Below are 54,967 nucleotides of genomic sequence, written 5' to 3'. Positions count from 1 at the left end.
GCAAGGGTCCATGTAAACCAGCTCGTAAGAGATCAAGCGGGAGAGTGAAATATTCCTAACAATGCACATGGGTACATGATCCATTATTTCTGACGGTACATATACCAAAGACTGTATTAAAGCTGGGCGCCAGTGGCTCACGCCTGTAATCCTAGTTACTCAGGAGGCTGAGATCTGAGGATTATGGTTCAAAGCCAGCCCGGGCAGGAAAGTCTGTGAGACTCTTATCTCCAATGAACCACCAGAAAACTGGAAGTGGTGCTGTGGCTCAAGTGGTAGAGTGCTCTTCTTGAGCTGAAGAGCTGAGGGACAGCGCCCAGGCCCAGAGTTCAAGATCCACGACCGACCAAAAAAAAAAAAAGAAGAAGAAAAGAAAAAAGAGAAAAAGATTGTATTAAATGTGAAGAGCTTGAGGCTTCTACTTGTAACCAACGTAGAAGAACAGGAATGGATCTGCACTAGCGCTTGGTTAGCTGAAGGTGGACCAGTGCAACTCAGAGAAGGGCCAGAAGCACACAAGGCAGCGCAGCGGGGCCCCAGCCACTGCGCTGAGGTGGCCCGTGCAGTCGCTGAGCCGAGGAGCTGTTGAGAGACCGAGCAGGACACCGAGCCCGGGAGGACAGAGCTGTACTGAGTGAGAGCTCCGGAGAGCCACCTAGCGGTCCCCTGCGGCGCGCAGCCAGCGCTGCTCCGTGTGTCCGGGAGGAGCTGCTGGGGGGGGGGGGGGGAGGGTTGGGAGGGAGATAAAGCCAAAGCGGAGCGTGCTCAGTGCTTGCCCAGGGCTGGGAATGGCGTCGCTTCTCACCAGTGACGTGAGGAAACACTGCGATTGCGGAGAAGTGGGGAGGAGCTCCAGAAGGGCTCATTTCTGTAGTGGGCGGGACCTGTCACGGACGGAGCCGCGCTATCATGGAATGCGCTGTTCCTTCTTGCGGGGCCGGGTTTGCTGCCAAGGCAGGCACCCTACCCCGCGGGCCACGGCACTAGACCACGCGCCAGATCTTACAAGAAGACTCACATGGTCACAGTAGTTTTGAGAACCTTAATAGAATCTTAGAATAAATATTGTTTCAGGTTATTTATAGAAAGGCAAAACAATGCCTAGTATTCTCCTTAGGCAGAATTCACAAAGCTTGCCATCTCAGTAAAAACCCTGATCAGAGGAAAAATAGGTAGAAAAAAAATGCAAGCCTTACTGAGAAGAAAAATCAAGCAGTTGATACCAACCCAGAACTGACTAAATGCTAGAATTAGACAAGGATGTGGGCATCACAATGAAAACGGTATTCCGAGTGTGCTAAAAGGTAAATAGAGGCCTAGAGAATGCCAATGATTTAGGTTGCACCACTTCTGGAAACAGTAATAGGGAGATGAAATGTACCCTGGGTGCTGTTAGCAGGGACTTAGGCACCAAAGAAGAAAGCATAGCAGTCCACGCTGTCTAAAATGAAACACAGAGCACAAAGACAGCGCAGCAGTGAGGAAGGGCGGTGCCCTGTAAGGTGGTGGGAGATAGTAGCATTCCCCCTCACCCAGATAACAATGGCATTGGCATTTGATGGGACGATTGGGGACCTGTGGTCTGCGGAGGGCTCAGATGACAATCCCAGTTAACTCTGATCTATCTCAGGTCTTAGCTGGTGGTATGTGTGCACCCCAGCCCACCACCCACGGTGGGTATTGTTACAGAAGCAGCTTGTGACTGGCAGTACCAACGTGGCTAAGAAGTGTGCTGCCCTCCAGATACCCAGGATCTGTGCCCTGTTTGGAGGTTGTTCTTGGGATCATAATGGTGGCAGCCACTGCTGATCTACCCCAGGGCTGAAGTCCCTCTCCTTCCAGCAAGCAAACTCCTGGGGATGACAGGGTTGGTGTCCTTTCTTACTCCCTGCATCTTTCTGTTTCTGAGAAATAGACATGAAGGACTAAGGGATTCAAAAGAAACTGCATAGCTGAAAAAAAATTATGAAGTAGCCATGCACATGCAAGGAAAGGCCTTGTTCTGAAAAGACCTGAAAAACCCGAAGTTTCACCTCAGGCTGATCTTTGACTCAGGAATGGCCCATGCCATTAATATAAAACCAAGCCGGGCGCTTGTGGCTCCTGGCGATGATACTAGCTACTCAGGAGGCTGAGACTTGAGGAGTGAGCTTCCGAGTTAGCCAGGGCAGGAAGGTCCCTGGTGGACTCTTGTCTCTGAGTAATCTCGAAAGCCCGGTGTGGATCTGTGGTGGTAGAGTGCTAGCTTTGAGCAAAAAAGCTCAGGGATGGCACCCAGGCCTGGGTTCAAGCCCCAGGACCAGTATAAAATAAAATAAAATCAAACAGGAATAATATTTAAAAAAGCAACAACTCCCATACAAAAAACAGGTCCATAAGCAAGTAAACAAAAACAATAACAAAACCTGCCATCCCTAGGAAGGAGAGCCTGATTTTTAAAGTTACCACAATATTTGGCTGAAATGTTCAATTCAGCAAAGAACTAGGAAGTATATGAAGACACAGGAAACATGATCAAATAAAGGGGAAACACTAACAGGAAGTCCTTGAAAAAGAGCTGGTGGCAGATCTACTAGATAAGGACTTTCAAACAATTTTAAAAATTCTGAAAGAACTAAAGGAAGATGGGGGGGGGGGGAGGGGGGGGAGATAAATGAGCCAGGCGCCGGTGGCTTACGCTTGTAATCCTAGCTACTCAGGAGGCTGAGATCTGAGGGTCACTGTTCAAAGCCAGCCTGGGCAGGAAAGTCTGTGAAACTCTTCAATAAACCACCAGAAAACCGAAAGTGGCGCTGTGGCTCAAGTGGTAGAGCGCTTGCCTTGAGCTGAAGAGCTGAGGGACAGCGCCCAGGCCCAGAGTTCAAGCCCCGCGACCGACCAAAAAAAAAAAAAAAAAAGATAAATGAACAAGTGGACTGTCAGTATAGACACAGAAAACCTCAAAAGAAACCAAAAGAAGTTCTGGAGTTGAAAACTACATGAATTCAGTATAGGGAGGAAGAGACATCTCTGAGCAGGCAGAATAAATAATGAATCTAAAGATAAGACAGTAGAAATGACTGAGACTGAGGGACAAAAAAATAATTATAGGAAAATGAGCGTCTCTAAGGGACATCCACCATTTAGCTAACTGATGTATAAATTGTGGGAGTCTCAGAAAGAGAAGACAGAGATAGAGGCAGAGAGAATATTTTAAGAAATAATGGCTGAAAATGCCCCAAATTTGTGAAAGTTGTAACTATAAACTTCCCAGAAGCCCCGTGAATTCCGAGTGACAGCAGCTGACTGACGTCCTCGCTGACACACAGCGGAGCAGAAGCTGAAGCCGCACGGAGCCCAGTGCAGAGGGCGGAGCGCGGTGCGGAGGGCGGAGCGCGGCGCGGAGGGCGGAGCGCGGCGCGGAGGGCGGAGCGCGGCGCGGAGGGCGGAGCCCGGCGCGGAGGGCGGAGCGCGGCGCGGAGGGCGGAGCCCGGCGCGGAGGGCGGAGCCCGGCGCGGAGGGCGGAGCCCGGCGCGGAGGGCGGAGCCCGGCGCGGAGGGCGGAGCCCGGCGCGGAGGGCGGAGCCCGGCGCGGAGGGCGGAGCCCGGCGCGGAGGGCGTCTAGAGATGTCAGAAGTGACTTCCATCCTCCTCAGAAACCGCGGATCAGATCAGATCGTAGTGGCCAACGTGCTAAAAAGAAAAACAAACAAAACAAAACAAGGAAGAAATCAAGACATTCTCAGATAAACACCGGAGGCAGTTCGTTCCGGTTAGATCTCGCGGACAAAACATAACCTAGAGGAGGCCGGTGGGGGGGGAGGGACAGGGGAGGGTGAAAGGGTGGGGGCCGAAAGATCCTAATAAAAGTAAATACACGGACAATTATAATATTCTAACATGATTTAATTGAGTAATACATTAAAATATTAGTCTAAAGACTAAGGTTGTTATCAACTTGGTAAATGACTACACATAATGTTTTCTGTATGATTTAAGAGGCAAATGTACTTAAAAGAATAATTAGCGTAATTATTGGTTTATATCTTAATTCTCTCTCTTTTTTTTTTTCATCAGTCCTGGGGCTTGAACTCAGGGCCTTGGCACTGGCCCTGAAAATCTTTTGCTCAAGGCTAGCTTTGAGCTACTACTTGAGCCACAGCACTACTTTTGGCTTTTTCTGTGTATATGGTCCTGAGGAATCGAGTCCAGGGCTTCATGCATGCTAGGCAAGCACCCTACCACTAAACCACATTCTCTGCTCTTAATTCTCTTTTATTCAGAGTCGGGTATGTACCCAAGCTCTCCTGTGGCTGACTGTACAGTCCTGGCTTGCCTTGAATTTGTGGTCGTCTTGCTTCACTCACCCTGGTGCTGGGATTACAGGCATGTGCTATTATACGTAGCATGTTTTCTTTTAATTCTTTTTTTTTTTTGTCGGTCGTGGGGCTTGAACTCTGAGCCTGCGCACTGCGCTGTCCCTCAGCTCTTACAGCTCAAGCCAAGCGCTCTACTGCTTGAGCCACAGCACCACTTCCAGTTTTCTAGTGGTTTATTGGAAATAAGAGTCTCACAGACTTTCCTGCCTGGGCTGACTTTGAACCGCGATCCTCAGATCTCAGCCTCCTGAGTAGCTAGGATTACAGGCGTGAGCCACCGGCGCCCGGCTTCTTTTAATTCTTAAAGGAAATTTTAGTCATGGCTGCATACTGTACAATGTATAATTTAGCAACATCAACAGCTGAAAGGGAGAGGGGCAGAATTGTAAGGAAACAGATGATACGTTACTGAAGGGAAGCTGGTATGAACTGCAATTGAACACTGTAACTGCAGGTAGTTAAACATAACGCTCATGGAAACTACAAGAAAAATAGCCAAAAAATTATACAAAATTAGAAAGAAATTTAAATGTGTTATCATAAAAAAACAAAACAAACCCAACAAAAATAGGTACAGAAGAAAACAGGGATGTGGGAAGTGGGGGGGGGGGGCAAAAAAGCTATAAAGCATATAGAAAATGACAGAGTAAGTCCCTTTGAAAAATCAATGATTACTTTAAATGTAAATGGACTAAACTTCCAAACAAAAGACAGAATGGCTCAACGATCCAAGTATATACACTGTCAACAGGAGATGCTTCATGTCCAAAGGCACCAACAGATGGCCCGAAGAAGGCAGTGCTATTATACTAAGACCATAAAAATAGCTTGCAAGTAAAAAAGTTCTTAAGACACAAAGGACATTATGTGTTAAAAAGTTCAATAACAAGAAGATTGAACATTTACATACTCAGTAACAGCATAAGAGTAAAAAAATGGACAGAATGGAGAAATGGACAGCTTTATAGTAATAGTACAGGATTCCATACCTGATAGTAATGGATAGAACAACCAGACAGAAGATAGGTAAATGAACAGGTTTGAACAGCACAATAACCAATGAGAGCTAATGTACATCTTCTGAAGATTTTTCCCAACAAGAGTGACAACAACACAATCTTCTGGGGTGCATGGGACATATTTCAGGATGTACCATGTGTCCTGCCACAGCAAGGGTAGGGGATTTAAAAATACAGATACCATCACGTGTTTTCTCTGACCACAACAGGGATGACGTTAGAAATCAATACAATGATGAAAACTGGAAAGCTCATAAAGAAATGAAATAACATATTCTGGAACAAACAGTGGATCAAAGAAGAGATCATAAGGGAAATTAGAAAATAGAGATGAATGAAAATGAAAAGAAAACATTCCAAAATTTATGGGATCCAAGAAAAGCAAAACAAACTACAACGAAGGTGTACACCTGTTCCATCACCAGAACTTTCTGTGGATGTTGACATTTTAGCAGCTTGATCAAAATGTGTCCCTCATCCCTGGGTAAGTCCCTTTTCCTTTCCCACTTGTAACGGAATTGCATTAAGACCAGTTCCTTTATTTCTCTGAGATTTAAATCAGGTAATGCTATACTTTTTTTGCTTTCATAATCAAATATAATTTCGAAAACTCAAGAGAGAAGGAATTTAGTTGAATTTTCCCGTACTTTTGTTCTTTATTTACGTTTAAAGTTTCTTCACCGTTCCACCTTTATCCGTTCCGTTCTGTTTCAAGAGCTTCCTTTGGCAAATCTTTTAGGATAAATCTTACCCCATCACATTTGCTTAGATTTCCTTCATGTAAGAATGTTTTGTTTTTTTCTTTACCCCTGTAGGATGATTTTGCTTGATATAAATTCAAGCAAAGTTCCATCAATTCAAGGTTGATAGTTCTTTACTTTTAGGACTTGAAAAATGTGGTCTAACTTCTTTGTGGCCTCCAAGGTTCTGATGAAAAATCCACTGTCATTTTAGTATTTTTCCCCTGTGGGTTACATGTCATTTCTCACTGCTTTAAGATTTCTTCTGTGTCTTTGTAGTTTTCTGAAGTTTGACTGTGATGTATCTTGGTATGGATTTTTGTTTTTGCATTTTTTTCTTGAGTTTTTAGGCTAATGTCTTACCAAGTTTGAGAAAGCTACTCCATATTTCTTTGAGAAATATCCCACATTCTTGTAGTCTAGGTGGTCTTTTTTCTCCTCCAGTTTATTTTTATTTTTTGTTTTATTTATAATTCAATTTAAAACAGTCAGATTCAAGTTGGTTAATTTAGTTATGTACCAATCTGACACAGTGGAGGAAAACAACCTTTAAAGGGACTGTGTCCATTATTGGAATCAGAAATTTTATTTTCTTATAATTAAGTTCAGTAAAATGAGTTTTTTTTTAATGTTAAAAAATATCTCATGCCAGGGCTGGGAAGGTGGCTCAGTGGTAGAGCGCTTGCCTTGCATGCTTGAGGCCCTGGGTTCGATTCTTCAGCACCACATAAGCAAAAAGAAAAAAGCCGGAAGTGGTGCTGTGGCTCAAGTGGTAGAGCGCTAGCCTTGAACTGGAGAGCTGAGGGACAGCACCCAGGCCCAGAGTTCAGGGCCCATGACCGGACCCCAAAAAAAAAAAAAAGAAAAGAAAAAAAATATCTCATGCCAAGTGCTACTGGCTTATGCCTGTAACCCTAGTTACTCAGGAGGTTGAGATCTGAGGATCACGGTTCAAAGCCAGCCTGGAAAGGAAAGTCCATGAGACTCCTGTTGCCGCTAAAACTACCAAAAAAGCCAGAAGTAGAGTTCTGGTTCAAGTGTAGAGCACCATCCTTGAGCACAAAAGCTTGGGGACAGCATCCAGACCCTGAATTTAAGCCCCAGGAACAGTACAAAAAATAAAATATGATAAAATAAATAAACTAAAGGACTCAACAAATATCCCATGTTCTTTTGCTTTTCCTTCTGGAACTCATTATAAAAGTGTTAGGTCTTTGGTTATTACCTGACAAGTCTCTAAAATTCAGGGTTTTGGTTTTCTTTTCATTCTGTTTTCTGCATGTTTCAATTCATTGATTTCTATTGTTCTATTTGTTAGTTCACTAACAATATTCTTTCTCCATTCCATTTTTCTGTTGATCCCTTTCACTGAGTTCTTAAATTTTTGCTAATATCCCTTTTAATCCTAATTTTTTTTTGTTTAGTTCTACTTTATATGTTTTTACTTTTATTTTTTGCTGGGACTTTTTGTGTCTTTTCATTTGTTTGTATGTGCTTGTAATTGCTCATTAGAATGAGCTACTTTAATTTCTTGTTGGAAAATTCTAGCATCTGTGACATCTCCCTGTTAGCCTCTACAATTGTAGATGTTTAAATATTTACTAGAATCGCAGATGAAACCATTTGTCTGGGACTTTTCTCTTTTTCTTTTTCCTTTTTGTTGGTCATGGGGCTTGAGCTCTGGGCCTGGGCCCAGTCCCTCAGCTCTTCAGCTCAAGGTGAGCGCTCTACGGCTGGAGCCACAGCGCCACTTCTGGTTTTCTAGTGGTTTATTGGAGATAAGTCTCATGGACTTTGCTGCCTGGGCTGGCTTTGAACGACGATCCTCAGATCTCAGCCTCCTGAGTAGTTAGGATGACAGCGTGAGCCACCGGTGCCCGGCTCATCTTACTGTTCTTACTCTAGAGTATTACCAGCTTTCAGGTCACTGTTGTGGGTGGAAATGAAAGGTAAATATTTGAAAATTACTTGATGTTAGTACTTCTCATTTCATTTCAACATCTTGAGGTTTTTCTCTTCGACTCCATTTTTGTGTTTTGTATCTCTCTTCTCCCCCAAACCATCCTGGTTCACAGAAATGTTCACTTGTTTGCATATGTAGAGAGATACACATCTATAACCCTCTATATGTGTACACACATGTGGTATGAACACAGGTGGTTTGAACGCAGAGCCTTGAACTCACTCAGCTTGTGCTCTACCAATTGGGGTATACCTCCGATCTAGCGTTTTACTGGTTATTTTGGAGACTGAATCTCATGGATTTTTTTTCCCCTGAGTTCACTTTAAACCATGATTGTCAGACCTTTGCCTCCTGAGAAGCTAAGATTACAGGTATATGCTCTGGCTTGCGTATTTAGTTTTTGCTCTGTCTCACAACACACAGAACATGATATGAGAATTTGCAGCCCTACATTTATTGCCAATAGCAGAGTTTTAAAAAAAGAAGTCCAGGAGTTTCCTTAGTTCTTATTTTTACATAAATAATATGTCTAAAGGTACTTGGATTATTTTTTCTTCTATGTGGCTATGTCATCGAAGTATGTAGTGCTGTCCACTTGTCTCTGCTTGTGTGCAATTTGAGGGGTTCTCCTTTAAATCTTGCTGTTTTTGTTTTACAAATGTGTAATATTTTAACACATGTGGCTCCAAATTTAAGGTTTTGTGTGTGTGTGTGTGTGTGTGTGTGTGCTGGTAGTAGGGCTTGAACTCAGGCCCTGGGTACTGTCTCTGAGCTCTTTTGCTCAAGATTAGAGCTCTACCACTTGAGCCACAGCTCAAGTGTGTGTGTGAATAATTGGAGATAAAAGTTTCATGGACGTTTCCTGCCTGGGCTGGCTTTGAACTGTGATTCTCAGAACTCAGCTTCCTGAAATAGGAATATAGGTGTGTGCTACCAGCTCTTGGCTTAAGATTAAAAACAAATATATCCAGAGAATTCTTATTCCTTTCCTTTTCCTTACTCTGGCTAAAAATATTTCAGGTTTTTACTCTTACAATAACCAGGTTAATTGGCTTTTGCTTTATTCTATTTTTTCCTTACAGGTATTTATAATTTTTCTGTCTCTCTGTGGAATTTTCCTGTGTATACTTACCTTTGCAGCCAACAGTTTGGCAACCAGTGTTTTCTTCGGAAATAATCTGTTGCATGCAAATCTTTCACACTGTTGCACTGTTGCACAGAACAGCTTATTGTGATTTTCTTTCTTTCTTTCTTTTTTTTTTTTTGGGTCCAGTTGTGGGCCTGAACTCTGGGCCTGGGCGCTGTCCCTCATCTCTTCAGCTCAAGGCTAGCCCTCTACCACTTGAGCCACAGCACCACTTCCGGCTTTTTTCCTTTTTGCTTATGTGGTGCTGAGGAATCGAACCCAGGGCCTCATGCATGCAAGGCAAGTGCTCTACCACTGAGCCACCTTCCCAGCCCGCTTATTGTGATTTTCAAAATGTCTCTTTTCCTTCTTATCATGGCTTGTTTCAGGCACAAGTGCTTTATCCCTTTTTTTCTTGATAACTAAAGACTGTCTCTATTAGATTTTCTAAAGGACCAGAATTTCAAGTTATTAATTAAATCTATGGCTTTTCTATTTTCTACCTCATTAATTTTTTTCCTTTTTTCTAAATTGAGGTATAATTCGCATAACATACAATTAACCTTTCAAAGTAAAATTCGGTGGCATTTAGTGGATTCACAATATTGTGAAACTACCATTCTGTTTAGTTTAAAAGTTTCCATCACTCTATAGAAAGATCTTGCACCCATTTTTCCCTTGTGGTATTGCGGATTGAACCCAGGGCCTTAGTTTTGTTAGACAAGCATTCTACAACTTGAGCCATGCATCCAGCCCTTTTATCTATAGTTTGCTTTTGAGATAGTTTCGCTAACTCTGTTTGGGCTAGCCTCAAGTTCACGATCTTCCTGCCTCCCCTTTTCACTCAGCTGGGATTATAGGGCATGTACCACCACGTTTGGCATAAATAACTGTTGTATGCTTTTATTTTTATTGTATTGTGATTTGAACTCAGGGCCCAGGCTTTGTTAGGCAGGCACTCTGCCATTTGAACCAAGCCTGTAGCCACTGGTGCTTTGGTTCTTTTTGCAACAGGGTCTCACATTTATGCTTGGGCTGCCCTGGATATGATCCTCCTATTTACACTGGGCACTGTAGCTATACTGACTCCATAGCCAGCTCTTGTTGATGGAGGGGTCTCTTGAGCTTTAGTCTGCTCACACTGGCCTTGAACCACCATCTGCCCAGCCTCCGCTTACCAAGTAGCTGGGATGACACATGTGAGCCATTTCGCCTGGATATAAATTATACTCACCAAGTGTTATTTGTATAATTTCTACCTTATGAAGTGTGTTAGAACTTCAGACGTATATGTGGGGGCCTGGGGACTGGGGAATATTCTATGTATACCAGAGAGGAAGGCAACAGTTTTGTTGGTTTTGGGCGCTAGGGATGGAACCCGGGGCCTTGAGTGTGCTCAGCACGTGCTCTGACACTGAGCGGTGGCCCCGGGTGAGGTGGATTTACCTAGAACCACATGGTCCCTCTTGCTAACAGCAGTGCATGTGATCTGCCCACGCGTGCACGATTTAGTTTATCTGACTAGGGTGGAGTGGAAGGGTCCCGCCGGCGGAGTGAGGTCTGGGTCCTCCTGGCTTCCTGCAGCGCTGCGGTGCCCCTCGCCGCCTCCATCAGTGTTCATCACTGTGCGGTGGCTCCATTGGCCCAAGAACTGGCGTGGTTTTCACATTTGAAGCTCTGGAGGCTGGATTCCACCTTGTCTGATAGCAGTGCCAAATCCCTGCTCGTTTACCGTTTCCATTTCCCCAGCTTTTCTGCCTCTTAAATCACTGTGCTTCAAGCTGTGGCTTGCTCTGTCAGCTGAGTTGAAAGTCTTTCTTTCTTAATGCATGAGCTTAAGCCCATTCCTACCGCCGCGCCGCCAGTGCTGCTGCTCTGTCGTTGTGTCTCATTTACCCTGGCCGTCGCAGTACCTGTGTGCTGTTTCAGTCTCCCTGTGGTCTGCTTTCCTTCTTTTCTTTAGCATAGCTTCCTCTACTATTGTTTTTTATCACTTAAAGAAGGAACAGCTTCATCGAAATCCCTTTCACATCCTACACAGTGCCCCGTGTGTACGACACAGCCCAGTGGTTCAGGGCATTATCAGCGTTTTAAGCTTGGGGTGAAGCATACATTATATAAAACCAATCATTTCAGCCAGCTTTAAAAGTGCAGTTCAGTGGCATTATGGGCATTCCTGATCTTGGGCCATCTATCACCACCATTCCAAGGACTCACCACCCCCAGCAGAACCTGCCTGGAATGGCTGGCTGCTCCTCCCTCTCCCCTCAGCCCAAGCTCCCCTCTGCTCTGCTCATTTTCTGCCCAGGAACTCACTAGTCTACCTGCCTCATGCAAATGGAGCCACAGTGTCTGTCCTTTTGTGTCTGGCTCATTTCCCTAAGCACAGTGTTTGCAGGTTTACGCACATGATTGCACTTTCTTGCATTTCATTTGTAATTGAGAGACGTTTGTGTTTTCGTCTAAGTGACTATCTTTATTCCAGTACCTTTAACAATGTTTAATTAGCTTGAAGAATATAGACCCTGAGTTTGTGTAGGTAAAAGGGGATTGGGTCTTGGAATTTCAGGTGGTGCCAATGAATCCTGTTGCTGCGTCAGCCTGAAGCCTACCTTTTATTTATGACTATCAATGAGCTTATTATTTATGCCGCGTCCTCCTTCTCTTGCCCTTCTAGGTTGCCTTATTTCTATTTCGTCCCAACCCCAGCAGCTGTTTATTCATTATTCTCTCTCTCTGCTCTATCTCTACACTTAACCATGTTTAGCTTTCACCACCGGCCTTCTAGCAGATTCCTTGTGAAGGGCTTGTGAATATATTTCCTGGGTTTTTGCACATTTGAAACTGCTTTCCATAGCCTGGGCGGTTGAAGGACAGCTTGGGATGGCGGTCCTTGCAATTTCCAATTAAGTTCATTGAGGTACTCAAAAGTGTCAAGTTAAGTACGCCATTTTTTGAATCCAAGTGCGATCTGCTAAGTGAGAATCATTTGCACTTTTCCGCCCCCGTCTCATCTCTTAGCTCTTAAACTCCCGACAAATCTTATTCCTTGGACAGCCACTTTGGCAGGGCACAGCCAAGCCCGGTACACGGATGCAATTTTTTTTCATGTCACGTTGGAACAGACGGGACTGTCAGAGCTTGGGTTTTATTAGAGTCACCGTTGGATCATATCATTTAACGTGGGTGTCAGATCTGTGCGCAAGCTTTCCATACAAGAGCTGTGACTAATCTCTTGCAGGCCGTGCAGCTCAGGGTTTTCTAGAACAATCTTAATGGAGAGCTGTTAACACCTTCTGTCATTCCAGCACATCTGTATGGGATTCTGCAGCCTCTGTAACAAGCCCTGCATCTCCAAGTGTTAATTTACCAGTTTGAATGTCTTATTCCCAGTCATTCATGTTGGGACTGCTTTAAAGAGCAACTGTGTCCTCCCTAGCCATTTCCTTGAGGAATTCTAATTAGGGCAATTAATGGGGTCCAATTAGGGATGTATTAATACAAAGATTCATCGATCTGCAATAAATGCTTTTTTGGGGGCTTAATAAACCTTTGGATCCTGTTGTCCTTGTCATCTGACATGTCGTCAATTCGTTTACTAATAATATTATTCGAAAATGTCACCTTTTCCATTTCCTTTGCTTCATTAGTCTCAGACACAGTGTTGACAATTTCCAATCAGGCTGTTAAAATGAGCGATTCTGCAATTATGTGAGTCATTTCTGCTTTAGCTCTTAATTGCACGACCTTGTAAGCAGCTCCTTGTGCTCCACCGGTACCAGGGCGATCGATCTAGCAGAGGACCTGGTTCCTTAATTCATGCTTGCGGGTGCTTGTAAAAGGTCACAGCTTTTTTTTGTCCTGGGTAGTGCGTGCGTTGTGGGGTGGGATGTGGCGCCGTCTGCCTGGCTCCCTTGCCTGATTGAAGAAGTTCTTCATCACAATCCAACTTTTAAGCTGGGGGTGGAGGGGATCATTGTTGGGGCACACAAAATCCAGTGTGGGGTAGCTCTCATTGTGTTATGTTGTCCAATGAACACCTTTGACTTTTTTTTGGGGGGGGCAGGGAATGACTGCTTGTTTTGTGACTATGGTAACTTTCCCGCTTCAATTAAAATGTCAGTTATAGAAGGAATAAAAATATCTGTAAAAGTACATTTATTTAGACATAAAATTCTTAAGGAGACCTGAGACTTTCAGAGCTTCTGAAAATCAGTTTTAAGGAGTTTTTAAGAAAAGGCTGTCTGCATTGTTAAATGTTTAAAATATACAAATAAAATTTAAAAATCCTAAGCATGAGTAAACAAGTTAGGATACAGTAATGTATTGATTAGTAGTTAATCCAGGGATTAAATTTCTGACAACTTCACAAGATGTGACTGTTACCTCTCCAGATAGACAATAAAGTACTTTTGGGAAGATGGATTTCTGCGTAGCTAATGCCTATGTCTCTTTAATGGATTTGCTTAAAGTCTGTTAAATGGCTATTTGAAAAGAAAAAGCATTATTTTAACTTATCAAACCATTAAATTGTTTTCAATTTCTAAAGTAGTAATTTATTATAAAATTTTGTTATGAATCAGACTTTGATTAATTGCAAATATAAATTTAAAAATTTAAGAAACAAATTTTAAAAAGGAATCAAGAAATTGCTGTCAGGACAATTAGTCACAAAATCACTTGTGCTTTAATTGGAAACATCAAATGCTGAGAGTCTACACCATTGACAGAAAAAAAGTATCTGATGATAGCATTAGAGATGGTGTGTGTGTATGAGAGAGAGACATGTTTTCATATTCTTCAGAATGAGGGACTTTGCTGGTAAACAGTTGGTAAACTAGATACAGCTGACTGCTATGGGAAGGTTGGAGCTATGCCTTGGGGCCACTGTAGTGCTGCTCATGCTCTACATAGGAGACTGTGCCCACAGTCTTTAGAGACCAGAGTAACAATGGTGGAACCTGGGACAGGTTCCTCCTACAGGGAAGGAGTCACTGAAAGAGGTAGGGGCTACCATCTTGGATGTAGCTGACATAAAGAGATGACATCTGCTTTCTTACTGTAAAAAATTGCCTGAGACTGGGTAATTTGTAAAGAACAGAGGATGTTTTCATACAGTGGGACAGAGCAAGTGTGCCAGCTTGAGTACCTCCTCTCCTTAGGAGGCCATAATGCCATTCTGTGGTTCCACATTTATGACCTCAGCTAGGCCTACCCATCTCCCAAAGGCCCTGATCTCCAGGTGCCGCTAACACATGAACCCTGTGTCACACACACAGGGAAACACACACAATTCTAAGGATTCTTGTTTGAGATAACAATTGAACTCCTTTATGGGGCACAGGCATTATTAAGGTAATTTAGTCTATAAGCACAATGTGCAATGATCAAGTCAGGGTAGTAATTACTCCCATCTATTCAACCATGAATCATTTTTCGGCACTGGATTTAATATTCTTTTCTAGCCAGTTTAAACTATACCATCGATTGTTACCATACTGTGCTAAGAAGTTCATCTTGTTCTTCACAGTGATGACTGGTTTCCACACAAGAGGAGCGACATTCGGTATTTGTCTCTGTGTCTGGTTTATTCCGCTTAAGATGGAAATAGCCTATTCCACCTAACATGCAAACAGCATCATTTCATTTTTTTTTTTTGATGAATAGTACTCCATGGTGCGACTATACCACATTTGCTTTATTCATTTACTGAAGGGAATCTGAGTTGATTCCATATTTTGGCTGTTACAAACAGTAGTGCAAAAAAAGAAAAAGAAAAACCTAAGAGTGCAGAATGTTTTTGGTGTAAGGGTTTCGTTTCTTTTGGACATACACCTACGTGGCACGATGGCTGGATCCGGGCGTGAGGAGCCCTCAGAACGTTTTCTATCTTGCATACAGGCCAGCACATGAATTTGGGGGGGGGGGGGCGTGTTCAAATTTCAGCATATAGGAACAGTGCAGAGAGAGCTGTGTCTTTGAGGATGACCCCTTGAGTGGCTGATGGGCGTGGCCTCCAGCCTCCTGCTGTGTGGGGCACTGCATCTGGCATGAAGTAATGCACATGAGCTTTCAGTGGGTCCGCAAATTTTCTTCGTAGCCGATGTGTAGAGCTGGATGGAAGCTGGGTGAGAAGCATTCGCAGGGATTGAACTAGAAGCTAAGTCTGCAGGGGCTGGAGTCCCTGTTATGGGTGGTGGTGGCTAAGAGGGTCTCTGACCACCGGCCTTCCCCACCAGGCAGGCCACTGGGCCTCCCCCTCCCCAGCCAGCCTGGTGGCTCAGCTCGGAGTGTGACCTAGGGGCGGGGCACAGCCATCAGTCCAGACTCAGGCAGGTGTCATCTTCAGTCGAGGGTGAGTGATGAGGATATTAAACGCTTGTCTGTAAAGGTCAGAGCGGCAGACGACGGGCCGAGCAGGCCAGACGTGCGCCTTGGGTGCCCGCGGCAGAATTCATTAACTTGTCACCGCCACCAGAGCTGTCAGAGGCCTTCCAGGGACAGCGGGACGTGGGGCTGCAGAGCCCGGAGCGGAGCTGCTGACCGCCAGCCCCCTCTCCTATGCCACGCCCAGCAGCAGCGGTGTGCGGGGAGGCCTCAGAGGGGAGGCTCCAAGGTCTGAAGTGTCTTGAGCCACTCTGGGCCCGAGGGGCCAATGCTCTCCCATTGGGGAGCACCATGCTGGGTGCCAGGACAGGCAAGCAAGTCGCCAGTAAAGGGGGGTTCACTTTTTTTGGGTTGCGGGTCAGCTCCTAGGCTAGAGTCACATCTGTGAGCAGAACTGGGTGTTCCAGAAGGGCCTGCTACTCTCCCTGGGAGCAGGGAAGGTGTGTGGGGTGAGGCCGTGGGGGAGGCGCAGCCAAGGAGCCATGCTGACAAGGTGCCGGCACCCCTTTCCTGCTGGCAAACCGGAGCTGGGCTCCCCTGTGCCACGCAGTTTTCCGGAACAGTGACTCTCCTGCACGGCGGTGACCGTCACCAAGGCCAGGGTGTCATGGAGGGACCCGGGATTGCGGGCTGGAGCCTGTGTGGCCTCTCACTCCCGCTGCGGCCTCCCACAAGTACTTATTGAGTAGCTACTACATCCACGCACTGCCTGCTACCCCTAGGGGCGGTGACTCAGTTAAACCCCCACCAAATGGCACAAGGGGACAAGGATCGGGGCTGTCCGGCACGGAGGCAGGAAACAGGAAGCAGCCACACCACCCCTGGCTATCCCTGAAAGAGGCCAGAGAAGGCCCGGGAGGCCCCGGGAGCAGTGTCCTGAACAAGAGCAGAGGCAGAGGCCGGGGACCCCAGGCCCCAGTTTCCACTGAGGGTTTGGGTGCCCCCCCAAGGGTGGAACAGGGGCACACCTGGGGCTCCCCCCACTGGGGGGCCCACCCTCCTGCGCACCTGGGCATCTGTCAGAGCCCACCTCCTCCCAGGCCTGGGCCTTCTCCTCCATGCAGCTTTCCAAGCACCTGGCCTCCAGGGCCTCTCCCTGGAACTCAGAGCCATCCTCCTTGGTAACCCCCGGAGCTCTGTGCCTCTGTCGAACTAGGACCCACCGATTGCTAAGTCCCCCCACCCCCTCCCATCTTCTTCTGGGATCATCACTGGGCACTCGGGTCTGATGACACCCCCCCCACCTCGGGGAGCGGCCTGTCGCAGACCCGGCCCTCCGGGGCACCCCTCACCTCCCCAGTGTAGACACTAAGTTTTTAAGCTACACACTTCTGATCGCTCGACTCTGCTTGAAACCTTTCAAAGCTAGACTTCCCATTGTTCCTAGAAAAATGATCAAAATCCTCAACAAGGCTCCCTGACAAGTGCTCTTAAAGTGGCCACACAGCATCACCTCGAACCGTAATGAATTAATCACTGCTCCCAACCGCAGCAGATTAGTGGAGTGTGAGTGTGGCTTTAATCTCCTCTCCACTGGCGGTGGGCTCTCACCGCCTCTCCCCAGCATGGAGCACAGCAACATGTTTATATGCAGAAGACTGAGCGAACAAAAACAGCGGCACGGGGCAGGTATTCTCTCCTACTCAGCAAGCCGAGCACCCCAGCAGCACCGTGACGCAGGCCTGTCCCCATCATGCAGGTGGGAACACAGAAGACAGGGAGGTTAAGGAACTTGTCCAGGGCACACAGAAAGGACCTCCCAGCAGCCTATCCGCAGGGCGTGTGGAGAAGGAAACAAGAGAATTATTAGTTCATAATGGGAAGTGTCTAGAAAGGAAGAGAAATTTAAAAAGAGACACTGTCCACAAATGAGCACCATTAATGTGTTGGTGTACTTCTTTCTCCAGGTAGCCATAGTCTGTTTTTGGCATCTGCTGTTCCCGTGGACGGCTTGGAGACACAGCCTTCCCACAGTGCGGACTTGCCTCTTTATTCATACTCTTGTGCGAAGCCCTTCTCTGGAACCTGAGGCACTTTCTGCTTTAACCATCTGTCATGTTGGCAGTCAGTACATAGGAGCAAAATCATGGTCAGTGATCAGTTCCTAGAAATGGAGTTCCTGGGTCAAGGGTCATGCAGGATTTTTAAGACATCCCCTGCATGGGGCCAGATCCTACCCCACCCCCTTTAGCGTGGGTAGAGGGGCACGCTGGCCAGGACAGGGGGGCCTGTCTCCAAGTCAAGCCTGCCCCTGGCTCCCCGCACCTGCCGGGTGGGGTCCCTGTCTGTCCCTGCCTCCTTGGCTGTCCCTTTGGGGCTCCTGCTGGAGGGCTGCCCTAGGCGGGGGCAGGGTCCTGCTGGAGGGCTGCCCTAGGCGGGGGCAGGGTCCTGCTGGAGGGCTGCCCTAGGCGGGGGCAGGGTCCTGCTGGAGGGCTGCCCTAGGCGGGGCAGGGGGGCTGGAGCCCCTCTCTGTGCCCTGTGGCTCCTCTCGAGCTAGGATCTGGTCAGATGTCTGCCCTCCAGCTCCCAGCTACCGGTGATCATTGCCCCCTATGTCTTTTTTTTTTTCAAGCCTAAAAAATTCCTCAGTGGTTGAGTTGGGGCTGCAAAGGAAACTGGATTTCTGCTAAGGAGAGGCCTTTGAGAACATCAGGGTCCCTTCCCAGAGACCCTGGACAGTCAAACGGCCAGAGGAGGCCGTTCCCTGGCTTTGCAAGTGGGTGACTCCTGTACTTGAAGGGGACCCCCCCACACCTGCAGGAGAGGAGAGAGGAGAGAGCTGGCACTGGCTGCCTTTTACAAGGAGCCATGGAGGAAAAGAAAGGCCTGGGGTGCCATGTGAAGGCCAGTCACACCGCAGCCATGGTGCCCCACAGCCAGTCAGACCCCAGCCACGGTGCCCCACAGCCAGCCACACCCCAGCCACAGTGCCCCGCAGCCAGCCACACCCCAGCCATGGTGCCCGCAGCCAGTCACACCCCAGCCACGGTGCCCGCTGCCAGTCAGACCCCAGCCACGGTGCCCGCAGCCAGTCAGACCCCAGCCACGGTGCCCGCAGCCAGCCACACCACAGCCACGGTGCCCCGCAGCCAGCCACACCCCAGCCACGGTGCCCGCAGCCAGTCAGACCCCAGCCATGGTGCCCCACAGCCAGTCAGACCCCAGCCACGGTGCCCCACAGCCAGCCACACCCCAGCCACGGTGCCCCGCAGCCAGCCACACCCCAGCCATGGTGCCCGCAGCCAGCCACACCCCAGCCACGGTGCCCCGCAGCCAGTCACACCCCAGCCACGGTGCCCGCAGCCAGTCAGACCCCAGCCACAGTGCCCGCAGCCAGCCACACCCCAGCCATGGTGCCCGCAGCCAGCCACACCCCAGCCACGGTGCCCCGCAGCCAGTCACACCCCAGCCACGGTGCCCGCAGCCAGTCAGACCCCAGCCACAGTGCCCGCAGCCAGCCACACCACAGCCATGGTGCCCCGCAGCCAGCCACACCCCAGCCACAGTGCCAGCAGCCAGTCAGACCCCAGCCACGATGCCCCGCAGCCAGCCACACCCCAGCCACGATGCCCCGCAGCCACGGTGCCTGCAGCCAGCCACACCCCAGCCATGGTGCCCCACAGCCAGTCAGACCCCAGCCACGGTGCCCGCAGCCAGCCACACCCCAGCCACGGTGCCCGCAGCCAGCCACACCCCAGCCACGGTGCCCCACAGCCAGTCAGACCCCAGCCATGGTGCCCCACAGCCAGTCAGACCCCAGCCACGATGCCCCGCAGGCAGCCACACCCCAGCCACGATGCCCCACAGCCAGCCACACCCCAGCCACGATGCCCCGCAGCCACGGTGCCCGCAGCCAGCCACACCCCAGCCACGGTGCCCGCAGCCAGCCACACCACAGCCACAGTGCCCCGCAGCCAGCCACACCCCAGCCACGGTGCCCGCAGCCAGTCAGACCCCAGCCATGGTGCCCCACAGCCAGTCAGACCCCAGCCACGGTGCCCCACAGCCAGCCACACCCCAGCCACGGTGCCCCGCAGCCAGCCACACCCCAGCCATGGTGCCCGCAGCCAGCCACACCCCAGCCACGGTGCCCCGCAGCCAGTCACACCCCAGCCACGGTGCCCGCAGCCAGTCAGACCCCAGCCACAGTGCCCGCAGCCAGCCACACCCCAGCCACGGTGCCCCGCAGCCAGCCACACCTCAGCCAGTCACACCCTAGCCACGGTGCCCCGCAGCCAGCCACACCCAGCCACGGTGCCCCGCAGGTAGCCTTCCAGGCTCATGTAAACGGTATGAAGTGTATACATCAGGAAACTGAGGCAGGAGAGGGGAAGGGACATGCCCAGATCACCTTCGTCATCACCAGAGTGGGAGTCTGTCAAAGCCATCTTCCCAAGCAGCCGCCCAGCCCTGAGGTTAAACTTGCCAAGGAAGAGAGTGACTTCCTGCTTGGCAGGGCCAGCTCTCTACAGAGCGCTCCTTGTGTCTAGGCATTGGCCCCAAGAGGAGATTGGAACGCTGCCTGTGTGTGTGTGTGTGTGTGTGTGTGTGTGTGCGCGCGCGCGCACGCGCGCACCCTCCCCCCCCACATGCGAGTGTACATGTGTATTTTACCCTCAAGTCATCTGGAATAGAAAATGGAGCATTCAACTAGGGGTGATTTGGGGGGCTCAGCTGGGGGTGCCATATGAAGCGGGGGCCTCCTGTGGTAGCATTTACTGAGCACCCACCATTGCATGCTGACCCCTTTCACAGACACCCCTCTCCCAGGGTGTTCAGGAAGGGAGGGTGACACTGGGAGCTTGCTGGTGAGAGGGCTTCATTGTATACAGTGTTCATATAAATTACCGCGTATGCACCCCCAAATTGGCAAAGCCAGTCTCTTGTGCTCCTCCATGCTATGGCCTTGCACACTGGCTAAGAGGGACACAGGCCCCTCCCCCCCCAAGTCCCATGCTCCAGGTGACTTCAGCTGCTCCGAGTCCAGGGGGCAGAGCACCCCAGCTTCCAGCCGTCTGGAGCTATGGCAAAGCATCTCCATGGACAAGCCACAACAAATGTGAGTGTCCTGGTGGGGAAATGACCACAGCAGAATTGCTGGGTGCAAACTCATCTCGCAACAGACAGTTGCAACTCACACTTCCTCCAGCAGGGTGCACACTTCCTCCAGCAGGGTGCCATGTCCCAGCCCATCCTCGTCACAGAAATCAGCATCTTTACTGCCAAAGCAACAGTTACAATAGGTACCCTGATCTGTACCTGTACCTGTATCTGTATCTGTACCTGTATCCATATCTGTATCTATATCTGTATCTGTATCTGTATTTGTATCTGTATCTGTATCCATGTCTGTATCTGTATCTATCTTGTTTTTCCACTGAAGACTAACACTGGACAATTCGGGGGCAATGTAGCAGGTAGAAAGAGTTGCTGTTTCCCTAGTGCCTTGAAGCGCTGTGGATACAGTAGGTGCTTACTAAATATTTGGTGACCAAGTGAACAAGAGAATAAAGATATAGCGGCTCCACAAGAGCAGTTCTGTGGACTCTCCTCTGAGCCTCCACATGGGCTTGCTTTGCATCTGTTCTAACTGCCCATAGGGCTCCTTTGAACTCTGCACTCGCTGCTTCTCACGGTGGGCATCCTCCCTTGTTCTCTCTCCCAGAAGACACGTTTTAAATATCTCTAGAATGCTTGTCGCTGTAGGAACCGTAGTTTCTTTGAAACCTCCGTTATTGTCCCTGTCGGCTGTTTTCAATTTCTCTTTATAAACGATGCTGCAGCTGATATCTTTAAGAGAAGCGACTTTCTATTTCAGCTTATTTTCTAAGGAGAGAAGTAGTACTCAGAAGAAAGATTCACTTGGTCAGAGATTTGGAAATCTGATTTTGTCTTTCTTAAGAGGGAGGCGCCTTATAAAACGGCTTTGTATCTGTTGAAAACCTGCTTATGTTCTTTTTTAAATATTATTTTTAACAATGACTTGTTCTGAACAATATCTTGTGCCTTCAAGAAAACAGCTGCCGATTTGAAAGGACAGGCATTCTCTCTGCGCTCTCAGGGAAGTGATCAGCTCGGGGAACAGACAGCCAGGTCCCTGCGTGTATCTGATGGTTGCTATGGGAACGAGTCATTTCTTAGGACACTTGACTAAAGGCTTGATCAATAAGGGAGGGGGTAAAATGGAAACAAATTAGCTGGTGTCTGAGCAGCCCTGACAGATGACGGTACTAATGGGAGCCCTGGGAGCCGGCGCCGGGGCAGGAAGCAGGGGGAAGGCGGGCCTGCGGTCCTCACTCAGCGCACGGGGGCACAAGGCCCGCGGGGCTGCGGGGACAGGGCCCGGTGGGGGCTGGGGTGCAGGGAGGCCCGGCCGGCCCGAGGCGGGAGGAGGCCGTCAGTTCCGTCACTTCCTGCCAGGCCGGACCGCTGGTCCGGGCCGACGGGCCCACCTGACCGCAGCCACGGCTGGCCAGCCGGGGAAGGGCGCAGGACGGCCGCGGCCGCGGGGAGCCGCCTGCCAGGACTTCATGAAGGCCGAGGGCGCGCACAGGCCGGCGGCGGGCCGGGTCCCGGGGGTGTGGGGGGGAAACCTCCAGAAGGCCGGGGTGGACCCGTGTCCTCGCGTCCCACCCGGACTGGACTCGGGGGCTGCCCTCCGCCGTTAGTGCGGGAAGCCTCCTCTCCCCGGCCTCCCCACGCGTGCGGCCTCCTCCCCCCAGCCTCCCCACGCGTGCGGCCTCCTCTCCCCAGGCTCCCCACGCGTGCGGCCTCCTCCCCCCGGCCTCCCCACGCGTGCGGCCTCCTCCCCCCGGCCTCCCCACGCGTGCGGCCTCCTCCCCCCGGCCTCCCCACGCGTGCGGCCTCCTCTCCCCAGGCTCCCCACGCGTGCGGCCTCCTCTCCCCAGGCTCCCCACGCGTGCGGCCTCCTCCCCCCGGCCTCCCCACGCGTGCGGCCTCCTCCCCCCGGCCTCCCCACGCGTGCGGCCTCCTCCCCCCGGCCTCCCCACGCGTGCGGCCTCCTCTCCCCAGGCTCCCCACGCGTGCGGCCTCCTCTCCCCAGGCTCCCCACGCGTGCGGCCTCCTCCCCCCGGCCTCCCCACGCGTGCGGCCTCCTCCCCCCGGCCTCCCCACGCGTGCGGCCTCCTCCCCCCGGCCTCCCCACGCGTGCGGCCTCCTCTCCCCAGGCTCCCCACGCGTGCGGCCTCCTCTCCCCAGGCTCCCCACGCGTGCGGCCTCCTCCCCCCGGCCTCCCCACGCGTGCGGCCTCCTCCCCCCGGCCTCCCCACGCGTGCGGCCTCCTCCCCCCGGCCTCCCCACGCGTGCGGCCTCCTCCCCCCGGCCTCCCCACGCGTGCGGCCTCCTCTCCCCAGGCTCCCCACGCGTGCGGCCTCCTCCCCCCGGCCTCCCCACGCGTGCGGCCTCCTCCCCCCGGCCTCCCCACGCGTGCGGCCTCCTCTCCCCAGGCTCCCCACGCGTGCGGCCTCCTCCCCCCGGCCTCCCCACGCGTGCGGCCTCCTCCCCCCGGCCTCCCCACGCGTGGAGCCGCCCGCCGGGCTGTTCTTCGACCGTCGGGGCCGTGCCGCTGCTTCCGCCCCGTCTCTGCCTGGGGTCTCTCCCGGGCTCCCTGCCTGGCACAGCCCCGCGACTGCACCCCAGAGGCCCTCGCGGGCCCTGGGCAGGGACGGGCTTCAGAGGGCAGGGCTGTGGCCGGGCCGCGGTGAGGCGGCTGGCGTGGCCCCGGGGGTCCCGGTTCTGCCTTCCGCCTCCCCGAAGCCTCCGCGCCGGGGTCCGCCCCTGCCCGCGCCCGCGCCCGCGCCCCGCGCCCCGCACGTGCGCGCCGCTGAAGAGCTGCGCGACGTGGGCGCGGCGCCCGGGAGCCGGGGAGCGGCCGCGGGTTCTGGAAGGATCGGGAGGCGGCGCGCGGGGCGGCAGCGCGCGCGGCCGCCGGCAGGGGGCGGGCCGGGCCCGCGAGCCGCGGTGTCCTCCCCTCACCCCGGACCCGGCCGGCTGTGCGGTGCCCGGCCTTCCCCGGTCTGCGAGTCGCTGTGGCTCATGACGGCACGCGTGGAAGTGGGAAAACACGCGGAGGGGACGCAGGCGCCGGCAAGCCTCCGGCGTCCCGGCGGAGCTGGGGGTGGGAGGGGGCGGGGGCGGGGGGAGGGGGCGGGGGAGGGGAGGCAGGGGGCAGGAGTTAGGTGGGGGGCGTGGAGGTGGTGGGAGGGGTCGCGTCCCCCGCCCCCGGCTTTCAGAGGCAGGCTCAGAGGCAGAGGCCCCTTTTAGCTGTGTACCCCAGATATGCATTTCAGATAATAAGGAAAACTGGCAGGAAAAATAAAAACTGTGGCTCCCAGGGAGCCAGGCACTTTGGAGCCGAGGAAGGGGGGGAGGGGACGGGGGCTGGGGGGGTCGGGGGGTGGGTGGGGTCGGGGACGGGGGTGCGGGGGGGGGGGGCGCTCCCATAGGTAGTTTGCGTTCTTTCACTGAAGTGATTTCGTTATGGCCTGGGGCATGGAGTCGCCCACCTGATGTGGACCAGCGACTTGTGTGGAGCTCTGTGCAGGGCTGCTGATCACCTCCTCCAGCTCCTTCCTGGAAGTGCAAGACCGCGTGAGAGGGCCCCTGCCGGCCAGCACCTGTGCTCACTCTCAGGACAGGCCTGGCACACAGTGCTCACTCTCAGAGCAGGCCTGGCACACCTGTGCTCACTCTCAGGACAGGCCTGGCACACTTGTGCTCACTCTCAGGACAGGCCTGGCACACAGTGCTCACTCTCAGAGCAGGCCTGGCACACCTGTGCTCACTCTCAGGACAGGCCTGGCACACAGTGCTCACTCTCAGAGCAGGCCTGGCACACCTGTGCTCACTCAGGGCAGGCCTGGCACACAGTGCTCACCCTCAGGGCAGGCCTGGCACACAGTGCTCACTCAGGGCAGGCCTGGCACACCTGTGCTCACTCTCAGAGCAGGCCTGGCACACCTGTGCTCACTCTCAGGACAGGCCTGGCACACAGTGCTCACTCTCAGGGCAGGCCTGGCACACCTGTGCTCACTCTCAGGGCAGGCCTGGCACACCTGTGCTCACTCTCAGGGCAGGCCTGGCACACTTGTTCTCACTCTCAGGGCAGGCCTGGCACACAGTGCTCACTCTCAGAGCAGGCCTGGCACACCTGTGCTCACTCAGGGCAGGCCTGGCACACCTGTGCTCACTCAGGGCAGGCCTGGCACACAGTGTTCACCCTCAGGGCAGGCCTGGCAGCTGCCTGGCACACCTGTGCTCACTCAGGGCAGACCTGGCACACCTGTGCTCACTCAGGGCAGGCCTGGCACACAGTGTTCACCCTCAGGGCAGGCCTGGCACACAGTGCTCACCCTCAGGGCAGGCCTGGCACACCTGTGCTCACCCTCAGAGCAGGCCTGGCAGCTGCCTGGCACACCTGTGCTCACTCAGGGCAGGCCTGGCACACCTGTGCTCACTCAGGGCAGGCCTGGCAGACACCCCGTGCTTACGCTCAGAGCAGGCCTGGCGGGGCCTGCCTCTCCACTGTACCTTGGGCATCCCTGCTAGGGGCAGCGTGATCTCTGACAAGCTCTAGGCAGAGCTTGCCCTTTTCAGAGTGCACCTGGGTCCATCCTTGCCTAGATCACTGTAGGGTCCTGGAACACAGGCAGGGGGGGCTCAAATGGAGACACAAAGGCCCCTCCCCCCCAGGTCATAGGCATTCTTCTCAGAAGATGCCCTTTTGATGGGGTCAGGGCCTTTTACAGCCCAGGCAGGCATCCTGGCTGCAAGCCACACTGCAGTCCTTGAGCCTCTCGCAGATCTCAAGACCTGGAAGCCTCGTGCTGTTTGAGGTGATGGGAAAGGCCGGTGAAGGGTGCCAGCTCTGGAGATCCCTAACTCCCAGCATTTGCAAACCCAGCCATGACCTGTTCACTCAAGAACTCACCCACCACTGTCCACGTTCCTGATCTCCCAGATCTGCCCAAACACAATCGTGCTCACCTAGCTCACCTCCCACCCTCCCTTGCTCAATGCATATCTACAATAGTCAAAGCCATCATGAACAAGAAGAGGAACTCCTGATTCCAAGGCTTAAAACAACAATGATGGTATGCCATTGGCACAGAAACCAGCACAGACCCTGGTGGATTAGAACAGGGGGCCAAAGCCCACTCCCAGCCCTCCAGCCAGTAGATACCCCACAGACACCAAAACATATGCTAAGAAAGAAACATACACTGAGAGGTCCTAGGGAATGCAGAAGGACAAAAATTCAACTAAAAATTGATCAGAGATCTAAATATGATCATGAAACGGTGAAACTACTAGAAAACACATGGGAAACACTTGACAACATGGGTACAGGGAATGATAATTTTTTTTAGGTCTCCAAAGCACAGACAGCAGTGGGATTCAGTGAACGGTAGGAACATGCACACGGCAAACAGTCCACCGAGAAGAGACAACCTACAGAAAGGGAGAATTTTTTTGTCAACTATTTATCTAACAAAGGTGTAATATGTAGGAGATACAAGGAGCTAAAATGCCCAATGGTGAAACCCCAAATAATTCCATTTAAAATGTAGAGATGATTTGGATATTTTTCAAAAAATTCAGATGGCCAATATATTTATGAAAGGGCTCAACGTCATTAACTGTCAGGGAAATGAAGACAAAATCCCAAATGAGGTACCATCTCACTTCAGTTAAAATGGGCATTGTCAAAAAGATCAAAACAATCACCCCTCAAATGGTGGCACATGCCTGCAATCTCAGCACCTGGGAGATTGAAACTTAAGACTTACAAACTTGAAGCCAGACTGGGCTACATAGTGAGAGACCCTATCTCTAAACTCAGATCAAACAAGAAGGGGTTGTGAGTTTAGTTCAATTGCACAGCACTTGCCCATCACTTCCAAGGCCCTGGATGCAATCCCCAGTACTGAGCAGTAAGTAAGTAAATGAAGATAAGAGTATCTACTGGTGAGGACAGGGAGGGAAAAGAATGCTCATGCACTCTTGGCAGAAATGTCACTGATTGTAGTCATTATTGAGAATAGTAGGGAGATTTCCCAAAAAGTACAAGTAGATCTGTCGAGTGGTTTAGCACTCCCACTTGTGGGTTCACCCAAAAGAGACAAAAGCACATCAAATACTGCCCATGTTTACTGCAAGGTAAGACATGGACACAACCCAGATGCCCATCGACAGAGAGCAGATAGAGAACATAAAGGAATATTATCCAGTCATAAAAAGGAATGGAACTCTATCATTGTAGCAAAATGGATGAAGCCAGATGACTTTAGGTTAGGTGGAACAGGTCTGACACAGCCAAATACTGCATGCTTTGTCTTGTAGATGGAAGCTATCAAAAGCTCAAGCTGGATGTAGAACAGTGATTCCTGGAGGCGAAGGTCTGCTGAGGGAGGTTGGCTAACAGGCTCCAGCTCAGTCAGCAGAATGAGTTCTGATGTTGTAAAGCCCCTCAGGAGTTACTGCAGATCATAGTAACCATTGGTTTATAGGGAAGAGCTAGAAGCATGAAGGTGCCAAGCATTAAATCACTTTGAGCAGAAGGAAATGCTAATGAATAATGATGTGGTCAGGACAGGTACACATGGGTGAACTAGCACATTGTGCTGTGTAGATATGTATAACAAGCAACAACAACCACCATAGATGAAATGCAAAGCAAAACAACAGTGAGATTCCACCTTACCCCAGTTAGAATGGCTAACTAAGAGTAACAGATGCTGGTAGGGATGTGGCCGAAAGGGAACGCTATTACACTGTTGGTAGGAATGTAAAGTTGTTCGACCACTCTGGAAAGCAATATGGAGGTTCCTTAAAAGACTAAACATAGAGCTTCCCTATTTCCCAGTAATTCCACTCCTGGGCATTTATCTAATAGACTGCAAACCAGACCACACTAAAGTGATCAGCACAGCCATGTTCATTGAAGCATTGTTTACCATAGCCAAGATATAGAACCAGCCCAGATGCCCCTCAGTGGACAAATGGATCAAGAAAATGTGGTATAACAAGACAATATGTTGGAAATGATCTGCACAACTTGGGGGTGGGGGGGACTGGAGGAAGAGAAAGTAGGAGAAAAATGAGGGAAGAGGTAGGTAACAAGTTTGACAAGAAATGTCCTTATTACCTTACTTATGTAACTGTAACCCCTCTGTACCTTACCTTGGTAATAAAAAAAAAAGACAATGTGGTATATATTCACAATGGGATTTTATGCTTTCATCGGAAAGAATAACATTGCCCTATTCATAAGGAAATGAAAAGACTTGGAAAAAATTATATTAAGCAAAGTAAGCCAAACCCAAAGAAACATAGGTTGCATGTTTTCCCTCATTTGTAGTAATTAAAGTGTGTCTATAAATCTACAAGTAAAAACACAATGGATGGTAAAAGACAAAAAAAAAACTACACTTGGACATGACAGAACTCTAAATATTCACACAGTGAGACCAACTGAGGACATTCTTAGGAGAGGATCACAAAGGCTCAATAGCTATGTGCAAATATAAAATGATGTTTATCAAAATGAACTCCAAGAAATGGAAACAGAAGTTTTTAAAACATTATTTTACCCTCCCCCCCACTTTGTCCCTTTTTTATTCCCATACGTTTTGTCTTGTATGTTAGTTTGTCAGTTCTGGGGAGGGTAAGGGGAGCACAGGAATGGAGGGACAAAGGGCGAATCACTGCAGCAGTGACACCCACAGACACCATGCTGAAAATGAACTCTACAACTTGTGGGTGGGGTGGGGGAGAAAAACAGTGAGGGAAGGGGCATTTAGAAAGAAATGTGCTCTTTACCTGACTTACGTAACCTCAACCCTTCTGCACATCAACTTAACAATAAAAAAATGACAACAACATTCTCCCAAACAACAGCAAACTATTAAAGTCTTACAGACTATGAAAATGTAGATGAAATGCTTCATGACATATGACCCAAAAGGACAGGCAGCAAAACAAAAAAACCTGACAACTGCACAGGGCACTGGTGGCGCAGCCTAGGGCGCTAGCTACTTGGGAGGTTGAGGTGGGGAGGGTCAGGCTTTGAGGCCAGCTGCCCGGCCAGGGTAGTTCTTGAGTCAGCCAGTAGCTGGATGCGGTGGCTCAGGCTATCATGCCAGCTCAGACGGGCTACCTAAATTAGGTAGACTGAGGTGCAGGCATGCACCAGGGCAGAAGGTCAGACCCTATCTCAAATATGTCCAACACAGAGAATGGCTGGAGGTCGGGCTCAGCACCGAGCCCCTGTGTAGCATGCATGAGACCCTGAATTCAAGCCCTAGAACTTAAAAAAAAAAAAAAAAGGTTGGGAATGTGGCTTAGTGCTAGAGTGCTTGCCTTGCGTGTATGAAGCTCTGGGTTTGATTTCTCAGTACCACATAAGTAGAAAAAGCTGGAAGTGCTCAAAGCTAGTGCTCTATCACTTGAGCCCAGAGAGGCTCAGGGACAGCACCCAGATCCTGAGTTCAAGGCCCAGGACTGGCAAAAAAAACCCCCAAAACCAAAAAACTAAGCCGCTTCTGTACAGCAAAGGAATCAACCAACAGCATGAAGAGACAAAGAATGGGAGAAAATATTGGTAAACCCTATCTCTTATGAGCATAGGTAAGGAATCCAGGGTACTTAATGGTACCTGTGCTAAGTAAAAGTACTCAGTAGTAAAATTCAAACAAAATCAATTCTGATGTAAAGATGCACAGTAAATTGAAATAGACATTTTGCCTTCTCAAAAGAAGACCTGCAAATGATTAACAGAGGCAGGGCACAGGCACAATGGTGCACGCCCGTCACCACAAGAAGTACAAATAGGAAGTTTTCAGTTTGAAGCCAGCCCAGATGAAAAAACCCAAAACTAAAACCCAAACAACAACAACAAACCCACCAAGACCCTATTTGAAAAAATAATTACAAAGCAGGAAGGGGCTGGGGGCCTGGCTCAATTGGTAGAGCGCCTGGCTAGTAAACATGAGGCCCTGAGTGCAAACCCCGGTTCTGCCCAAACAAAAACAAAAAATAAGCAAATAAAAGAGATCAAATGGCCTACAGGGACATTGGAAACAAAACCCTCAATCTCACTAGTCATTAGGAAAATACAAATTAAAATCCCACGATGACGCATTGTCTCACTTCAGTTCGAATGCTTAGTCTAAAAAGACAGAAGATAAGCCAGGCACCAGTGGCTCACGCCTGTCATCCTAGCTACTCAGGAGGCTGAGAGCTGGAGGACTTCAGTTCAAACCCAACTCAGGCGGGAAAGTTCACCAGCCTCCCATCTCCAAAAATAACCAGCAAAACACAGGACTAGAGGTGTGGCTCAAGTCAACCAAGCAAGCCAAAGGAGTGAGAGCCCCGAGTTCAGGCCACTTAAAACAAAAACCTAAAGATATCAAGTACCCTCAAAGATCTGGAGACTCCCACTGCTAGGGGGAATATAAATTGGCACAGCCATGCCATGACATAGAGACTCCTTAAAAATACAACCACCATGGTCCCATTATTGGAAAATACAAGAAGAACTGGAGCCGTGGTTCAAGTAGCAGAGCAACTGCCTAGCAGATGCAAGGCCCTGAGTTCAAACCCTAGTAATCTCCCATCCCCCAGTTGTAAAAAGAAAAGAATCTTGGGAATGGGAACATGCCAAGAACAGGAGCTGAAAGAACCCTCCCTCCCCACTCCCTTCTTCTCTTCCTCCCTTCCTCCCTTCTTCCCTCTCTTCTCTCTTCCCTCCCACCTTTCCTCCCCTTCTCCACCCCTCCTTCCCTCCATTTCTTCTTCCTTCTCTCCCTCTCTTCATTCCCTCTATTCCTAGATTTTCTTTTTGAGAGTATCACAGAGGGGTGTTGGCACAAGCATAGGTTTTCTATTTTTTCTCTTTAATATGGTAAATGTTATAGTTTGGATCTCATTTTTTAGGATCCAGAAGCCATGCTTTGGTCATCGTCTGGGGGAGGTGGTGGACCTTGAAGAGGCAGGCCGAGAGGAAGGAAGGGGAACTTGGGGGTGTGGCTTCCTCTAAGGTGATTTTCTCAGGCGCTTTGCCAGTGATGAAAAGTTGACTATACAGTAAATTATATTTCTTTAAAAATGGTAAACCTACTTTGTTTTGAACCTTTGTAATATTGTTGGATTTTACTTGATAATATTTCAAAACTTTTTTGTGCTAACGGAGTTTGAACTCAAGACCTTGAAGCTTGCTGGAAAGGCACTCTAGTACTTAGACCATAGCTCCAGAGCTACTTGCCTATATTTCATTAGTAATTTTGTATGTATATTTTCAGGAAAGATTTTGGTCTGTAACTTTTTAATATTTTGTATAGCTTTTAAAAATCATATATTTATTAGGTGTTAGTATTAATAAAATAGTATTATAAAATAAAGTTGAGAAGTATTCTCTTTATCCTCTATTTTCTGAATTTGTGTGAACTTTGTTTTCTTTTTCCTTCAAGGTTGATACAATTCATCACTGAAAATCTCTGGACCTTCCTTGAGTTTTACTTTGAAGGGTTTTGATAATCAAGGGACAGACTCAATTTCTTTTTTAGGACTGTTTAGCTTTTTATTTCATCTTGTGTTAATTTGGCAAGTTATGCCATCCAAGGGGTTATCTCATGTAGGGTGTTGAATTTGTTGATGTGAAGTTATCTGTAGGCTCTGTAGTGATATATCTTTCAATTTCTGCTTTTAGAAATTTGTGCTGTCTTTTTCCATCATCAGTCAAGCTACAGATTTGTCAATTTCGTTCATCTTCTCCAAGAACCATCTTGTGACTCTATTAGTTTTATGTCCCGATGTATTGCTTTCTATGTAAACATTTAAAGTTATAAATTTCTTTCTCAGTACTCTTCCAGCTGTTTCCCATACGTTTTAATACGTTGGTTTTCCTTTATTCTATTTTTGTGATTTCTGTGATACACTGATTATTTAGAAGTTTGTCATTTGACTTTAAATGTTTGAAGGGTTTCTAGATATTGTTTGGTTTAATTCTGTTGTTGGATACTCTGTCTGGTTAATTCTGTTTATATTTCTGAATCTTTATAGCTCAGAATATGGAATATCTGAATGACAGTCTATAAAAAGAACGTGGAGGAAGTGGCACTATGGCTCAAGCGGTAGAGCGCTAGCCTTGAGCACAAAGGAGCTCAGGAACAGTGCCCAGGCCCTGAGTTCAAGCTCTAGGACTGGCAAAAACAAACAGTAACAACAAAAAACACAATAAGCTTAAAAGTACATGGACTCTGTAGTTGTGACAATCCATAAATACAAGTTAAGTTAGGTGATTGATAATCTTGTTCAGCTCAATTATGTCACTTATGACTGAATTAATTTTTAAATCTATTATTCTATCAGCTACTGAAGTGGAGTTTAAGTTTCTAATGAGATAATTAAAGAGTTGTCTATTTCCCCTTTAATCTGTCAACTTTTGCTTCCCATATTTTAAAAATTGCTATTATATGAATATATATTTATATTTGTTATATCTTTCTGATGAATTAGCCCTTTTATCTTTATGAACTTGTCTTAATTAATGGTTGTAATAAAACCCCTGTCTCTGAAGTCTCTTTTATCTGATATGAAGATAATTATTCCATTAGGAAATAATTATTTTCTTCCCTCCCTCCGTTCTCTTCCATTGAGTTTTAGGCAGTCTGTGCCTTTGCACAGGAGCTTTTAGTTGTTTTTTTGCTTTTGTATCCACTCTGACAATCTGCCTTTGAGCTGCAGAGTTTAGACCATCTGTGTGTCTCAATCCACAGTTTGTTTCCTGGATCTACCCATCTACCCTTTGCTTTTGGTTCCTTTTATCCTCTTTTCCAGCTTCTTGTGCAAATTTGAATATTTTTTAAGGTTTGTTTCAACTGATCTGTGCATTATTAGTTATACATTCTTGCATTAACAGTTTTTAGTAGTTTTTCTAGGAATTAAAAATTCTTAACTTTTTCACAGTCTATTTAGAATGAATATCCTACCACTTCATGTAAAATGTAGATGTCTTGCAACCATAGATATTTGTTCTTTATGCTGTGACTGTTATATGTAATAAGCCTGTGTGCATTATAAACTACATTCAAAAATGGGAATGCTTTCTAAAATACAGGAAGAAAACTTCTTATATTTACCAGATATGTATCATTTCTGAGGCTCCTTATTTATCCCTGTAGATCTATCTAAGTTCCAAGTGGCATAGTTTCCTTTTAGCCTGAAGATCTCTTGTTAGTGTTTCTCACAGTGCAGATATGATGGATATGAATTCTCTTAGTTTTCTTTGTCCCCAAAGTTTGGGTATGATGCATTCTCTTCGTTTTCCTTTGTTCCAAAAGTTCATATCTCACCATCATTTTTTAATATTGGTGCGGAGAGGACCAGCCTGGCCCTGTGTGGCCTAAGCTGTTACTCTCCAACTTATTTGTCTGTCTTTATTCTTGAGGATATTTTCTTTGCTCATAGACAGTTCTGAGTTGAAAGCTTTTTATCTTGGAATTTTGGAGATGAACAGTTCTCCTGTATGTGTGTTTTCTCCAGAGGAGTGGATGGATGGACTGGCTCTTCCACTCCATAGAACTCTCATTCCTGGCCACTCAGGACAACTTCCCTTTTCTTTACTTTTCAGTGATGTGACTGTTGTGTGCTTAGTGTATGTGTTTGCTTTTATTTTCGTTTCATTTGGGGCCTGCTAAACTTCTTAAGTTCTTAAACGTTTTTGGTGGTGCTGGGCTTTGAACTTTGGGCTTGTTGCTTGTTAGGCAGGTGTTCTATTACTTGAGCCGTTCTGTCAGCCCTTCTTGCTTCTGTTAATATTTTGTATAGACGTCCATGTTTATGTCCTGGACTGAAAACCCCATATTCATACATTTTGGGCTTGGTGTATGGTCACTTGCCACTCTACTTGCCAGCTTTTTTACTGGTTGGGATGGGATTTCACTAAACGTTGCCTGAGCTGGCCTTAAAAAGTGAAATTTTCTGCATTTTTTTTGTAACTCCTCCCTCCTCCCCCCTCTCTTCCCCCTCCTCTGTAGTTTGAACTTAGGGTCTTTGCACTGTCCCTGAGCATTTTTGCTCAAAGCTAGGTCTCTACCATTTGAGTCACAGCTCCACTTCTGGCTTTTTGGTAGTTAATTTGAGATACGAGTCTCATGGACTTTCCTACCAGGGCTGGCTTTGAACTGTGATCCTCAGATCTCAGCCTCCTGAGTAGCTAGGATGACAGGCGTGAGCCACCAGCGCCCAGCTCCACCCTTGTTTTAGTTCTGCTTCTCTTCCATTCCTTTTCTCTGAATTCGTCAGATCTGAACTATAACATTTGCTTTTCAACAATCAATTTGAAATAATTTCCCTGTTTTGATAGCCTTTCCCCATTTATACTTTCCTTGGATCTATGAGCAGACCTTTTCTCCTTTTTCGACCTCTATTCCTTATTCCTAATACCTCCTCATTTCCTACTCTATTAGCTTGTAACTTGATGCACTTCATTTTCTCTCCAACATCTTCTACCAAGCTTAGCTCTGATCCCTTCCTTCCCCACATAATCACACACGTGGTATCATGAATTAGTGTTATGCCTGCTCTCTCTTTCCTGTTACTGTCCTGGTTAGCTAAGGTCTTCCTAGGCCATGAAGATACTGCTCTATAGAAGCATTGCTTCTATATTCACCTAAAGATATGGAAGCTGTAGTAGTGACTGGTATTTCTTAGGGATCCACACATACAATAGCTTTAATAGCTTTTTTTTTTTTTTTTTGGGTCCGGTCGTGGGGCCTGAACTCTGGGCCTGGGCGCTGTCCCTCAGCTCTTCAGCTCAAGGTTAGCACTCTACCACTTGAGCCACAGCGCCACTTCTGGCTTTTTTCTTTTTGCTTATGTGGTGCTGAGGAATCAAACCCAGGGCCTCGAGCATGCAAGGCAAGCGCTCTACCACTGAGCCACCTTCCCAGCCCCGCTTTAATAGCTTTTGAAGCCAAACTTCTTCAGCCCTAGTGGAGAAGTCTACTACTGTGTCTTAACCATTGAAATTGTTGGTTTGACTACTGAACTATAACCTCTCCTATTTGGTAACAGGCACTACTTAGTCTTAACAAGCACTTAACAAGCACTACTTAGTCATAACAAGCACTACTTAGTCTTAAGTAAACCCTAAGAAATCACCAGCTAAAAAGACACAGGAAATGGAAATCACCACAAAAATTGTCCCCAGATGTATAAATGCCAGTAAAAAATCACCAACTTTGTGAATAAACAAGACAACATGTCTCCCTAAAAAGCTGACAATTACACAATAAAGGACTTGACTGATAGTGAAGAGAAAGAAATTTCAATTAATTTAACAAACCAACGACAATAGAGATTAATGAAATTAAGCAGGCAATGTGTAAGGAGCTGAGTGAAATCAAAGAAGATAAAACAACTAATTGAGCTCAAAGAGAATACAAACAGCTGAATGAAATGAAGACTGCAGGATATGATGGAGGAATTAAAAAAGACAAATTGGAAAAAACCCAACTGGAAACTTGGAAATAAAGAGCTCAGTAGCTCTATAAAAACTCATTGAGGGCTGGGAATGTGGTCTAGTGATAGAGTGCTTTCCCTGGGTTCAATTCCTCAGTACCACATAAACAGAAAAAGCCAGAAATGGCGCTGTGGCTCAAGTGGTGGAGTGCTAGTTTTGAGCAAAAGAAGCTCAGGTTCAGTACTCAGGCCCTGAGTTCAAGCTCCAGGACTGGCAAAAAATGAAACAAAACAAAACAAAAACAAAAACCTCAATTGAAAACCTATGTCATAGAACAGAACAGTTTGAAAATAAGGTATCATGGACGTAGATAAAGCAGAGGAATTATATCATACAAAGACATTGGAAAAAAACACTAAGAAAATATGAGTGGGATTCATAAGACCTCTGTAACACCATCAAAAATTCAACTGTACAAATTATGGGAACTAAAGACATAGGGAATGCATTAAATAGAATAATAAAAAACTTCCTTCATATTGAGAGTCACCCAGGTAGAGGAGGCTTGTAGAACACCAAGCAGGTTAAATCAGAGAAGAGAACCTCCTAGATACATTAGCATTAAACACAAAATACACACAGTAAAGAATATTGAAAGCTTCGAAGGGGGAGAGATGGGTTACAGACCAAGACAAGCCCATTAGAAGAATACAGCATTTTACAACCCAAGTCTAAATACAAGAGCGACTTAAGAGGCCACGATCCACGCCCTAGAAGATAACAGTTTGTGAGATTGGTGTACCTAGTGAGGTTCTTCATAACTGAGGGAGAACTAAAATCTGTCAATGGTAAAGGAAAGCTAAAGGAATTCATTACCACTCAACCTGCACTACCCATTGAAAAATCCGTCTAGTGTCCTTTTCTTGCCTTATTTGCTCTGGCTAAGAATTCCAGAACTATACTGAAGAAGGGTGGAGAAGGGTATTCTTGCCTTGTTCTAATTTTAGGTGAAATGCTTTTATTGTTTCCCCATTTACATGATGTTGGCTGTTGGTCTGTTGTATATTGCCTTTATTGTTTTAAGGAATGTTTCTTCTCTTCCTAGTTTCTCTGAAGCTTTAAATATGAATTGGTGTATTTTGTTGAAGGCTTTTTCCGCATCTATTGAGATGATCCTGTGGTTCTTGTCCTTGGCTTTGCCGACCTGGTGAATTGATTTGAGCATGTTAAGCCAGCCTTGCCTCTGTGGGATGAAGCCTACTTGGTTATAATATATGAATTTTTTTGTTTGTGGATTCTGTTGGCTAATATTTTATTGAGGGGCTTTGTATCTGTGTTCATCAGAGAAATTGGTGTGTAGTTCTCTTGAAAATAAGGTATCATGGACGTAGATAAAGCAGAGGAATTATATCATACAAAGACATTGGAAAAAAACACTAAGAAAATATGAGTGGGATTCATAAGATCTCTGTAACACCATCAAAAAATTTAACTGTACAAATTATGGGAACTAAAGACAAAAGGAATGTATTAAATAGATATTAAGGATATTAAGGATCCTTACCTGGGTTTGGTATAAGTGTGATAATGGTGTCATAGAATGAGTTTGGAATTGCTCCCTTTGTTTCTGTTTACAGAAAAGCATGAGGAGTATTTTTTTTTGGGGCGGGGGGAGTCCAGTTGTGGGGCCTGAACTCTGGGCCTGGGCGCTGTCCCTCAGCTCTTCAGCTCAAGGCTAGCGCTCTACCACTTGAGCCACAGCACCACTTCCGGCTTTTTTCTTTTTGCTTATGTTGTGCTGAGGAATTGAACCCAGGGCCTCATGCATTGCAAGGCAAGCCCTCTACCACTGAGACACCTTCCCAGCCCTGCATGAGGAGTATTGGTACTAGTTCATCAGTGAATCCATCTGGGCCTAAGCTTTTCCTTGTTGGGAGACTTCTGATTACCTCCTCTATTTTGTTGCATGTTATTGGCTAGCTTAGCTGGTCTATATCTTCTTGGTCCAGTTTGGGCAGTTTGGGTATTTCTAAAAATGTGTCCATTTCTGCTTGGTTTTCCTCTTTATAGATTTTGAAAGTAGTCCTTTATAACCACTTGGATTTCTTGGATATTTGTTATAATGTTTCCTATGGCATCTTTGATCTTATTGATTTGAATTTCCTCTCTTCTTTTTTTCATTAATCCTGCAAGTGATCTGTCAATTTTATTATTTTTTTTCAAAAAACAGCTTTTTGTTTCATTGACTTTATGTATAACTTTTAGTTTGTTTCATTGATATATGCCCTAGTCTTTGCTGTCTCTCTCTGCTTAGTAGTCTTAGATTTGATTTTTCTTGTTTTTCTAGCAGTTTTCATTGCATCGTGAGGTTATTTGCTCAAGCTGCTCCTGTTTTCTTTATTTGTGTACTCCCCCTCAGCACTGCTTTGTTGTATCCCAAGGTTTCATTGTGATGTGCTTTCATTTTCATTGAATCGTAAGAGCTTTCTAATTTCTTCTGTGACCCAGGTGTTACTCAGGCTCCATGTGTTTGAGTGATTTCAGCAGTATGTTTTGTTGTTGAGAGCTAGTTTGATTCCACTGTGGTCAGATAGGATGCAAGGAATGATGCCAATCCTTTTGTATTTGCTTAGGTTTGTTGTGTGTCCTATGATATGATCCATTTTGAAGGAAGTTCCATGGGGTGCTGAGAAGAATGTGAATTGGGTCGTTGTTGGGTGGAAAACTCTGTAGATGTCTGTTAAGTCCATTTAGGTTATAGCGTCATTTAGTTCAGAGGCTTCTTTGCTTGTCTTTTGTTTGGTTGACCTGTCCTTTAGTGAGAGTGGGGTGTGAAAGTCTCTCACTATTATTGTGTTTGCGTCCACCCTGTTCTGTAAGTATGAAAGTGTTTAACGTATTTAGCAGCTCCATTGTTTGGTGCACAGATATTGACCACTGTGATTTCCTCTTCATGAGTCATTCTCTTTACTAATAGGTAATGACCTTCTTTGTCTCTTTGTACTGATTTCAGTGAAAAGTCAATTTTATTACGTATCAATATGGCTACTCCTGCCTTCTTGGAGGGTGCAATTTCATGGAAGATCTTTTTCTATCCCTTCATTCAGAGTTCGTTTTTTTCTGACTGTGAGATGGGTTTCTTGGAGACAACAAATGGATGGATCTTGTATTTTGATCCAATGTGCTGTTCTTTTTCTTTTGATTGGGAAATTGAGTCTGTTAATGTTTAGGGTTATTATAGACATGTGTCATGTTTCCTGACATTTTCTAGTTTTCCTGTATTCTGCTTCTTCCCTCTTCCTGTGCTTACCAAATTGGTCTTCTAGTGATTTTTGTCTGACGTGTTTCATTAATTTTGATTGTTTTCCTCAGATTGTGTTTGCCCTTTAGTATTCTTTTTAATGATGGCTTAGTGTACATGAATTCTTTTAATTTTTGTTTGTCATGAAAGGTTTTAGTTTCACTGTCAAATGTGAGTGATAGTTTTGCTGGATACACCGATTTGGATTGGCAGGTGTTGATCTTCAGGAATTGGATTATACCACTCCAGGCTCTCCTTGCATTGAAGGTTTGTATGGAGAGATCTGCAGTGATTCTGATTTTCTTTCCAGTGTAATATAGTTCCTTCTTTGAGTTGGCAGTATTTAAAATCAATTCCTTGCTTTTCAAGTCTAGTATTTTTGCTATGATGTATCTAGAAGTGTTTCTTCATGGATCCTGTCTACTAGGGCTACTATATGCTTCTGTTAGGCAGTGGAGATTGTTTTTCTCTTAAGATTGGGAAGTTCTCTGTTATTATTTTACTAAATAGGTTTTCGATACCTTTAGTATTGAATTCTTCCCCTTTGTCCATCCCATTTATGCATAGATTAGATTTCTTAGCAGAGCCTGCCAATTCTTTGAGTTCCCTTTGATAGGTTCTGAGTGTTTTTTCCATACCTTTGACTTTTTTTTTTTGATCCTCTGTTTTATTGTCAACTGCTGATATTCTATTTTCCATTTCACTTATTCTGTTATGTATGGATTTCACTGCGATTTGCACTATGGAAAATGAACTTTTTATGGTTCTGAAATCAGTTCTTATAGTGTTAATTTTGTCTTTTCATGAGGCGAATAGTGCTTCTATTTTTGTCTCCATATATTTTTGGGATTCTTGGATTTTCTTTGTCATTTCTTGTTTTTTTTTTTTTTCTCTTGAAATTGTTTTTGCATCTCCCCTTTAATTTCATTGGCCATTTCTCTTTCTCTCTCTTTTTTTTGTCGGTCATGGAGTCTGAATTCTGGGCCTGGGTGCTGTCCCTCAGCTCTTCAGCTCAAGAATAGCACTCTACCACTTGAGCCACAGCGCCCAGTTCTGGCTTTTTCTGCTTATGTGGCCTCATGCATGCAAGACAAGCGCTCTACCACTGAGCCACCTTCTCAGCCCCTAAACATTTCTTTTATAATTTCTCTAATGATTCTTCTGTCCTCCATCTCTTCTTCATTCTCACTGGGATCCTTTCCTGAATTGCTGTTGGCTTTTGGATTTGGTTTGTTGTCTTGATTGTTCATGAATCTTGGAATCTTATTGTAATTTATGCATTTGGTTATAAGAATTGTCTTGAGCTTGGCCTATTTGTGCCCAGGCCAGCTCACACTGGGTTGAGTAGCTCACACTGGGTCCCTGGGCAGCAAATGCTTGTGCTTGTGCTTGGCCCCGGGCTAGTTGAAAGGAGCTTTGTCAGGTCTGCAGTGGGGGTCGGGAAGGTTAGATTCTGGCCTCTGGGATGGGCACACACTTCAGAAGGCGGAAGGCGTGGGCTCCCATAGGTGTGTGGGATCTTGTCTGTGTTGTTTTCAAACAGGCCAGGGCTTTGGAGGACACAGGGTCCTAGTCCTAAGTATGAGTTCTGGTGGTCTCCCATTGGAAGCCAGAAAGTGGGGTGAGGGGCAATGAGTTAGGGCTCTGTCCTCTGTCCTCTTCAAGTGTGGTGCTCCTTCTAGGGGAGGAGGGAGGTGTCCGGATAAAGCTCTATGGGTTACTACCAGTGCTGGTCTCCCATGGTGGGGGTCATCCCCAGCAGGGTACTCACTGATACTAGAATTGGTTGTGGGCTGTGTAAATCTCTGTTGGAACACTGCAGTCTCACTGGTCTGGTCTGTATTCTGGGGTAGCCATGCAGCTGCATTAGCTGTGTTGGTTGTGGCCTGGATGGTGGTTCTGTGGAAGATCTCCAGTCTGGATGCCTCTGTCTCTTTCTGCACTGTCTGGGTCCAGCACTGTGGAAGTTTTCTGAGTCTGGATGTTGCAGTCCTACTGGTTGGCATGAGATGGGAATATTGGGGAGGGCTCTTTGAGATTTTCTGTTCTTATGTGTACAAGCTATGAGTTGTTTTCTGTTCCTGTGATTCCTATTTTTAAAAAAAATATACTTGTTGTCAATCTCTAGGGGAGAATTAGGTGTTAGGACTCTAAAACTGATTAGAGAGAGCTATGGTGATTCCTTATTGTTTTGCTGCCATCTTATTCTGTTGTCAAGAAGTGATATTTTGAAAACCTATACTCAAAGGAGAAAAATCTAGAAGAAATGAAAAAATTTCTAGATATAGATGACCTATCAAAAATGAACAATGGGGCTGGGAAAGTGGCTCAGTGGTAGAGCGCTTGCCTTGCATGCCTGAGGCCCTGGGTTCGATTCCCCAGCACCACATAAGCAAAAAGAAAAAAAAGCCGGAAGTGGTGCTGTGGCTCAAGTGGTAGAGCGCTAGCCTTGAGCTGAAGAGCTGAGGGACAGCACCCAGGCCCAGAGTTCAGGCCCCACGACCGGACCCAAAAAAAAACCCAAAAAACAAAAATGAACAATGATGATATAAACCACTTAACAGATCTATAACAAGCAATTGAGATTCTTCAACAAAGAAAAGACCAGGACCAATTGATTCATGCCAACTTCTATCAGACCTTTAAAGAACTAGCCACACTAATAGTCCTCAAACTTTCTCATGAAATAGAAAAGTGAAGGAATGCTATTAAATGCATTTTATGAAGCTAGCATTATGCTCATTCCAAAACTGCACAGAAATAACAACAACAACAATGGGAATTACACCAATATCTTGAATATCATGAACATTAATGCAAATATTCTCAATAAAATCATGCAGACCAAATTCAACAACACATTTAAAAGATCATACATCATGATCAAGTTGGTTTTATCCCTGGAATGCAAGGATGGTTCAACATAAAATCAATAAACAGGATCAAGAACAAAACTTTTTTTATGATATAAGTTTTGAAGAAACTAGGAATAGAAGGAAGACCTGAACCTAATAAAAGCTGTGTATGTATGTGTATATGTATATGTATATATATGTATATATATATATATGTATATATATATATACATATATATATATATATATATATATATATACATATATATATATATATATATGACAGATCTATAGTGTCACTTTTTTTTGGTGTGCTGGTATTGGAGCTTGAACTCAGGGCCTCATATTTTTGTTAGCTGTTTTTGCTAATGGCTGGCACTCTGACACTTAAGCCACAGCTCCACCCATGGGTTTTTACTAGTTCAAGATAATAGTTTCTTGGATTTATCTGCCAGGGCTAGCTTAACTGAGATAATCAGATCTCAGTCTTTTTTAGTAGATAAGATTATAGGCTTGCACCACTATCTGGTGCCAATGCCATATTAAATGAGAAAAATCTGAAATAAGTTCTACTAAAGTTAGGGAAAAGACAAGTATGCTCACTCTCTCTCTCTTTTTTTTGGGGGGGGGGAGTCCGGTCATGGGGCCTGAACTCTGGGCCTAGGCGCTGTCCCTCAGCTCTTTAGCTCAGGGTAGCGCTCTACCACTTGAGCCACAGTGCCACTTCTGGCTTTTTTCTTTTTTGCTTATGTGGCACTGAGCAATTGAACCCAGGGCCTCATGCATGCAAGGAAGTGCTCTACCACTTAGCCACCTTCCCAGCCCCTATGCTCACTCTCTCTACTCGTATTTAATGTTGCAGTAGAATTTCTAGCCACAGCAATTAAGTATGAGAAGGAAACCAAAGGGATTGAAACAGGTCAGGAAGAAGCAAATTATTCCTATTTGCAGATGATGATCCTCTACTTAAGAGATCCTACAGACTCCTTCAAGACATGTCTAGATTTGATAAATATCTCTAGAAACAGAGTAGAATATAAAGTCTATCTTCAACAATCAGTAGCTTTTCTATATGCCAATAGTGAATAGGTGGAGAAAGACATCAGGAAAACAACTCCAATCACAATAGTTTTACAAACACTAAAATATCTAGGAATAAGCTTAACCAAGGATGCAAAAGACCTGACAATTAAAACTATCAAACCATGAAGAAGGAGATTGAAGATACCAGAACATGGAAACACCTCCTATACTCATGGACTGGCAGAATTAGTATTGTGAAAATGACCAGACTGCAAAAACAAAAGCGTTCTGCAGATGATTAAAAGCTCAATATCATTGTTCACAGAAATAGAAAAATCATTCCAGAGACTTATATGGATATTGACTATCCAAAGCAATCCTGAGTAAGAAGATCATCGACTCTTGGGATAGAACATTATCAGACTTCAAATTTTACTGTGAAGTCATAGGAACAAAATCAGCTTGGTAGTGACAAAAAATCCTGAAAACCAATGGAACAGAACAGGGGAATAAAACACAGCTACAATTTTTGACAAAAGATAAAAAAACATACACGAGACAAAGTACAGCCTTTTTTAAACAAATGGTGATGGAAAAACCAGTTATCTACTTATAGGAGTCTGAAACTTGACATTCTATCTTTCACCTTGTTCAAAAATCAACTCCAAATGGATCAAGATACTCAAAATAAGACTAGAAATTTAAATTTACTCCAGGAAAGCATAGGAGAAACTTTGAAAATTATAGACACATTTCTGAATGGAACTCTTAATTGTACCCCCACCCCCACAAATATGACTACATCAAATTAAAAGTTTCTTCACAGCATTTCTTCACAGAAATGACTACCAGAACCAAAAAACAACACACGGGAAGGGAGGATAAATATGGCCGAATTAGTTTATTTGAATACCTTAGAATAGAACTATGGAACTGGAATTATTTAGAAAGGGGCGAGGCTTACTGAACCTGACAGTGTGAGGCTGGACTGTATACACCTGTGGACATGTCACCATGATGCTCCTCTCTTTTGTACAATTCATGTGTGCCAATAAAAAAATAACTTAAAAAAGAACCAAACTCTGGCACCTGTAATCTCAGCTAAATAGCAAGTTTAAAGCCAAAGTAAGTAAAGCTAAAGTGAGACCCTATCTCAAAAAACAAAATATAAACAAATACAAATGAAAGGGCTGGGGCATGGTTCAAGGTGTAGATGACTTGTTTCGCAATCAAGTGGCAGTGGCTTCAGTTCTCACTACTCCAAAGCAAACAACAGAAAACAAAGAACCCCACACAGATTGAGAAAAACATTGCCAGCTATCCAGTAGATAAAGATGAATATCCAGAACATCCAAAGAGCTCAAAACTTAAATGGCAAAAGAATAAATAATCCAATTGATAAATGGGTAAAGGTATAGACAATTCACAAACGTACCAATGGCCAATAAATACAGGAAGAAATGTTCAAGATCCTTAATCACAAAGGAAATGCTACCCAAAATGTCACTGCCCTTCCATCCCACCCCGTTCAGAATGGCCATCAATCAAAATAATAACATCTAATTCTGACAAGGATTCAGGGGGAAAAAATGGCACACCGTAGGCGGGAACCTAAATGAGTGCAAGCACAATTGAATCAGTTTGGAGGTTTCTCAAAAACTAAAAGCAGCTCTACCTTAGGATCCCACCATCCTTTTACTGGGTACATATTCAAAAGGATGTAAATCAATATACAAGATTCTTGCATATCTATGTTTTTTAAAAATTGTTTTTTATTGTGAAAAAACTTTACAGAGGGGTTACAGTTACATGAGCAAGGTAATGAGTACATTTCTTATCCAGCATTGTTGCCTCCTCCTCTGTTTTTTCCCTACCATCCCTTCCCTCCCACCTCCTCAGCTATTCCCCCCCCCCCAACCCCCCCTCCCCGCCTAAATTATAAAGTTCTTTCGACATAGTGTAGCATCTTGTCATCTCATTGTTGCAATGGGTCAATCTGTATCCCTATTTAAACAATTTGTTTTTTCCCTTCCCTTCCCCAAATTATGCCAACATCAAATACAGTGAAAACAGGGGTTATCCTGTGGGGGAGGGTGCATATCTATGTTTATTGCAGTTTTTCTAACAACAGCCAAGTGGTAGAATCAGCTGAGGCACCTAACAACTAATGAATGAATACTCTGTGTGTGTGTGTGTGTGTGTGTGTGTGAAGGTTTGTGTGGAGATCAGTGGGGAAAGAATATGGTACTGCAGTAAAGAGGCTCAAAGTACACTTAATATGTGTACACATATGTAGATGTACATATATGTGTGTATATACATATATAACTATATGGACATATATAACTATGTAGACATATATATAAAGATATCATGATGAAATGCACCAAACACTGTTTGGTGAAGAGGGAGGAATGGGGTAAAAGAATATAATAGATGGGGTGAACTTGCTTAGAGTATACTGTGTGCATCAAATAGAATTATCATAATGAACCCCCCTTGTATAATTAGTGTATGCTAATTAAAAATTAAATTAAATTTTAAAAAAGATCCAGATGCTGGATGTGCTGGGTGCTTTTGGGTTTCATCGCTGGTAGTTAGTGGCAGAACAAGAGGTGGTGCTTGGGGCCTTGTGTACTCACATCCCCCCATTGTCTCTACACGTCATCATTGAGTCTCTGCCCAACTAGGCCCAAGTGGATATGGATGTGTTCCACTGAAATCTTTCACCTCCCCCTTGTATCTATATCCTCTACCATCATGAGAGCCCTGGACTCTGCCATCCAGCATGTTTGCTGAACTGCTCCATTCTGTTTTACTCCAGTGGCATGATCGGAGTTCTTAACTCATGTCGCCATCTGGCATCTGGCATCAGCTATGAACTTGAATGGTATGGTCCATTCAACTTGTGTATGGTCCTTTGTCCATACTCATTTCCAAAGCTGCCATAGTTAGCGTCCTTCCCCTGCCCCTACAGACAGTTTCTCCACATGTATAAGAATCTCCCGTTAGAGTGTCTGCCTCTCTCAGCATCTCCTGATCTTCTCAATGGCTTAACACGTTTGCATGTGTTAGCTTTTATTACCTGTGCCACCAAGTTCTGTAGTGGCATGTCTCCTACAGAACAGCGCCACTGACTCATTCTCTTTCTCACTATTGTAATCCCTGCAAACAATAGATTTGTCTTTTTTACCTTTCCTAGAGTGTCGTATAATTGGAGCAGGCTGGTCGCAGCCTTCCCAGCCTGGCTTCTTTTCCTGATCAACATGTGTCTAATGTTTCTCCAAGTTTTCAATGGCTTGATAATTTCCGTTTGTCATTGAATGCTGGTCCATCATGTGGGTGTATCACAGCTTTTCTGTTCACCCACTGAAGGAAACTGTGGTTGATTCTTGGTTTTGGCAATTAAGAATAAGGCCCCAGCAAACATTTGCATACAGGTTTTGGTGTGGACACAGGTTTTTATCTGTTGGGTGCCTGTAGAGTGGTTTTCTGGATCAGATGGTGAGACTTTGAGGGACAAGAAACTGCCACAATGTCTTTGCATAGAGTTGCACAGCCATTCCTCATCCCTACTTAATGATGAGTAAGAGTCTGTATTGTCCTGAAGTTTCCAGCACTTACCCTTGGCAAGTTTGTAGATTTTAGTAATTCTGGAAGCTATGTTAATGATACCTCATTAGTTGAATTTGCAATTCTTGAGTGATAGTTTTGTTTTTGGGGGGGGGGTCACTTGTGGAGCTTGAACTCTGGGCCTGAGCATTGTTCCTCAGCTCTTCAGCTCAAGCTAGTGCTCTACCACTTGAGCCACAGCGCCACTTCTGGTTTTCTGGTGGTTTATTGGAGATAAGAGTCTCATGGACTTTCTTGCCTGGGCTGGCTTTGAACCGCCATCCTCAGATCTCAGCCTCCTGAGTAGCTATGATGACAGGAGTGAGTCACCAATGCCTGGCAAGTGATAGTTTTTTGTTTTTGTTTTTGTTTTATTTTGTTTTAACATCTCTCATATATTTGTTTGCTGTGTGTATGTGTTTTTTGGTAAAGTTGTCTGTTCAGATTTTTTTTTACTGTGGAATTGTAAGACTTCTTTGCATGTTTTAAGTGTCAGTCCTTCATGAGCTATGTATTTTGTGAATAGTTCTGCTCCCAGTTCTGGCTTGTGTTTTCATTCTCTGAACAGTGTCATTTACAGAGCAGAAGTTTTTAATTTTAAAAACGCCCATCGTGTTCACTTTTTTCATGGAACATGTTTTTGGTGCATCTAAAACATCATCAAATCTAAAGCAGCCTAGATTTTTCTGTTGCTTGCTTTGAGAAGTTTTGCATTTTATATTTTGTTTTATAATCCACCTTGAACTGTGTGTGTGTGTGTGTGTGTGTGTGTGTGTGAAAGACCTTGATCTACATTCTTCTGGTCCTTTCCTCCTCCTTTTTCCCTTTTGTATACAGATTCTCAGTGGTTTTAGCACTGTTTGGTGCAAGACTCCACTTTCTTCGGTGACTTCCTTTTGCTGCTCTGCCACAGATCAGTTGACATGGCATGGCTGCTCATGTGGTCTCTAACGTGCTCCATTGATCAGTTTGTCTAGTCACTCACCAGCACCGGGCTATCTTGATAGTGTAGTTTACAGTAATCTGAGAGCCAGACAGTTCAATCCTCTGATGTCATCTTCTTCAGTATTGCTTTTGGCCTTTGTCTTTTCATATAAACTTTAGAGTTGGTTTGTCAATATGTACATAAGGGCTGGGAAGGTGGCTCAGTGGTAGAGCGCTAGCCTTGAGCTGAAGAGCTGAGGGACAGCGCCCAGGCCCAGAGTTCAGGCCCCACGACCGGACCAAAAAAAAAAAAAAAATGTACATAAGAGGCAGTTTTTCTTTTGAGATTGCTCTGGATCTACAGATAAAACTGAAAAGAACTGACATCTCAGAAGGAGGAACCTTTCAGTCCTGAGCAGGGCATCTTTCCACTCACTTGGGTGTACTTCCATTTCTTCACCAGACATTTGTCGTTTGGGTTGCACAGATTCTGGGTATAAGCTGTGCCAGATTTATACCTGATTTACACCAGATTTTATATTTCACTTTTAATGCTATTATATGTGATGCTGTTTGTCAATTTCAAATCCCAACTGCTCATTCCCAATTTATAAAAAAAGTCACTGACCTTGCTGCTCTTACCATAATGTCCCAAGCTATGCGAATTCTTCTACACAATCACGTTGTTCATTTCTTTCTTTGTGTTGCACAAGTCTTGCTTTCTTTCCTTACAGTGCTAGCTGGCATGGCATATGTGGCTGATGAGGATGGGAGCAGGGACCATCCTGGTCTTCATCTCAGTCTTAGAAAGCAGTTCGCGTCGCTCTGTGAAGCATGAATCAACAGCTAGATTTTTGCAGCTTCTTCAAAATGAAGTTCTGTTCTTAGTTTGCTGAGAAGATTGTAAAATTAGGACTGAGTGATGGACTTGTTGAATGCTCTTTCTATGTAGTTGGTATGATCATTATAGTAGTTAGAAGCTGATCTATCCAGGCAGCTTCCATAGGTATATGGGGGTAACATATATATATATAAATTAAATTGAATTTGATAATGTTTTACTGAAGACTTCTTTTTGAGATCAGGGCTTGATGCCACCTTTGTCCTAGCTGGCATTGCACTTGAGATCCTCCTACCTCCACTTCCTAAGTAACTGGGATTATATAGACATGGACTTCCATGCCTGGGAATTGATGTTGGCTCCAAGTTTTTCTTACAATGTCTTCCTCTGACTTTGGTGTTAAGTTAGAATAAGTGTTCTTAAGGAGACTGTAGATGTAGCCAGTGAGACCTCTTTTAGGTTGTCGTTAATTATCAACTGAATGTTTTATAGCAGGCAGTCCTATTGAGCAGGGCGACTCGGATTGTCCTGTTTCCTTGTGTGAATGGTGGCAGATTGTGCCTTCCAAGGACTCAGTCCACTTCATCTCCGGCACTAGGCTGTGGGAGTAGGCTCTTCTCACGGTCCTTGCTATGCTTTCGGTGTCTGTGAGATCAGTGCTGGCATTGGTGGGGTTACTTCTGGTATTAATAATTTCTTATCTTTTTAGGAGGTCAGTTGTGTTAGGTGCATCCATTGTATTCATCTTTCTCGTGAACTAGCTTTTTTGTTTTTGTATTGCTGATTTTTCTCTATTATTATCCTTTTTTATTCCATTGATTTCTGTTCAATTTATTATTATTTCTTTCATCCTGCTTGCGTTAGGCCTAAAATGCTCTTCTTTTTCAAAGTTTCCTAAGATAGACACTTAGGCCTTTGAGTTTAGATTTCTTTTTTGTTTGTTTCTTTTTGTTGTTGTGGTACTGGGATTGGTCTCAGAGCCTAGCCTTGTGGTTCAACTCTACCTCTTGAGCCACATCCCTACTTCTTTTGCTTTTGGTTTCTTTCCCCAGATATTATCTGTCCTAATTGTCCCTGGGTTAGCCTTGGCCTCTGGAGTAGCGGGGCTACGGATGTGCCTGCCACTCCTGGACGATCACCTGTGCGGGCTCTCTCTCGCTCTCAAATATTTGTATGCTTTTAAATGGACAAATCTAAACTGCATTCATTATGCACAGCACTACACATTGTGTGGAAGGGCTGGATTGAGCTAATTAACACATGAATTATTTCACATGCTTATCATTTATTTGTGGTGAGAACCTATTGAAATCTATTCTTTGCAATTAAAAGCTATTCTTAGCAACTTTCAAGAGTACAAAACATTGTTCTACGCTAGCTATTATGCTGTGTAATAGATGTCTTGAACTCATTTTTCCTGTTTAGCTGAAATTTTCTATCCCTTGACATCATTAATACTAGATATCTGGAAAATTCCAAAATATTTGGAGATTCAACCACACAGTCCTATATAACACACACATCAGTCTCAAGAAAAAAAATGGCTTAGCATTGTAAGCTAACTGCAAGCAAAAATATAACTTTAAGATTTGTGGGAGGCGGTGGAATCAGTGCTAGGAGAGCGGTTGTGGCCCTGAGCTCGGGATGGAACAGAAAAATCGACAGGAAGGAAGTAGTGAGAGGTTGGCAGACATGGACAGTGCTGCTGCGTCTCCCTCGTAGGTAGGGTGGGACGGTGGTCAGCGGGAGGGCTGGGGACGGATGGCATGGCTGTGTACTGGCAGGTGGCCTAGGAGCCCTGGCTGAGGAGGAATGGGGGCTCACCTCGCCTGGGAATGGGGGCCTGGGCTCATTTAGACGCTTCAACCACAGCCCTGCCCCTACGCGCTGCCACGGTCAGCCCTGCCAAGTCTACCATCCCCTCCTGGGACCCGAGAATACTCCTTCCCTCCCTCCCTCCTTTCTCCTCTCCCTTCCTCCCTCCTGTCCTCCCCCTTTGCAGGTTTTCTGGCCCCCTTTTCCTTGCAAGGCCTAAAGCCCATTATAGAGTCCTCCCATGGTGAGAGGCAAGAGAACTTTACCGTGTTCTTTCTACAGGCTGCCTCTGCTCTGGGTTCCTAAATGGAACCCCATGCACCAGAACCAGCCCAGGACAAGCACCGTCCTCTCCCTTGCCCAGCCTGGACCGCCTCCCAGGCAGCCCAGCAAACGTGCCCTTCTCGACGCTTCCTCACGCTGCTTCCGCTTCACGCATCCAGTCCCATTTTATCTATAAACAGACTCCTCTGGAAAGCCTTCCTGGTAGTACGCTAATTACCAGGACCAAACACACCTGGCCCTAGTTAGCAGGGATCATTTCTGCCCCCTAGGGGTGGAGAAGAGGCCCTTTTGGGGGAAGGATTAGAAGTAGCTGAGCACCCAGGGGAGCTCATCCTGAAAATTCCAGAATCTAGAGGCAGGTCCAAAGAGACTGGGGGGTTGGGGGGGCGGGGAGAGGGCACTGTCTCCAGGTGGATCCCTGGCAATGGAAGACCTCTGTAGACCTACATCCTGGTACTAGCCAAGGCTCTCCTGGTTGGGGTGGGTGGGTTCTACTCCTCCTGTGGTCCCTGCCCCTCCCCAGTGGGGAGCTGAGTGGAACTGGTCTCTCCTAGGAACCGCAGCAGGAGCAGAGGAGACCCCGCAGGCCCGTCATGGGCACCCGTTCCGTAGGTCCCCTTGTGACCAGTGTGATCTCCATAAGTGGGGAAACTGAGGCTCTGAGGCTTGACGGAGTCTGTGCAGAAGGGAGCATGGGGCCTCCCCTACTCCTGAACCAGGTGACAGGGAACGTGAGTGGACTCAAAGACGAATGGCCCAAGGTCACGTGGCAGCTGCGAGCCCTGGGTCAGCTGCTCCGGCTTTGGAGCCTCGGCGCCCGCATCTGTAACGTGGCCGGCAGCCCCTTCCCCCAGGGGCTAATGGAATGGGCTCCAAGGTTTCCCTGATATCCTCTTCAGGACCCAGCGGGAGCTAAGCAGGCTCTGGGAGGTAATGGTCTCTAGACTGGAAGCAGGCCTGGTCCGGTCTTAAGTGTGGTGGTGGAGCCCTGCCTTGTCCAGAGGTAGTGGAAGAAATGCTCTCTGAAAGGCCATCCTCCAGAGGCCTTGGGAAGCCTTGCTGGCGTGGGATGGGAGGTCTGGAGATGGCAGGGGAGAGGGCGCAGCGCTGGGGCACGAGGTGAGGCAGCCTCACGGTGACCTCTGTCAGTCACCAGCTGTGTGATCTTGCAGTTTGCTCCACCTCTCTGGGCCTGGGGTCAACTGTTTGGTTCGAGGCTGTCGTGAGATGCCCATGATTTAAGGGCAGTTGACAGCTAATTTTGGCCCCTTTGGAGCAGACTCTCTAGAACTGCAGCCTGTCAAGGATGGGAGATGAGGGGACCAAGTGGCCTTCCATCGAGACATTCCTGGGGACATAGACCAGGTGGCATATGACAGACACACACTGACCATTGGACAAGATAGATGTTTCCTTTCTCTCCTATAGAAACCTGGGTTTCAGGGCCCACTGTTCTGCGAAGCTCAGGAACTGAGGCCCTGTCTCCTCTGCATCTGCCTTCTACTTGGTCCAAGAAAGCTCTCAACTGGTCCCCATTTGAGAAGGGGAGATGGGGGAGGAAAGGAGTAGCCTTTGAGCTGTCTCTTTAAGAGCATGACCAGGGAGTGTAAGATGGCCCTCAGGCTCATGTTTTATTGGCCAAAGTGTAGTAACGTGGTCACTTGACCCCAGGGAAGGCTGGGGTGTGTGGTCACTCCATCCCAGGGAAGGCTGAGGTGTGTGGTCACTCCACCCCAGGGAAGGCTGGGGTGTGTGGTCCTCCTTGTGGAGTGCCATGCGCCCGGCAAACCTCAGGGGTTCTATTCCCCAGGAAAAGAGAGAACTGGTGCTTTGCCAGACATGGGGGTGCTGTAGGGGACACTGCGGGGTGCTGAGGGGGAGGTGCCAGGCTCAGTTTGGGGTGGAGTTCGTTGTGGAGGAGACACTTTGCTCTTGAGGTCTCCAAGCTACTGTTCACACATACTTAGTTGCACAGCACTTACTGCTTAGTTCACACCCAGAGCCCACATCTCCAGATGGGGATCCAGATCTGCTTGGACATCCTGCGCTGCCACTGTGCCTACGTCCCTCCTGTAGACGCCCTGATGAAGGGTTATAGCCCGATGAACCCATTGCAGATCAAAAATAGCGCAAGTGGAGAATGCATCAGGACACCTCACCTTGGCAACGGCCCCTCGTGACTGCCAGGCTAACTGCGCACCTGGGCTTCCTCCTGCAGCCCAGCAACCCAGAAGAGCCTGGTATTGTGTAGAGCTTGCCTGGGAAAAGATCCCAGTTCAAATCCCATACTACCCCTTCCACGGAGAGCACGTGCTTCATACCCTCGCGCGCTGACAGCTGTAGCCTGAACCCTTCGCTTGGAGGCCGCCTGCATCTTCTGCGAGGGAGGCCAGTGGTTCTCCTCCGAGTGTGGCCTTCCCTGGGGCAGAGGCTGCAAAGCAGGACGCACTGTCAGGTCTGAGGTGAGGCTCTGTCTCCTCGGCTGTCCCTCAGAGTCAAGTGACTGCGGGAAGCGGGGTCTCCAGGTTTCCCTCTTCCCACCTCCAGGGACCTTAGGGTGTTAGGGGTTCTTGGTCCCCAACACACAGACTGTGCTCATTGCGTACTGTGGAGTCTCGGCTTGGCTCTTTTGCTTCTTTGTTATAACGCAGAAATGCCCCTGTACCTACTCCCAAGACACCAGCTTGGGTGCTGGGTGGGAGCCAGCCTGGGGACCTCCAGGGGAGAGGATTTTACCTGGCTGCCTGCGCTGGCTCAGAGCCTGTTGGTACAGGGGCTTAGCCAAGTATCAGACAAGTACCTGTGGCTCTCCACAGACCTGGGATTGTGTTCTTCCCTCTCCACTCCCTGCCTTGGGGCTTACAGGCAAGTTATAAGCTCTTTTCTCTCCCGAGTCCCTGACACTGCTCCATCTTCAGGGCAGTGTGACTTTTTAATGGTACTGGGAGTTTGAACTCAGGGTCTTGCACTTTCTTGGCAGGTGCTCTACCACTTGAGCCATACCCACAGCCCTTTTTAAAGTTATTTAACAGGGTCTTATGCTTGTTGTCTGTGGTGGGCCTATGACAGTGATCCTCCTTCCTATGCCTGCTGGGTAGCTGGGATTACAGAGGGGTGTTACCATACCCAGCAGGATAGTGTGAATCTTGTAATAGGCATGTGTCTGTTTTTTTTTTTTTTTGCTGTAGCTGCTTAGGAACTCAGTGCCCAAACTGAAGTCTGGCAATGGGTACCACGCTCTTAATGCTTTCCTGCTATTATTTCTTTATCTGCCCCTTTACTCCCTTGGAAACAAGGTGGAGGGCCACACCGTTTGGATGCTTCTGAGGTCTGAGGAAGGAGGCTCCGTGTGGAAGAGGCTGGCAGCTGCGTGCTGCGCCGGCGGTGGCCACGTCCAGGGAGAGCTGCCCCCCTCCTGCAGGCCCGCACTAAGAGGAACAGAGCCAGGGACTTGGCCCAGAAGTGTCCTCCTTTGGGGCCTGAGGGAATCGTGGCTCCTGCGCCGGGGAAGGGCGCTCAGGCCCCCAGCACACAGCCGGTGGCGCTCCTGCTCCTCACCCCAGGGACCCCTCATTTGAGGTGTGACTGAGGGGTCCCATCTAGGCCCCAGGTGGCCTCCTTCCCAGCGTCCCCTCCAGAGGCCCTCCTCCCCTAGCCTGCTGCTCTCCCTGACTCCAAAAGGAAGGTGCCCGAACTTTCTGGAAAGGATTGGGATGTCTGGTGTTTGTAAATTTCCCTGTCACTGGTGTTGTGTTCTATGGTGCAGGAGAGGGAATGGGTGTGTCCACTTCATTGCTTCTGAAAGGTCTTGGGGTATCCATGAACACAAAGGGCCTCAAGACTGTGGCCTAGTGGAGAGATGGGCGCGGGTAGGGTGGGTGGGGTGCTGGGAGGGGACAGCGGGGGGAGGGGAGCAGGTGCCATGTCATCAGTGACAACTATTGTATTTCCTTTCAGTCTGCTTTCAATGCAGGTGCACACCACACATGTATGGGCATGTGTGTGAGTCTGTCTTCCTGCAGTGGAGACCAGGCAGATTTTATCTCGTCTTCAGATTTTCTGCAACTTGGTTTTTTTTTAACCCCCATTTTCTGGTTCTGCCTTCTTTCTGCTTGCCATGAGCAGTGCCCCTACCCTCAGCCATTCAGCAATGTGTCTCTCCATTCTGAGGCCCTCTTCACCAGCTGCTCTACCCAGAGGTCATAACCACTGTTCACAGTGACCCCGCCCCCCCCCCCCCCCCCACAGCTGGCCCGTACCTCACCCTGCTGGACTGCAGGCCCACACTGGCTAGCGGCTGTCCAGTTGTAGCACTGTGATAAATGTGTGGGAAGGGGCTGGGAAGGTGGCTCAGTGGTAGAGCGCTTGCCTTGCATGCCTGAGGCCCTGGGTTCGATTCCTCAGCACCACATAAGCAAAAAGAAAAAAAAGCCGGAAGTGGCGCTGTGGCTCAAGTGGTAGAGCGCTAGCCTTGAGCTGAAGAGCTGAGGGACAGCACCCAGGCCCAGAGTTCAGGCCCCACCACCGGACCCCCCCAAAAAAACGTGTGGGAAAAATGGGTGAAAATGAGAATGATCGCTCAGAGCTGTGCCCGAGCTGTTAGCTCCCCTGGTGAAGAGGACAAACATGCGTTCTTTGTGGGGGGACAGAATGGGGCTTGCTCATTTGTATGCCTCAGTGCCCTGCATGGACCTTGGCATACAAAAGATACTCACCCGCTAAACGTCAGCCGAGTGAGTCTGGCTACGTGCGTCATGCAGATGTTACTGCAATGACAGAAACACAACTCATACTAGTTTAAGTGAAACATTGCTTCTCACGCTGGGAAGTCCAAATGCAGCCCTAGCTTCAGGCATAGCTGAATCCAGGAGCTCAGAGCGTGTGGGGACTCAAGACTTCTTCCCTTTCTGTCTCCCCGTTCTCTCTGCCTTGGCTGTCTGAATGTAGGGTGAGGAAGGTCTTGAGAATGTATTTTTTTAAATGGTTTAAGGTCACAGATAAAGAGAGAAGACCACTCCCCCCCCCCCTTCCCCGCCAAAGCTCCACACAACAAAACTCTCACGAAATAGGAAGATCTGGGTCTGGGTCACGTGCCTTGTCCTCTTAAGACAAAATTGAATGTGATGGCTTCTGACAGGAAAAGGGGCCATTATTGGAAGGGGAGGGAGGAGCACTGGCAAAGTGAAAACCACTTCCTATTGTTCAATAAACTGTCCAATGTCAGACCCAGATAATG

The 54,967-nt window shown here is 47.0% G+C and overlaps 1 protein-coding gene across 1 annotated transcript; it reads left to right on the top strand.

Moving 5' to 3' along the window:
- Positions 1–18,400: 18,400 nt before the first annotated feature.
- Positions 18,401–51,911, top strand: LOC122122609 (basic proline-rich protein-like). Its single transcript, XM_042696891.1, has 4 exons — positions 18,401–19,857; positions 22,013–22,259; positions 23,369–23,665; positions 51,747–51,911. The coding sequence occupies exons 1-4, from the start codon at positions 18,401–18,403 to the stop codon at positions 51,909–51,911; spliced, it is 2,166 nt and encodes a 721-aa protein (XP_042552825.1).
- The last annotated feature ends 3,056 nt before the right edge of the window (positions 51,912–54,967 follow it).

The sequence above is a fragment of the Dipodomys spectabilis genome, unplaced genomic scaffold (genome assembly GCF_019054845.1).
Source record: "Dipodomys spectabilis isolate Male_0828 unplaced genomic scaffold, ASM1905484v1 ptg000212l, whole genome shotgun sequence".
In the NCBI taxonomy this organism is placed as follows: Eukaryota; Metazoa; Chordata; class Mammalia; order Rodentia; family Heteromyidae; genus Dipodomys; species Dipodomys spectabilis.
The sequence above is the reverse complement of the archived record's forward strand: the minus strand, read 5'-3'. Positions and strand labels throughout refer to the sequence as shown.

Bases quoted from the DNA above. Each gene is read 5' to 3' on its own strand.
- LOC122122609 (XM_042696891.1), top strand. From the start codon at position 18,401: ATGGAGGAAAAGAAAGGCCTGGGGTGCCATGTGAAGGCCAGTCACACC. The intron at 22,260-23,368 runs GTGCGGGAAGCC...GCCTCCCCGAAG, and splicing joins GGGGCTGCCCTCCGCCGTTA to CCTCCGCGCCGGGGTCCGCC. The intron at 23,666-51,746 runs GTGGGAAAACAC...CCACATCTCCAG, and splicing joins TCATGACGGCACGCGTGGAA to ATGGGGATCCAGATCTGCTT.